Below are 72,089 nucleotides of genomic sequence, written 5' to 3'. Positions count from 1 at the left end.
GGCTAGGATGCTACAGCTTTCCTTCCAAATACCTAGTGATGGGGGGGGGGGGGGATTTTCCTGGCGTCTCTTCCAAAAGCCCGTGATAGAGGTAAAAATCCTAGCACATTTCCGTCCTTGAAAGGGGTATCTCCATAATAGAAAACATGGAACGTGCATAGAGCGTATAAGGCTGCGTTCACATAGAAGTATTCGGTATTCGCTATTCGCTATTCGCTATTCGAGCACCGAATACACCATCACCCGCACCGTCAACTCACCATCCCATGCAGTGAGGATTTCTTCCTCCTACATCCCAGCAAATCTTATTAACAATTTCTAAACTGCATCAGAATGTCAGTCTACATGCTTATTTTTGCTAAAGGGCAAATCCAGACCAAAAATGTCATTATTTCATAAATGAGAGACGGTATACGCTGCAAGAAAATCGAACAAGCTCGATTCCCACTTTGCTATACTTTTCGCAGCTATTCGTACTTTCGAGTACTTTCGAGTATGTGAACCGGTGTGAGGAAATCCTATCGTTCGATTCAAGCTATTCGCGTGCCCTCGAAAAACGAGCCCGAATACCCGAATAGTATACTTCTATGTGAACGCAGCCTTATGTGTGTGTGACCGCCTGGAAGGGGGGGGGGGGGGGGTGAGGAGCGCGGTGCTTCGCCCTTAAAATTTCGAGATTCTCTCCATCTCGCTCCGCATTTAATAATGTTCTAAACTCAGTCAGAGCCATGTTGCAACTCGATCCAGTCTACAGACGCCAAGACGATCCAGGCTGCATCAAGACAACATCAACATGCATGCATGCATGCCCAACCAGTCAGAGGGCCTACGTAAATTAAAACCGGACTCACCTGCCCATTATTTGCTAAAAGAATTAGCTACGCACAATGTATAGGTCTATAACAGCCGATATTATGTCCTCTGTTCACAACGCGAAGTTTTAGCGGTATATTATGTAAGACTATGAAACCAGCATGAGTGCTTTAAGAGTAGATGGGATGATGATACGATTGCTTGACGATTGCACATGTACAGCATGCCATATACGCGAGCTGCATGGTCACACTCATATGCATGTTGTGTGAAATGTTATGCACACGCCTCGACAAAGATCATGACCTCAATACAATGTAGATGTGCCTAGACGAACAGTAGTGGTCGAGAAAGCTGTGTTGAAAGAGAATGGCTGTACTGCACTTGATAGAGTAGCACTGTATTCAAACTCTTTCTTTCCACGCACAAGCTGTTTGAAGTAAATGCAAAAGATGTCAAGAGGATTCGTGTGTAATACGCTGTCTCGCCATTCTGACATCAATGTGAGATTTTGATGCCAACTTATAGAAAGAACCTATCATTATATGAAAATCCAGACTATTCGTGTATAATTATACCTGCACCTGTAGTTAACCGCCTACTGATTCAGGAGAACCATCTTCACCTGCAAGTCCGCAGACACTACACCTTCTCCAGGGGCGGATCCAGGAATTCTGTAAAAGGGGGGGGGGGGGGCGCAACAAATATTTCTGGTACCACTTCCGGGTTTCATTTCATTTTTTTCCTTTTTATTTCTTTTGTTTTTTACGAAGATTAAAGGGGGTTGGGCGCCCGGTGCGCCCCCCCCCCCCCCCCCTCTGGATCCGCCACTGTTCTCGTCGATCAAAATGCCATGGCTCCTTACAAAAGTATGCAGTAGGGACCTACCCTACGACAGCTTGCCTTTCAGAATAACCCTATAATCTCTCGTGTAGGTGAGAGCAATGGAATAATCTTCCTGTTTTACCTCACCAGAAAAAAAAAATCATGAATTATAAGGCTAATGAAAACATCTGAATGAAATGATAACCGTTTAATTACCACTCAGCTTTTGTCACGATGTAAATGATTGCTGTGATTATTTCATTACAAAGTTTGGGTATAATGACCTGACGGAATCATGAAAAGAGATAAAAACTCTGTCGATCAAAGGAACAATGAATTCTGCACACATCTTGATAGTTAACTGCTGACGAACTGGCATTTCATGAAAACATAGATCGTGATAAAACATGCTTTGCTCCAGAGGTAAAAGTGCCTACTTGTGTGTATCTTTACTCCAGCTATTTGCTATATATCTTTATACTATATGTTTATCTTTTCGAATGACATGATATATGAAAATTAGGGAATAATGACTGTTACTATATTGAAGATGTTCAATACTCACACAAAAATCAAGTGGAAGAAAAACTCATATCAATTAGAGCAGCTAAAGGAAATGAAATCTCGCATGTGAACATAAGGTCATTCGCCAGTATTTAGGTGAGATAAGACTGTTTATTTTATACTGAACTCGAAAATCAACATTTTCACTTAAAGCAAAGTACACTGAAAGGGCCTCATTAAAAGTGACAGATTCTGTAAACAGAACTGCAATTCACTGTGTCAATATTTTCATATTTAATTTTTGAACAATCTTCACTCTGTCACGACCCCTTTGAAGAAAATATAAAATAGCTGTGTGGCCTCTTTAAACCGTGGAAAATAAAGGACTAACTGAATGAAATAAAGAAGGTCATGTTCAGCACATCTCTGTGTATCTGTATAACTGAGTAAGGACATTGCTTGACAAGAGTTAAAAATGAAGCAGTGCTCAACATGGAAACGCAACAATCGTATTACAAATTCACCCACTTCCAAACAGTTCAACAAACACTTCGGACTAGGACAATTAGATATGCCCTTTGCCGTGACTGCACTCTATGAAACTGACCCCCGTGTCAACTTGAATCAAGCACAGGCATGTATGTGCGGAGCAAATTAAGTAGATTTTGCACGGTGCCGTAAGGCAAATACGAATTTAGAGATATTCAACCTCACAATGCAATGATCCCTTCCTTTTTTGTTTGATAAGAAGATCGTTCAACACATGAGAAGACGATAATGGTACCTTGTATTTTGCATGATGTTTGTCGTTTACGAAACGAAGTTCAAGTGTATGTGGAACCAGACGTATCCGGCTGGCGTTGGTTGTTAATAACTAAATTTGGAAGTAGGGTATGTTATCATCCATGTTTCACGTGCTTATTCTATTGGATATGACAACGAAAACGTTGGTGCGGTGATGCTTTAAAAATGCTACGTTTGCCATATATTTATGTTCCCGGCAGTCACGGCAGTCCCGTTATAGGCCATCATGATGGACAAAACAGGATGAACGTGAGACAACGTGGGGGGTGTGATGAGCAAACGTGACAGGCCGTGATTGCCGTGTATGCAGTGTCAGATTTTTCAACCGTCGAAAATTTGCCACGGCCGTCACGGTGCTGGAAACCTAGTATAGTCGGCGGTAATAAATCGGGGTAAATGCAACAAAGCGTGACAACACGTAAGAGGCAGTGACAAACCTTGGAAGCGATCCGTAGTGGAACGCGACGAGAAAATTAAAGGAGACCTCCGGATGATTTTCAGACTTTTACATTTGAACAACTATAAAGTAGTCATACTGAGTACAGAGTTTCCGAATGTATAGTGATCGGGATGAGGAGTAAGAATGTTTTCAAAATTTATAACATATTGCAATGAACAAAGATGATGACATGGCAGCCTCACCATAAGAATGCAGGAGTTGGGGCTCGATTTAGCAGAACAGAAGAAAAAAGCATGCATAGATTATACACAGGTGAACTTGTTAAGCAGGCGGTATAGTGGAATTACACTGCTACATTTCTGAAATAAGTGAGGCTCCTATGTCGTCAACACTGTTCAGTGTAATTTGTTTAAGATTTTTAGAGTAATGGTTTCTCTGCTCAAGGACCACAATAAACCCCACAAATTTACAATTCCACATATTTATACATGAAAATCTGGAAAATTCTGGAATGCCCCATTTAATATGCGTAGTCTAACCTATCCAGACGACGTGAGAATGGTGTGTGTGTGTGTGGGGGGGGGGGGGGGGAATATTTCCCCTACATAAGGCGCACGTTTTGGGCAAACGGGACTATCGTGGCCGCCGGGAACATCGTGTATACATGTTATGTAGCACAGATTTTGTACAGCGCCAAGTGTAACTTCGTAAGGCAATGCAAACAGAAAATGAATGTTATGGAGTTGATTCCAGTGATACGGATCGCCTATCAAAAGGCTCTCTGATCATAATTATGTAGGTTTACGAACCAATAGGGGTGGATAATCAACTGGGGAGAGGAGGGGGTTATCTCTGTAGATGATACTTTCGAAGAAGCTGCCGTAAGAACAGTCATAGAGCAAAGTGTTGACATTGGATGTTATTGACAAACCTTCACACACATAGGCAGGCTTAATGTTTTGAGAAATTGATTCAGGAATGTAAGGGATTTTTTGTGTGTGTGTGTGTTTGTGTACAGCACTGACTAACGCTTATACACTGCAAAAAGTCCGGTGTTAAATAGTGAACACCGAGCTGGTGTTAAATTTTCGGTGCTCATTTATGGTGTTAAATTAACACCTCCGGGTGTCATTTCCAAATTTTAAACTGTTTTTTGAAGAGTTTCTTAGTAACTGCATTTCTTGTTGATTTTTAATTTAAACAAGACGATCAAGAATTTTACATTAGAATAACAACAAATATCAAATCAACACCATGTGGTGTCATTTTTCAATTAACACCAGTACAGTGTCAAAATAACACCAGGTACAGTGTCAAATTAACACCACGAAGTGTCAGGTGAACACTTTTCAACACCATCACAGTGCATTTTCAACACCTGTGGGTGTGGTCCTTTATTGAAGTTTGATCGGTGTTAGATTTAACACCCGTGGTGTTAAATCTAACACCGATGTTTTTACAGTGTAATATTCTTTTTATTTTGCGTTGTAGACATTCGAGGGCATCATCGAGAGAATGGCGGCAAAATACGTGAACGAAACTTCGGACGACTTTCTCGGTCGCATGGCAACCACTCTAAACGAAGGCTACAAGGCATTGGCCGTTGCTTTCGGGCTTCAGACGGGGCTCTTCAAGACCATGATTGAACTTTCTCCGACCCCGAAAACATCACAGGAAATAGCAGATGCAGGCAATTTCAAAGAACGGTAGACATTGTCATAAAATTTTTCATTCATTTCATTTCCACAACTTGCACAACTATAGTAAAAACAGAATGAACATACAAAACAACATGACAATCATAATATGCAGTACAGAGGGCTTATGTGGAGTAAGAAGCAAAGGCCATTGACCTGTCAAGACTTCTCCCCAGTAAAAGGTAACAACTGTAATAAAATTAACACAAAGACAAAGAAATACAAAACAGAACAAAACAAAAACTATATACATGTATATATATATATATATATATATATATATATACATATATATATACATATATATATATATATATATATATATATATATATATATGTGTGTGTGTATGTATACTATATAGCATCAATGATATTGCAAGAAGGCTTTAGTGCATATAACTATATGATTTTACAATATATTCTTTATGAAATAAAATGAAATAAACTGAAATGAAATGAAATGAAATCTTGCCCGGCGCCTACATTTCTGCGACATTCTTTGTAGCCACCATATCCATGTTGTCTACGGTGAATAAATATCTATTTAGCATAGCTTCATAAACACATTCTTTATTGTTACAATATATATTCATGAAATGAATTTGAATGAATGTCAACTTTTACTAATTTTGCTTAATTTTTCTCGGTATCTGTGTAGTGTGGTCCAATCAAACTTTTCCATTGGTCTTCTTCTTGTGATCTAAACGGAGTGAAAAAAAGATCAACACCGCCCAAATGCTAGCCCGGGAGCATTACGCATTTGCGCTTGCGATCGACGCATTAACAGAAGGTAGGATTATGCACTCCGTCACATATAGGCGTTTTCACATCAGCCCGATGTTTCGAAATAGCGCGCTATTTTCTGACTTGGGAAATTTTCCCGATAGCGAAATAGCGCGCTATTTGATAATGTGAACACAAATTAACGCGCTAATTGTATCGCTCTGATCGAGAAAATTTCTCGAGTCCAACTCGGGAAATTTCTGAAATAGCGGGATAGTAGCGCGCTATTTGCGCGCTATTTGATAATGTGAAAACGACTCGAGAAATTAGCGTGATGCATCCCATTATGCCTGGCGTGTGTGACCCGATCGATCGAGGCAAACTGCACACAAATCATGAGGAATTTTTGAGAGGGCACACACATTACTTATGCTGTTTGCACATACTCAGCTGTCGAATTAGCTCGAAAAAAATTCGGGCTAAGTCTCTTCGGGCTGATGTGAATAAGAAATGAAATAGCGCGCTAGTTCGCAATCGCGAAAATATTTCCAGCTTGGATTTTTATCGGGCTGATGTGAAAACGCCTTCTGGAGATAAAATTCCAAGAACATGTATCCATCACCATGTCGAAATGTGCGTGCGTTCATCAGTTTTCCCAAATAAAAATCACAATTGCTCTTTTTTTCTCTCTCCAGTGAATGATTAGGCGTTTTCACATCAGCCCGATGTTTCGAAATAGCGCGCCAATTTCTGACTTGGGGAAATAGGAAAATATCTCGAGCTTGGATTTTTATCGGGCTGATGTGAAAACGCCTACTGATTTCCTAGCATCCAGACCAATTCTAAAGGCTGAGAGAGAATTTTTCTTTTCTTTTCTTGCTATAGTTTTTTCTCACAAGTTTGGAGTTACTTGTCTATATTCATAAACCCAAAAGTCCCCGTTTTTGCCTGCCGCGTGCAAGCATTTTTTATTTTGTTTTGTTTTGTTTTTGTTTTGTTTTTACGTCGCTGCAATAGCTATTCCGCATGCCACACGTACCCACACACAGACCCAATAGGCGCGGTCACACTGGTAAACCTTAAATAGATCGCGATCTTAAACTTCTCGATCTTTTGCCAGTCTGACCACGCCTATTGATTTGAGTATAATATATGGACCTACTACACACATGAACATTTATGAACGAATGTCTTTTTTGATCCCATCATCACCATCACCGCCACCTGATTGCATGCATCTTAATGAGTATGTTCAGATATTTGGATATAATGACGATTGTGTAATTGTGCATCGACACTGACAAAAAGAACTGTTTCCCTCTTTGGTCTTATTTGGGTGAGGTGCCTTTTCAGGTGCAACTACCTTTGAATAAACGACAATGACGGGAAGTATCAAACCTTAAACGCGATAAAAATCAATTTGTGTCTCAAAATTGGTAATTACTGAAGTGGACACTTGTGGACACGCATGTAACTTCGCTCAATGGTAAGACATTTATGTCGTCTACCATTACTGTCCATATTTACCGTGAAACAATGTGCGAAAGTGGGAAAAATTGGATTACAAATCACAATCAACCTGCCAAAATAGTTGCTTTCTCGTATAAAGTACGTTTTTTTGCAGGTGAAATAGTTTGAGAGGTACCCCATGGTAATAATATACGCAATATTCTACTTATTATTGATATGGGCAATAACTAAGAGTGTTTTGTTATATACCTTTGATCACATTGATAAAACCTTCTCCAGTTCACGCAATAATCTTGATTTTATTTTTCCCCCGGAGGAGCAGCAATTACGTCATGTCATGGTATTTGAAGAGGAAATCCAGTCCAAACATAAGTTAGTCTGATAAAAAAGAGTAGCATTTTACGAGTTCAGCGGTAGAAATTTGACTAAAATTGGATGATAAATATGGAAGTCATGAAAACTTAAAGTTTTGATAATTTCTCCAGAACAGTTCTTGTATAGTGGGTAGGAATATGCAAATGAGTGAACGAACTACCATATTATCATACCCTCACAATTTTCCATTGATCGTGTTCAAATGAAATGACGAAAATTCAATGTTTTTGTCACTGAAGTCTGAAATACGATGTTACTCCCGGTTGAATAACTTCACAATAGTGATCAATTAGAGGATTTGAGCCTCGGTTATAATTGCCTTTGAATGAAAAACTGGACATTTCAAAATTTTATGTACAAACTATATATGGAAAGTTGTGAGGGAATGACATGCTCACTTTGCCATTTGCATATTCACATTGACTGTTCAAGAACTGTTTCTCGGCAAAATAGCGAAATTTCAAAATGCCATAACTTCCTTATATTTCATCTGATTCCGATCAAATGAAAATTATACCGTTGAACTCGTAATATCTTACTCTTTCTTATCAGACTAACATATATTTGGACTGGATTTCCCCTCTAAGACAGTTCTCCTGAGCCATGTAGGCTCCACCATATTTTTTTTTAAAAATCATTAAGATAATGCAATCAACTGAGATAATCGTATGAATATCGGCATTCATATGACAAAGTACTTCACATACTTGGGTTAGAAGTAAGAAAAAAAGAACTAAACATAATGATTAAACTGCTCAAGCAATAACAATTCCCTGTACCAAGATGGTCGCTAATCCAAAACGTCTACGTGAAGTTGTTCTGAAGGTTCGTTATTCCGAAGGTTCATTAATCCGCTTCTGTCGAGTAGCAAACGAACTGTAACCATCCGAAGAAATTTAAACACATTACTTGCTCATCAAATAATCCTGACAGATTGCAATACAGTATCTTGGCCAACAAGCCATTAATATTACAGTATGCATTCAATTGTTATGAACACCAGGAGAACAACATATTTACTTCGACATCACAAAACTTGTATGCCCTCGTCCTGTATTGAGCAACAACTATAATGAATACAATTTGAATAGGTTTAGGGTTCAACAGCAACAGCGAAATCATTTACTCTCCATATTAAAGAAAGAAATTTATTGTTCTCGGGTCCCGTGAAAGAAGTAGGCCCTATATAATTCAGAACACATTGTGACACTACGTTTTGCTATCTGACTTGCAATGAGTTCAAAATTTACCGTAGATGACATTACAATGTCTAATTTCGTGATGCATGTGATGTTTGAGATTCTGACCCTGAAAAATGACGAAAATCATCTAGGAGAAAAGATTGTTTTATGTTGGAATGACAGATATGTTCGAGAATGGCTGGGAGTAATGGTCTGTGGTGGCATTGTGGACATCGATGGGGAAACGGAGAAGTACCACCTTCCGGCCCACCGCGTGTCCGCCTTCCGCGAGGGCGACATGGAGAGCCTCACTGCTGCTTGGTGCAAGGGCGTGCCGATGATGAGTGAGGCGTACGACGTCATGTTGGAGGCGATCAAGAAGGACGGTCCACGAGGTGAAGTTTCCCTTTTTTTTTAAAGATACCTTCCCTTAAATGAAGAACGAAATAAATGGACAAAATAAATAACAAATACACCTAAGTTTTAGTGGTTCTGTATTTGGTATCCCAATTCGAGAAAGTTTCACAACGGTCCTGAAAATGGCAAGGAGGGTGGGAGAGGGGGCGGCGGTTGTCCACTGTATCAATTGTTAAGCCCATAAAACTTTGCTATCTCTTCGAATCTTCATCTTCGCAGCAAGAAAACTCCCTCCAACTTACGGACGGTGAAGTAGTCCTGTAAATATGTATATCGAACCTGCAGAAGTATAATGATTCTTTTGGTTGCAGTTCGTTGTTTTGTTGTTGCTGGGTTTTTTTTCCGAATGTTCTTTGACCCATGAAGGTTCGTTGATATGAAAATGAAATTATGTTCGTTATATATTCTGAAGGTTCGTGAATCCGAATGAAAATCAAGGTTCGTAAATACCAAGACTGGTAATCCCGAAGGTTTGTTGTTCGGTTTTTGCTCGGACGTTGCCGGGGTAACTTTTACTTGTTGATTTTATATCTCCTGCTGTTTTATTGTCATTTATTATGCGAGGAATTTCGTTTTCCGGACGTTGTCGCAACGTTGCCGCGGTAAAATCTGTTAAAACAGGGCTGTAGGCTTACTCTCCTCTGATGTGTTGTTGCTTTGATAGTGATCAAGCTAATCGAATCCTTACTAGGCCCACTGAGTTTGAAAAAAAAAGGCTAATCCGAGTGCCATTCCTATCAGACACAACGAGATTTTATTTCGTTTCTTTTTCTGTGGCATTTATGCAGGCGTTCCGTACTCGAAATACAAATCTTTCCACGCATTTGAAGCCGACTGCAGCATTCTCTGGTTTTCAAACCACCTGTGCCAATCTTTTATCTCGTCCCATCCGGCTCTCAAACGAGGACTTGGTAAGAAAGTACTATTATTCTTCCTTTACTGTTTATTAAAACTTTTCCCACTTGAATTAAAGGAAGTGGTGTACGCTGTATTAATCAAACATTTGTTTTTACACTGACACATACATGCTAATTCACGTACCATACATGTAGGAAAATTGCATAACAGTCGCCGAGCACGATTATTTCATTTACAGTCCTTCTTAAGAAATAGATTTTTCAAAAGCTGTAGGAGCTGCAATAATGTTAGAAAAAATATGAAAATTAGTATTAATAAAAAAAGACTATCTGCAGGTTAGATCGTCACAACGTAATGAAAGCACAATGAAATGGTCACAATGAAAACCTGAAAACCTCACAAATCACAAAAATACAATTTCATGGCTTATTACAATAGTGAATGGCCGCATCTAGGAATTACTTATTTTCTTATTCGAAGTATTTATGAATATAACACAGTCACTATACCGATACAATATCAGATCATAAGATAACATCAAAAAATCATAACATAAAAAAGCGGTAAAAATTTAAGGCCAGCATAAAAAGTGATGAGTGAGTTTAAGCCTCAGTGCATCAGAGAGTGTAAATTTCCTTTTTAGTTTTTACGCTGAACATAAAAAAAAATGTCAGGAATCTCTGAAGATTAAGAATTTTACTGAAAACTACAAGAACAATTACTAACGTTTCCAAAACTCACTTTAGAAGAGAGAATAAAATGTATGACATGGAATGCTGTGTACACAGATCTATATGTTACCAAATGTTATTAATTAATTCTGTTAATTTGATACATTTGATCAATTCTCCTTGCAATAGTTTAGAGTAACCTCAACGTAAACTCGAAATCTTGAAAGTTTTTTAAAACAAATGATATAAACAAGAAAAAAGAATTATGACGTTGGGATATGCAAAAATTTTGAAAAATCTCTCATTTGCATATTTCATCGGCTAACAAACTGGAGATCACATGTGAGAGACATCTTCATTTGACTACATTTCATAACAGCAGTTCAGGCGTTTACACTTAAAAAAGTATGGAATTACATAAAAATGTAATGTATTTCTTTAGTCACATACCATGAAAACGTATTCGTAAATTACTGTTTGAAAATACTTTATGATTTTGTTTTATCTTTTATTGCCCAAATATAACATTTGAGTTTTCTAGCGTTTATTTGCAGTAGCAAAGCCAAATCATTCGGCAATGAAAAAACAACACACCAAACAAATGACTTCTCTGGAACAAATAGCTTGGGCCTTATGAATATATTTTACAACTTGGTGACCTCCTAAACTGTAGTATGTGATTATTAACTGACAATTTACCATCGATTTCAATACCTAGACACATTATTTGTTGTTGTTAAATAAGTCATATCATATTCTTAATGTACTCAAAAACATTTCTTTCTTTTTATATATGGTGCTCCTTAGCTTATTTCTTTATTAAAACCCTAAATATTAAAGTCCGATGGCAAAAATAAGCCTAAAGATGTTTGTAAGCATGACTGCTAGTTGTTCATATACTACACCTAACTACATCTTCCACATTATATGTTTCATTGTGAGAAGACATTGAGACGTATAATATATCATTCATGAAAAACAAGAACTTATGGCCCTAGACTATTACCCTATAAGATACTCCTAATCTGACATTAAGAAACCTTTATACAAATCAAGATTGAGGTTTTGAATTTTTTTTTTAGGTTTGTCTCCCTCTAACAAATGGAATTTGTATAGACCGCAACTGCTGATCTGTAATTTAATAAACATGTCGGGAAAAAAGGAACGACGGGACTCGAACCTGTCACCTACTGCTTTACGGCGTTCCGGGCAGCGACACTACCACTACCAGGGAGACAAAAGGAAGAGAATCCAAAACTTCAACCTTCATCCATCTATACTTGATATTACAAATCGAGATTATTTTGATCTTATCAAAGATAAGTTGAGACTTATGAAAAAAACATTTATTTTGTATCCAATATATTTTTGTATGTTTTCTTAAAGGCCATGCAAACAGCGACAACTAATCACATCTTTTTATTTTCAGAAAATGGCTTTAGAGTCCTTGATGTAGGTTGCGGTCGAGGCGGTGCCAGTCGTAATATCGCCCTCCATTTCCCCCAAAGCAAGGTGACTGGACTTGACATCAGCGAAGAAGCCCTCAAGTACGCAAAGGAAGCAGCAAGTGCCAAAAATTTAACCAACCTCGATTACGTCTACGGTAACGCCTCCTCAATGCCCGAAGATTGGACTAATACCTTCGACTACGCGTTCATCTACGATGTCGTGCACGACGTTCCGCGGCCCGACCTCATCCTGGCGGAGATTCGACGCGTGCTGAAACCTGGCGCCATGTTCTCCTGCTACGACCCTAACATGCATTCCAAGCACGCGGACAACATCGAAGTGCCGCACGCTGTCACGCTGTACACCGTTAGTCTTTTCCACTGTCTGCCGGTCTCCTACCAGTTCCCTGGAAGCATGGGGCTGGGAACTTGCTTCGGTAGAGAGGAAGCGGTTAAACTATTTGAGAAATGCGGCTTCACTGTCCAAGCGGTGGAAAACCCTGTGCAAAGCGACGATATGCTTCACTATCACTGCACCGCAAATCCCTAGTGTGTCGGTAATTTAGACCTTGGTTAATAACAAAATCATCATTGTTGTTATTGTCGTAAATGAAAACTTCTACTTAATGCGACTCGCAGAATAACTCATGGCAGTACGTAATTTCGTAAAGTAATGATTATTGATTTCCTTGATAATGCGCAGAATTCTCACCGATGCAGTGTAACTTCCGTTTGACGGCATTTATTCAAAACCCTGGTCTCTTTGAGACCTATTTCTCTTCCGAAATCATTTTCAACTTTCTTCCTTGATTCTTTGTAAAAACATATGCATAACAGTATTGGTTTAGCTGTACAAAAGAGGCTGACTTTCGAAATAGAAAAGAAGAAAAATCAGGCAAACAAACAATCAAAATCAAATATGATATTTAGCTACCTTTCATTCTCGAATAAAAATGTCAAAAAATTACTTTTCGAGGGTTTATCTTCTAACGAATTGTTTCATCTCATTGTCTCACTCATGCCATATGTAATTTGTACTATGTGTGTTTAACTGAAGTATGTATGATTTTGTTATTTACAGACCAAAAGGCATCAATAGAGGTCAACATACAATGGATTGCAGGGACCTTTACTTAATCAGTTGATCGAGCTACGCTGAATAGACTTTGAGCTTCAATTCTTGTAGCTTTCTTTTGCTCTTACCATTGTCTCCTTCTTACAGGCGATCTTTGAGCAGCATTTGTCTCTGATTTGATATATTGTTCTCTGTAATAACATGTATCTGATTATCTTTTTATTTGGCTCGACATAAAATGCGATATTCTCTATGCTATTATACGCTGTAGAAGTATCACGGCCATAGCTCTCATAACTTACAAGCAAGTATCGTAATTAAAAAGAACTGGAAGTAATAATCCGATTATTTAGCTTGACGCGTCAAGTTCTAAGTGGGGAAGTGCCACTGTTATTGTTAAACAACAAGTTTATTGAAATACACATCGCATAATCCGCGTGGGGTGCAAAACGTGTCTAATTGATACATAAACCCAAACTTATCCCGAAGGGCTTATTCATGCATGTTTAATTTGTACCAAATTATTACTGTGCTCAATTTAAGAATGAAGAGCATAACAATGACAAAGAACGTAGTATCAAAGCTACTTAAAACAACGATTAATTAACGAGATTCTTCAGAAGGTAAAGGAACTAGTGCACTATTGTGATTTACAATAAAGTGAGCAATCATATTATTTTGTGAGACCAATATGCCATTGCTCATAAATTATACAGATTCATTTTTAGCAACGTAATTTCAGAAATTGTAAATAATGTTCTATGAAACCTCGTACCACTTCACAAAATCCTTACCCCAAAAATAATCATGCTCACTCTATGTTTCTAAAGCCTGTTCAGGTATGTGATACAGTTCTTGAAATCCTTAATAAGAAAAAAGTCCTTGACATTGCAATGTTGATTTCGCGTCTTAAAGATTATAATATCGCAATGTTTTGTTCAATGTTTAACCCATCACTAAAAGATAGTGTGTTTCCGAACTGCAATGACTGAACCTATTCACCAAGGAGGTAGTAATGACACATTAACAAATCACAAAGTCATATCCACCTGTTGTATGTGTAGTTGGTTTTATGCAGGAAGGGATATTCTTCCTACATGGCTATGTTGGAAGTCGGAATATAATAAGAGAGTCTTTTGAAACTAAACAAGTTTCTGATTGGATTGCTTTAAGACATATCTAAAGCATTAATCAGAATTGAACGCAGTATTCTCACAAAGAAGATGAAGATATACAGTGTATGTGTTTCTAGAAGAGACAAGACCCTGAACTAATTGTTTCATAGTTATTTACATAATGGGGTGCGATATGTGTTCATTAATAGCATAATATCATCGTCTTTCTCTCGCTGTGCTGAGGTTAGTACTTCTAGGTGATCAGTAATTAGGGCCTTTGCTATTTCATTAACATATTTGAATGTTTGACTGTTTGCGACTATGAAGTTATTTCGTACCAATGTCTTTGCGGATGATACCACTTGATTCAGGTCATGTAGGTCTAGAAACTGAGTTACAACACAAGTTTTCTTTGTTCAACTTTCAATAATGAACTTTGTGAAGCTAACTGGCTTTCAGCAGCGAAACATATAACTGTGTGTGGATAAGACACGTTGTGTGAGTTATTTGCTTTTAATGCTTGAACGAATTGTCAATGAAGTTGTTACGTGTATAAACAACAATTGTGAAGTCCCTTTTGTTATCAATATCAGTGAACGTTTAGTTGTTGTGTCTGATATAAAAAGATAAACGTTGAAAGAATAGGTACGACAGTACTACAAAATGCCTCAGACGTTTGTAAACAATTTTTCCTAATTTATTCTGCACCCTGTCAAGCCCTACCCCCTTAAAAAAGGGGGAAAAATCCCAGACCATTTTTGTTCACATTCCAGCCGTAACTCATCCTCCTGTAACATTTGAGCTGAACGATATACACAGTCTCGTTCCTTATCATATACATCAACAAATCGTCAGAAGCATTTTCACTAAAAAAAAAAAAAAGAAAATGCAATGCTGTTGTAAGGGCAGGTATAGTAATAGCAATGAACTGTATTACGATAATGATAACATACTGTATGGTATTATATTGTAAAAGATGCCACTTTACACACCTTAGCAATACCTATATATTACCTATTGTTATACATAATTACACATTGTGCATCATGGGGCCTCGTACGTATAACACACGCACAACAATGCATGGTGCTCGGCCGCTTTTTGCTTTTATTGACATTTAAACTTTCAACGACAACCTTCAAAGGGGAAAAAACTCAACCTTGAAAACGGCGAATGATTTAATCCATTTACCATGCTGTCATTCAACATCAAGCATCGAGTATGTGTCGATATCGATGTTCAAAGGGAAATCAAACCTTTCATCACGAGTTCCCTTCGTCGTAAAGTTTTTAGTTTAACATGAATAAGGAGAATGAAAGTCTGGACGAAATCGTTGAAGGAATGAGGAGTTGTGTATTTCTGTTACGAGCGATCACTACAGAGTCGTACACACATCTTGTCTTATATTCAGCACACCAATGTTTAGTCACGTGATTTCATGGTCTATAATTTGTTAAGAACAGCACATTTCTGAACGCTGTAGCTGAACTCCAGACAGGGAGATAACTTCGAATACAAGAGCAGTGAATGAACGAAACAAAACAAATTGATCACAACTGTTCATAAGTTTGACTGCTGCCCTCTTGTGTTGTCAATGTTATTCCAACTGCTGTAACGTATAGTATTGTACTCAAAAATAAAAGGCTGCAACCTCCCTATCTATTGCCTGACCTTTTTTCTTCATTCTTTTTTTTTTTCGTAAGCGAGATGTTCAACTTGGACTGATGACTCGGAGTTTCCGTTAGATTGAAGCGTTGTTGTTGTTGTAACGTTAATCTAAAGAACAGGGCCCCGTCCTATAAAGCCTTCAAATCAATCACAAGTCCCCAAATCAATCGCAACTTGCATTGCAGCTCTCAAAAAACTTGTGATTGATTTCTATCACAAGTCTTTATAAGACAGGCCCCAGATTGCCGTAAAGAACCAATATAGACGAATGCTTGACGTGTATCCCATTGGATTTGTCTTGTGTCACCTAGCTTTTATTTTCTGGTATTTTTCTTTTTTTAACCAAACCACTTTTTGCCCTCTGATCTTTTGCTCTGTCTGTCGTGTCCTAGCTTTTGAGAAATTCTTCACACCCTATTTCGAAAACTCCTTATTAGTTATAAGGTAGAATCAAGCTCATCACAGAGACGGGGTGAAAAGAACAATAAAAGGGTAGAATTTGTTGTTCGGTACTACATATTAGGCAAGTCAAGAATGATTAGATACCAGATATCGGCTGATCGAAGATGGGGTGACGTGAAGAGCCACTTCTGGACATTCTGCTTCTTCGTCACAAGGCTGATCAAGCTGGCTGGCCCCGGGGCTTTGATGGGATAAGATCCCGTTAAAACTCACATGATTTCTTTCTTTTTAAATTTTATTATGTTAGATCCGGTGCTGTGCGGTAGGACGAAACTAGCTGAACACAGTACTGAAGGACAACATCTTGCTGTTAACGCCATGATGGAAACGTCGTGTGCCGATTATTTCACGATGGATTTTAGGTGTCTAGTAGCCCAACGTACATAGGGAAGTACAATATACATTGTACGTTCTTTGAAGTCAAGATGCACCCTTGTGTCAATGAGGGCCCCATTTCATAAGAGATGTAAGGATAGCAACTCTTGCTGGAATGGCAACTTCCAGTAGCAACAGCTAATCAGGAAGCTGGATTCTTGTCGTTACCATGACAACTGCCATTCCAGCAAGAATCATCTTTTTATGAAACGAGGCCCAGAACTGCAGATTGTCGAACAGGGCACCTGGTCTGGTGGTATATGTAAAAACCAGGGCCGGCAGAGCGCTTTCAATAGTGTGGGGGCCCACTTCCGGGTTTCATGAGCTAACAAGCAAAAAAAAAAAAAAAAAATAGAAAAAAAAAGGTCCTCAGCTCATCTCTCCACTTCCATTTCCGGGTTTCTTCAACTGACAAGCAAAAAAAAAAAAAGGGGAAAAAAAAAGGTCGCAGCTCATCTCTCCCCTTCCATTTCCAGGGGTTTTCAGCTGAAAAGGTCTTTAGTGGAAAAACATAACCTTACCGCGCTCACACTTCAAGATCTCTATCTATTTCTATATAGTGCCACTTACGTACTTCTGGGTTTAAAAAAAGTGTGGGACCCAAAGGGATGACAGGCCTGACACCTTATGTATTCCTTTGTATGGTGCACAAAAAGTGTGGGTGTCCGAGCCCCCACGGCCCCTACGGTTCCACCGGCCATGAAAATGCATCATTCTGTAACATCACAGCTGCAGCTATACATTTATGAAAAGGCGTTCGTCTATACAGAGATGCACCCTTATGTCGTAACACAGCACCATCGAGATAGGCACTGCCTGCACATGACTATGACTAGATATAGGACCTACATACGCCTTTTTTCGTGTAGCGCATACTCCGCTGACCGCGCTTGGATATGACAAAAGGTTGTATGAGTATTTCAGAGCATCATCAGGTGTCCTGGCATTCTTTAATTCTAAAAACAAAAATCCCCATGGATTTTTTTCTTATTCTTTGTTTTGAGGGATCCCAACCTGTATATTACTGATTATTACCTATACGAGGTAGTTTTGCGAGGCAATTGCAGTTGTTATTTTGCAGGGTTAAAGGTCAGCAGTTGTTATTTTGCAGGGTCAAAGGTCAGCTGTCAATATTCGTTCGTCTTTTGCCTCTGCCGGTTTTCGCCATTCACTTAACACAGGGAGGTGGAAAGAGAAAGAGTGGTAGGCTCTCTCCCCGCCTCCCTGCTTTAAATGTAAACATTACGATCGACCACGAAAAGAAAACATTCCAGGACGTCGCTGCGTGTCGGTTACACGCACTGCAGAAGAACGCCAATAAATCAACTCCACACAAGGTCGACCACTTCAGCAGCACTACGCGTCAAACAATGACTAGTCCATTTGTGCTCAATAATTGCACACTGACCATCAGTTTTACAACTCTCCAAATTTAAACAGAAGTAAAAATAAAGTGTAAAAGCGTTCAGATGTTTGAAGTTCGCCTGTTGCAAATACATTATGTATCTTTGAAGTTGGAGTTGAATGAAATACTTTGATGAACAATTTTTCAGTTGTTCGACATGTGGATGATCTACAGGTAGTCAAATCTGGCTTGATCTATATCATAGTGTATAGCCGTATTCACATATTTTCCTAATTTACCTCGGGGATAGGTAATAATTATGATATTGACTGGCCTTGAGGGAAATACCAGATAAATATTGCCCGCACTGAAAGAATATTGCCCGAGTCGAAGACGAGGGCAATATTCTTTCAGTTTGGGCAATATTTTCTGGTATCTCCCTCGATGCCAGTCAATATCATATAATTGTTTAATCCTCTGATATTGCGCAGAATTTCACTGACACAATGTAGCCCTTTGACGGCATTTATTCAGAACTATATGGTCGTTTTGATATCAATTTCTTTTGCAAAATCATTTCAACTTTCTTCAATTTATTCTTTCTTAACACCTATGCATTATTGTTTAGCTGTATAGAAGAGGCTGACTTCGGGAAAAAAAATGAAACTTGACAATCGCTCATTCTCAAATCATAACGACAATAATGACTAATCATGTGTTATATCTTTGAACAAATCATTTGATCAAATTGCATCACCGTTTGTAAGATTCATTTTGAATTCAATTGAACTACGTGCCCTTGTTCTTGTAATGTAGAGCTTCAAGCTGTCACCAAAATAGTTGTATAGCTAAGAGATGTTTTCAAACTGCGTGACAAACATCTATTCTAACAATAATTTTGATCCTTAGCAATTGTGTTTTTGATAATTTTCTCTTCTTAGTTACCAGCTGTATTTACATGGTTTTATTTCATTTCATTTCATTCCATTACATTTGTTTCTATCAAACAGGATTATAATCAAAACAGCACGAAAAGCATGTAGTAGACAAATCAGTAAAGTAACTCCCGTCACAACAAAGTCCGCGGGACCGGCAGTTTTCTTTCGTTAGACCATCGAAATTTCGTAATAATCAAACAAATACAGTGTTTAAAGATACAGAGACAATAATTTTAGGTCCTGATTTTTGCTTCGTTGAGACGAAATGTGGTTATAACCGTGTTCGTTTTAACGGGAGTACACGGTAGTACGTATATCGTAAATGCGCTAACTTTTGATGGTCGTCGTTGGTCATGGCGCTTCACACAAAAAAAAAATGAAAAAGGGATGCTCCACGATAATTAAAAAAGTAACATTTATATGTCTGAAGTGAAGCAAAAACAAAAGAATACAAAACAACAACACACAAAAAGAACCGTTGATATCATACTCGCAATAATGATAATAAGGATCTATGACAGGAAGGCAAGATTAACAATGGAATGAATATACCCTAAATTTTAAGTGAGTATTTTTTTCTTGGTTTTTGTACATGTTGTATATAAACAAAGACGCACATTGCTTGATAATAGTTGGGATTCTATTCTACATTTTTTGGTCCAATATATCTATAGTGCATCTTGAAAACGCATATTTAGCTTATAATAATAATTCTCCCCCTGTCTTTTTTTTTTTTTTTTTTTTTGGGGGGGGGGGGGGGGGAGTGTCACAAAACCGAGATCAAGAGAGCATGTTATCATGTTACTTGTAAGATATAATAACAACAAGCAGCTTGAGTTTTTGTTGATGTTATCATACTTTTTTAAACAGAGGGGTTTGATGAGAATGTGCTCTTGACTTTGCAAAGTGTGCATTTATTAATTGCTATACATGTTTAATAATCCGTGCGTATATTTCGTATCATACCTTATGACTGACACTTATTGCAATATAATTAGATGGATGAATAATGTATATTATGTATTATTTTGTGTGTGTGTGTGTGTGTGTGTGTGTGCGTGTGATGGACAGATGGAAAAACAGTATAATCGAATTGAACTGACTTTGTTATAATTCTTATTGCATGCCTATGAAAATCAACTTTCTTCGCACATCACGACGCACACTTCCCCAAAATGATATTGCACTTAGTCTTGTGAAGCAAGATCAGAGTTTTGTGATTTTTTACTTTGATTATTACTATTATATTGTTATGCGCCCCGGCTTCTACGTTCCTCTGGTGCGCCGAAGACGAGAAAGCAAGTTGTGAAATCTCGTCTTCTTAACATTTTGGGTCCGAGAAGGCGAAAAGGCGAGATATAAGATCTTCTCTTCTCATATTTCTCGGGGCAACCCCCTCCCCACCCCCCCCCCCCCCGAAAAAAACAATCAAACAAATAAACAAACGAGAATCTTCACTGTCATGATGGAATTTACCCCTCTGTAGCAGTCGATATGAACATGGTGAAGAGTTGAACTTTCTTGCGCTTTCTAATGCTACCCGCCTCTGAATCGATAAGTGTTTATACACTGGGACAACAAAATTACCTTCGCTGTCAGAGACAGAAGGGCACCATCGATCACGCACTTGGTTGCTAAGTAACGTTTACTGCTTGTAAGTGACAGAAAGTACTGTACACTATAATGTAAAATCGGTCTATAAACGGAGTTGATGATGTCAAATATAAAATGCGAGTCAAAAAATACATTGAAAATTGTCTTGACAAGTGTGATTCATCAGAGATATACGAAATATCGCAATTCACACAGGTCCATCCTACGCAATCGATACGACTTTAGACGTCCAAGCTCACTTTTTTTTTCGTGTCCATCACACGGCATCGTAAGTACGAACACACAACCAAGTGCTTGGCCGTTATCTGCGCATGATTAATAAATATCTAAACTTTCAAGGACAACCACCCGGGCGGGGGGGGGGGGGGGGGGGGAGGGGATCCAAACTTGACATTGAATGATTATTTACCATACATGCCACATGCTTTTCATTCCACAAGCATGTGTCGATATTGATGTCTGAGAGGAAACCAAACCTTTCATCACGAGTTCCTATCATTTTAAAGGTTAAAATGAATCAAGAGAATGGAAGTCTGAGTGAAATCGTATAAGGGATAAGGATTTACGTAATCATGTTGATATAGCTGATATATATATATATGTATATATATATATATATATATATATATATATATACGTATATATATACATATACATATATATACATATATATCTATATATATATGTACATATATATATGTACATATATATATATATATATATATATATATATATATATATATATATATATATGATATACTGCTAAGTCGTGTATATAATGTAACTTATCTTTTATTTAGCACACCGATTTTCTGTAGTCAAGTGGTTCCATGGTCAACTTTATAATTCTTTTGGGAACATACGCTCTAGCTCGACTCCAGAGAAGAAATAATTTCAATAACAAGAGCAGTGAATAAACAATCAAAATAAAATACACGTAAAGAGCACCAGGCCAGTTGAATACAATTTTCATAAATTTGACAAATGCTTTCTATAGTGATGTCAATTTTGTTTTGAATGCTGCAATATGCCAGTTCGGAGTTAGCTCATGGGCACACTGGTACGAAAGACTTTTCTTTTTTCTCAGTCGGTTAGGGACACTTCACTCGTTTTCAGAGCGACATAACACATAAACGTCAAATATCCGCATATACGTCACAATTTATGGGACTTATCATTCCTGTTCAAACAAAGAATGAAATTGTGTAGACCAGATGACCAAAATGATCCGTCAATTAACACTTGGGAAAGCATCCATTTCATGACTTTACACTGAATGTTTAACAATCTCTTTCTACTGATATTTTCAAATACCACTTTTGCTGTCAGGTGGATGTACTAGCAAGCAACATTTACAAGGATTACATGAAAAGTCATTACATCACAGATGCTTATATCCCAGTGAATTTAAAAACTAACATGCCTGTTGGCACGAATGACCTTTTATCTGCTCACGCGCAAAGTGGAACTCTAAACAGGCTTATTCCATGCCTAACCGTCTTTAAACTTTCTTTGATTTCCCATTATCGAGATGTTGACAGGGAATTCAACTTGGATGAGAATATGGGCCTTTCCTTTGAGCTGACATACGGCTGAAGTATGATTTCATTTGTTTTATCATCGTGACATCATACGTCTCTAAAAGAAAGAATTAAAGTGTATGTGGATCCTGGTGATGTGAAGCAATTTCTGTTTGTTCGGTCACGTGACCTTAAAGACGTTATTTACCATTTGCAGATAAAACCAAACCCCAGCTTTAGTGCTTCAAAATAATTCTAAAATGTGACTTATAGGAATAGAAACAACCAATGTAAAAATTTCGATCAGTACAATTAATGATAAGTGTTGTTAGATATACAAAATGTGAACAATGGCTATGATAAAATTGTTTCTAGACTAAACTGTCTACAGCTATGGTTAACTCAGAAAGATAGAGATGTCTCCTTATATTTTAGGCTCTATGGCAAAACGTTTGTATGGTAGGATGTTTTATGATACACCTAACCTACACATTTGCATTAACTGTGATAACTAAACACATTTAAGAATCACTGTTCCATATGGTAAACAATACCTTAAACCTTCCAAACTTCATCTGGAGTTGAATTTGAGTTGAGTTGAGTTGAGTTGAGTTGAGTTGAGTTGAGTCGAGCTGAGTTGAGTTGAGTTAAGTTGAATTGAGTTGAGTCGAGCTGAGTTGACTTGAGTTGACTTGAGTTGAGTTGAGTTTATGCCACTACCGGTCACTCACTTGCCCTCCTACATTCCCTCCTCCTCTTCTATGTCTGTCCTTCTCTCCGGATACATCTTTCAAGTCTTATCGCAACTACATATTAGTAGAAGGCAGAACTTGCAAGACAATTAATCATAATGGACCAAATAAAGAATTCATACTGTAGTCGTTGTTGCGTAAGCACGTCGAGAGTGATAAGGGACCAGATATCGGCTGATCGGAGATGGGTTTGCGTAAAGAGCCACTTTGGGTGTTTCTTCTTCTGCTTCACAAGGCGTATGAATCTGGCTGGCCTCGAGTCTTTTTTTTTATAGATAAGATCTCGTCAAAACGCACTTCGTTTCTTGCTTTTATCATGTTCCAATGTGCGATATGAAGAAACTCACCCGAGAGAGCGAGTATGGACACCCAGCTGCTAACGCCATAAAGGAATCATCGTAATATGCTAATTATCTCGCGCCTTCCTTATTTGATAAGTCGTGTGGATTTTTTTCCCCAAATTGTGCAGTTTATAAGTTCGATGTCACTAATGTACTGCGACCACTGCACCGAATCATCTGGAGTACAACGGTTGTTAGGTACACTGTATTGCCGAAGATGTAATCCTGCCGGAAACTTACATTCAGTTGGCCAACAAAAGAAACTTTAAACAGAGCATATAAGGCTTTTTGGGAAAAAAATATTCTGCAGCTACTGTTTCATTTTGCCAAGGATTGCATGATGATATTTTCATGCTCCGCATTTCTCTGACATTCATCAGTATTTCATAAAACAAAAAATGCATTGACAGTATGATTGTTTGGGTGGTTTTTTTTTTCAAACTTGAAATCTACCTTGGCTTTCTCTTTTTCTTTCAGACAGGAAAGATGTTTACGCCCTGTGTTGCAGGTTTTGTTCAGTTTCTTACTTGGGTACTTCTTCAATTTTCAGCATTGATCGCGGGTAGACGTATAATTGTCCGCGCGGTGATTGACATTATTCAACTGTCAAGAGCATTAATGCATTGGAGAATAAAGATGTTCTTTGTGTAGATTGCAATCGACTTACAGCAGGTCTCCTACGCATCAATTCAATGACTTACTTTGGTGGTGTTTCCTCGGAAAAGAATAATCCAGCAAATAGCGGCATTGGAGAGACCAGTTTCTACTATATTGCAGAGCAAAACTTCAATAATAAGACATACGTAATAATTCTAATGAAAGCTCCCCTTGAGACACGAAGTGCTGAGGACAAGAATACGACTAGAGAAGGGAACTCACCAATTATTCAGTTTTGCTCATAGAAGGGTGTGCTTGCCGTACAACATGAGGGGTTTGCTGTTGATGACAATTTTGTTATCCATGTGCTTGGTGTATTCGGGAGTGGAAAGTATTGACATACTGGTGGTGGGACTGCTGAGTTCTTTCTACGAGACCCAGTCCAAGCCCGCCGTCGAGCTTGCCTTGCTGAAGATAGAAGAAGATGTCCGAGCGGGTCTACTTGGCAATTTCACCATCATCTTTCAAAAACACGAGTCCTACGCCTGCTGGGGCGAGTACCCGAGAATGAGCTCAGCATGGGCTGCGGAGGCGTACCGCACGAGGAAAGTGGCCGCCTTCTTCGGGCCCTCCTGCTCGGGAGCTATGGAAGCGGTGGCCGAGCTCTGTGCGGCCTGGAACATCCCCGTTCTCAGTGGACATTCTCCAGCCTTTGAACTGGGTGCAAAGTACCGCTTTACAACCCTCACGAGGACCTCGCTCTTGGCTGAGCAGTGCGCCCATGCCGCTAGAGAGATCATGATGTACTTTCAGTGGAAAACCTGCGCCTGGCTTTCTCAGTCTGTGTACGGCTATTATGGCGCCATTACCCAAGGCATCGACGCCTCAGACTACAGCTTTGATCTCTTCCTCACGCCAGATTACGAACGAGTTGAAATGGCTCTGGAGGCTGCTATGGTAGAAGCAAGGAGTAAGTAACACCAATGTAGATCATCATTCTAATGTAATCATGAAGACTCATACTGTTTCGATCTTCATCTATATCACTATCACAATCAATGAGAATAATTCTCTCAATGTCTTAACAACACTTACAGATAGATAACCACTTACCTTGCAAGGGGAAAAAAAAGTTTTTATCATCACATACATCCGTTGATACATCTTGCCAAAGTCAGAATCAATGAGAATAAACGCCATAAATCGTGTCAAAGTGCACAAATAGAAATTATAAAATTGTGGTGTCTATCGCCAAAACCTAGGATGATTCCTTAACAAAAATATGGGTTATAATTTTTTATTCGAGTATCGAACGAGATGGAACCAATCCTTGGTTCCGAGGCAACTCCACCAAGGACCAAGTATAGCCCGCTTCCTCTACTGAATTTTTCGCCCCACAGCTCGAGTCGGTATTGAAGATGATAAGAGGTTATGTATGTTATATAGGTTTTGAGGGTGGATAACAGAGCATCAGGTAGGACTCTCTCAGCCCACATTTTCTTAATTGGCATTTGTACGTATTTCCTTATTAGATTGAGTTAACTGATTTATTTTGAAAAATAATAGCAATTATAACATGTTTCATCATTTTAGTGCGGGTTACAAGGTAATGTATATATGTATATATATATAATTATATATATATCATATGTATACTATTATTATGTCTTCCTTATATTACAAGGAAGACAAAAGCAATGCATCAATTTGAACGTTGTTATCTCTTGGAGTAAAACGTAAATATGTATGTAGGAAATTGAAATCTGTTATCTTTCTTATTAATTTCTTGATTTCCAGCATTTGCAAACATTTGATTTACAGGATTAGCAACTTCAAGCTTGTCAGATCACACCAGAGCCTATTTTGATACTCAAATGAACTTGCCAAGTATTCTTAGGCAATACGTCTTTCATTTCCATGATTTCTTCATATCAGTCCCGCAATTCTGAAGTTTCCGTTGATGATGTTCTTCTTGAGTTTCTTGTTGTTGTTTTTTTTGCCTGATTTCTGAGATTAGCATTTCTCCAAACTTTCATGGAGCTTACCACCACCCGTTTGACCTTTGTCCTTAGATTTTCTGTTCAGATCGTTGGACTTTTTCTTATGGTGATCACGATCTCTGGCAATATCAACCTATTCGCTCGCTATCCAAGGGGAGCTTTTTAGCTTCTCACGTACATGTATATACAGAAATAAAGTGGCCACGTTTAGCAGCAATAATAGATCATGTCTTCGAATTTATCCCGACACCCCCCCCCCCCCCCCCGTCCCACTAGAGGTGGATTGAGCCGGAATGCCGTTGGAATGAAAATTCTTCCTGCATTCCTGCATATTCGAAGTGCATTCTGAAAATTCTGACGACATTCTGAGTGCGTTCCAAACATTCGGGCCCATTCTTGTGGCCAGCCCGAATGTTTTACCCATGCTTAAAACATTCGAGGAGCATTCGAAAGGCGTTTTCACATCAGCCCGATGTTTCGAAATAGCGCGCTATTTTCTGACTTGGGAAATTAACCCAATCACGAAATAGCGCGCTATTTGATAATGTGAACACAATTTAGCGCACTAATTGTATCACTCTGATCGAGAAAATTTCTCGGGTCCAACTCGGCAAATTTCTGAAATAGCGGGATAGTAACGCGCTATTTAGGCGTTTTCACATCAGCCTGATGTTTCGATTAACCCGACCACGAAATAGCGCGCTATTTGATAATGTGAATACAAATTAGCGCTCTAATTGATCGAGAAAATTTCTCGAGTCAAACTCGGGAAATTTCCGAAATAGCAGGATAATCAATGCGAACTAGCGCGCTATTTGATAATGTTCGTGATGATGTGAATAGGAAATGAAATAGGGCGCAAATTTGCGATCGCGAAAAATATCTCGAGCTTCAATTTTTATCGGGCTGATATGAAAACGCCTATAGATAATAGGCGTTTTCACATCAGCCCGATGTTTCGAAATAGCGCGCTATTTTCTGACTTGGGAAATAAAAAAATATCTCGAGCTTGGATTTTTATCGGGCTGATGTGAAAACGCCTAGAGTGAAAACGACTCGAGAAATTAGCGCGATGCATCCCATCATGCCTAGCGTGTGTGACCCGATCGATCGAGGCAAACTGCACACAAATCATGATGAATTTTTGAGAGGGCACACACATTACTGATGCTGTTTGCACATACTCAGCTGTCGAATTAGCTCGAAAAATGAGGGCTAATTGTCTTCGGGCTGATGTGAATAAGAAATGAAATAGCGCTGTAATTCGCTATCGCGAAAAATATCTCGAGCTTGGATTTTAATCGGGCTGATGCGAAAACGCCTGAAGTGGAGAAATATCGATCTCTAATTGCATTCTGAATATATTCCTACGGCATTCTAACAGCGTTTGAAACATTCTGACCTCATTTGAGGGAGAATCGGAGCGGTGTTGCACCTCAAATTATGCCAAAATATCTCAAATGCTCAAATGCTCATACAATTATTTCCAGTAAAATACTGGTTGGTGGAAAGGTTAGGGTTAGGCTTGGAGTTAGAGTTTGGGTTAGGGTTAGGATTAGGTTCAGGATTAGGATTAGGAGTAGGGTTAGGGTCATGGGAAGGGTCTGGGGTAATTGCCCAGGGAGTAATTGGCCTAGACACTCTCTTTCAAGGAGGTCTTGGTGGAGCACAGCAATCTGTAGCAAAGCAACATGGTCCAAGGATGATCGGGTTGAGACTGGTGAAAATCACCATTTTATACGCTATAGGAGACCATTCCGTCGGCATTCTTGACACACACGGGACATTCGTGTTGCATTCTAAGTACATTCTAAGTGTTTTCTAATTTTTCGGGCTGCATTCTGTTTGAATTCGTGAACATTCAAAGTATATTTGGTAGCCATTCCGGGAATGTTCTGACCGCATTCGAAATGAGTTTGTACTGCATTCGAGGCGCTTTCCGACCGTCATACTTCGGGCAGCAATCGAACCAGGCTCGTGCGGCATTCGAAGTGCTTTCTAAAAATTCTGGCCGCATTCTAACAGCATTCTGAATATTCCTACAGCGTTCCAAGTACATTCGAGCAGCATTCGAGAGCTAATTCATTTGGAATGTGCAAGAATGATTCGAGAAGGGTTCGAAGTGCATTCCAAGTATTCGAACAGCATTCCCTACCAAGCTGTTAGAATTTGAATTTTTCTCCCGAATCTGGCCCGAATTTTGAAAATCCTTAATTCCTACTGGTACTGCTTTATTCGTGCTGATTCCGAATTTGTGTAACGTGGGTATAAAAAAAGCACTAGCTCATTGGATATTTTGATAGATCTTTCACATGCTCTTCTTAACCTGGTAACACTACCAAAAATAATGTCTGTACGATCTATAAGAAAAAAAGGTTGTAAATTTTGGGCTAGCTCCCAATGCCCGTCCAAATGCCAATTAGGATTGGGTAGACTAGTGAATAGTCGCGGAAGACTATCGAGCGTGTCGTAGATTTCTTTGTGTTCAAAGAAGGTGGACCTGGTGCACAGATGATATCTCTTCAGGTGGTGAAATAAGGGGTTGTTCTTGTTGTAACCTGATTTACGTTGGCGAAGTCGAAAATGGAACACAATGCATTCACGTAGTCGACAAAGGGTGTGTTTTCTTTTTATTTTAACATGGTTCACTTCAAGTCTCCCAGATAAATAACAGTGTGAAAGAATACATCTAATCTAGACCTGCTTCTATATAGGGTCTCTTTCAATTAGTCCCTCTTCTTGAGGGGGTCGGTCTATTTCTCTATCTTAGCCGATGAGTATTATTCAACAATATCTAACATTAACTGAGCCAATTGGATTTCGTAATTTATTTCATTTCATGGACGAAAACCCAGTTCTGCACTTACAAATCGTACGAGGGAGGGGAGGGGTGGGTTTGCCGTCGATATCTCATGACTCTATAAAGGAATGTATAGTTTGGAATTCTTTGTGACTTCATTATCAGTGATATTTATTTTGCTTACTTTTTCTCTCTTTTTTATTTTTGCGTTCATGTCTGAATTTCTGATTCTCGCGTGTATTGGACACCCCAAGTGTTGTTACGGAAAGCCATATGTTTGCAATTCTTAGTTGAACGCACCATAGTATAATTCTTGTCATAATTACTATATAAGCCTATGTATCTCTACTCACATAATAATCTACCTACGGAAATTATGCCATGCGTTATCCCATACCGAGCTTCGCATTCCATTCGTATTTGCAGTACCCAACTTGTGAAATCCGTGCATTGGTGCTAAAGTATTTTCCCTCGATTTTGCAGAAACATGGTATTCCAACATCGGCAACAACAACTGCTCAGGTGCATATGTGTCTCAAAAACAAACATTTTATTTACGTGTCTCCTACCATTTTGTATCCGGTCAATTTGTCTTTAAAAGAGGATGATCTGCTCCGACTTTCATCATAACGAATCGTTGTAGATGACAAACCTTCTAAAGGTGATAGTTCTGTAATCATCCTAAATAAGGAGATTGGTGACAATTCTGGTTTAATATTTTTTTTCAACCCCAGAACCTCATGAATTTAAACTTTATTTCAATCAAAATGATACGGCTTAGAAATGGATCTCATTTTACTATCCCATTCTGACCCAAATAGTTTTTTCTCATTTTTAAATAAATGAAGTTTATACCAAATTATTTTTTCATCTTCTTTATTCATTGATGAATTACGATTCACACATAGTGTCATCGGCTTCAGTGAAACATGGCTACAGGAGATGTCACCTTCATTTTTATTTCATATCGATCGAATTAAATTGATTACAAAATAGATTGACAAATAAGAGAATCTATTAAATCGCGTTCCAGGTCTTGTCTGTCGAGATACGTGTATTATTTCTGTTATGTTACATTCAACGTCCCCACGATGATTATCTCTATCTTTCTGTGTGAATACATAACCCGTGATATCAAAATAATCTAAAATTGATAGATTTATCGATCCATGTTTTTGTGAGAGTGTAAACAAATAAACGGATTTTCTCTAATATACAGTGCACTCTCATCATAACGAACAAGGATATCAAGAGATTCTCATTAGAACGAAGCATTGAAGTTTTGCTAATTTCTGCAAACGGTTCTAGTGCAGTGAATATGAATATGCAAATGAGTGACCTAACAATGTCATAACGTCACAATTTTCCATTGATAATGTACAAAAAAAAAACCGACGACAATTTAATGTTTCTGTCATTGAAGTCTGAAACATGATGTTATTCCTGGTTGAATAACTTCAGAATAGTGATCAATTAGAAATACAAGGATTTTGAGCCTCGCGCATAATTGCATTTGAATGAAAAAACTGGAAATTTCAAAGTTTTATGTACAAACTATATGGTAAGATGTGAGTGGATGACATGCTCACTTTGCCATTTGCATATTCATATTGACCGTTCAAGAACTGTTTCCCCCAAAAATAGCGAAACTTCAAAATGTCATAACTTCCTTATTTTTCATCCAATTTCGATCAAAATTATACTGTTAAACTCGTAATATTTTACTCTTTCTTATCAGACTAACTTACATTTGGACTAAATTTCCCATTTAAGGTTCCATAGAATTCATCTGTGTATCTCTATTCACTATGCTGTTCGATTATAACGAAATGTCTTTATAACAAAAGCAAACTGCCGGTCGTTATAACGAGAGTACACTGTATACAATTTTCAACATCTTTTCCTTTATTTATTATACCAATTCCTGACATTGCGATGCGCAGTGAACAATCGGCTACCGCACTAATTCGAGTCGTAACTGTCGCTCATTATTTTTTTTTTGTATTATTGACTATACAATAGAGTCACTGCCTACAGTTGTACATATTGAGAATCGTTCGCATGGAATTAAAACCTACTTATATATCTCCCCAAAATATCGTTAACTACCGTGTGATAATGCATCACACGCTATATATGTATCCACACTGTCTGTGCACGAACAGGCTTTGTTGCTATTTTTCTTGTACTAATTTGTTACATAATGCTCAAAAATTTACTGACATTGAAATTATCTGCAATAAGGATGAACACAAAATAAAGATGCAAGAAATGATACGAAACAACATGACCCAATTGGGATTTTGAGATGTGATAATCTTATCGCCATGAAAATAAAGTGGACAGTTTGTAAACAGTAAAGAATTAGCTTGGGTTTTTAGATTCAATATCCCAAAGCCTTTTTCCTTGTCAACTGTCACGTCACTTTTTCGTTGTTTGTTTGTTTGTTTATTTGTTTGTTTTGACAATGATCTTTCCGTCCTGTGTCCAAACTCTGAATCTTTGCTTCTTATACGTCTATATCCAGTGGCGTTTAGAGCGGTGTTTTATCAAGCTTTCACTAGGTTTTGTGAAGACTACCTTGGAGTTGCTGAAACGTCCACACTGTCTGTGCATGAACAGGCTTTGTTGCTATTTTTCTTTTACTAATTTGTTGCATAATGCTCAAAAATTTACTAACATTAAATTTATCCGCATTAAAGGTGAGCACAAAATAAAGATGCAAGAAATGATACGAATCAACATGACCCAATGGGATTTTGAGATGTGATGATCTTATCGCCATGAAAATAAAGTGCATAGTTTGTAAACAGTAAAGAATTAGCTTGGGTTTTTAGATTCAATCTCCCAAAGCCTTTTTCCTTGTCAACTGTCACGTCACTTTTTTGTTGTTTGTTTGTTTGTTTATTTGTTTGTTTTGACAATGATCTTTCCGTCCTGTGTCCAAACTCTGAATATTTGCTTCTTATACGTCTATATATACTATGCAGTGGCGTTTAGAGCGGTGTTTTATCAAGCTTTCACTACGTTTTGTGAAGACTACCTTGGAGTTGCTGAAACGTAACCGATGGCAAATATGCCTTTCATTCCACACTTTGTGAACAACAGCTTTTAATGCCTTCCCTCCTTCTATATAAACTTATGTTTTATTCATTCATAAACACACGCACGTACACACACTCCAATGTAGTATTCATATGTATAATGTATCTATATATGTATATATAACATGTATCTGTATACATCAATGTATGTAAGTATGTATGTATGTATGTATAATATATGTATCTGTATAATTATTACATAATACAAGACATACATTTTTGTCTATGTAAACAATATCTCCTCCTCTTTTCCCCTGTAGAGCATCAAATCTGTTCCTGCTTGCTTTCTGTATAGCCTATCTGAAGGGCGCACTAACTGTGATAAAAAGGAGTGCAAGTGGATACGTGCTGCGAGGATTTTTGTAAAAAGAGCGCGAGCGCGGCGCGACGGCTGTATACTAGTACTTAGTACGCTCAGCTACACTTGCCGAGTTTCAGCCAATCATAGTTTCCTGCTATTCGCAGCGTTCAAGGGATGGGTAGCTTGCTACGGCTCTCGCCGATTAATACATTTTTTACTCAATAAATCTCTTGCAGTTGTATGTTTCGACACAACTATCGATATGCCTTCTCATTCTAAGTTGACGATGTTTAAACTTCTGTAGGTATTTAATAAAACAAAACATACCTAAAAGTTACAATACAAAATGAATCCTCGTCAGATGCTCAAGTTTGCACAGCTTCTTTTCGTTTCGTACACGTTAAGCGTAGAACTTGATATCCATGTTATTTACGGCGCCATACCTCAAATGAGTCAAGCCAACATCGGGCCGGTGATCGATCTCGCCGTGCGGAGAGTGCATCAGCTCGTGGAGGAGAAGCACTACAATAATTTTTCACTTAAAATCCACAACCACGTGAAAAGTTGCTACTACGGGCTCCGCGAAGCTGGCTTCCTTGCAGCGGAGCTCTACTACACCGAACCCGACGGCCGGGTGGCCGCCTTCGTGGGCCCGCCGTGCAGCGGACTCATGAGCAGCGTGGCAGAGCTCAGCGCTAACTGGGGTGTCCCCGTTCTCACCGGCCTAACCAACTCTATCGAGGCATCCCAAAAGACGTACTACACGACTTTTACACGCACCGCCACGCTTCTGTCTGTAGGCTTCGGTTTGGCGGCGGAGACACTAACCCGCTTGTTCGATTGGAAACTGAGTGCTTGGATTTGGAGAGCAAGGAGTTACCAGTCAGTTCATGCAACTGCAGGGATGAAGAGTTTTGCAGAAGCGGGAATATCATATCGAGAGGTTATCCTGGAGAATTTTCAGTCTACTGAGGAAGCTGTATTAGACGCCATTGTCCAAGCTCGAGGTATTTAAAGTATATACATTTATAGCTGTAAGCGGTCGTTTGGCCGCGTTGACTGTGATTTATGTTGGATTTTTTTTCCTGCATGCGTTAATGATGTTCGAAGCTTAAATAGGCGAAGAGAGAATGATTATTGTTAACACATTGCCATCTTTCGAACACGTAAGCGCGTTACGTTGAATACATACAGTTCTTCTTTTGTATATAGTCACTCCCAGATGCTTTGCGAAATGAAAGGAGAAAATGATCTCCGGTCCTATGGACATGCATTCATAGATATGGCCAGTCATCAATGTCCATTATTGTCAAAGACCAAAGGGATGTTTACTTCCATTACAGTCAAAGTGATTTTAGCACCCATGTCTTGTGTAGGTCAATATAAACGTATACTGCCTTGTAGGAAGCGAGGGAATTATATCCAGTGCTAATGCTAGAGGAATTTTCTGATCTTCAGAAAGTTCAAAACATTTTCCAAACTTCATTATCCAAACTTCAAATGAAAAATCATTTTCATCCATATACTCATCCAAGAGCTATGATTGGGCAGATCAATTAATACATCCATTACGATTTTGACTACTGCTCGGCACAGTTCAAGAGCAACTTCATGGATAAAGCCGATAAAATATATTCCGCATTTAGTTTTGTTCTCCCTAACACTTTGGACTGATGTATACATTATCTACATTTACGAAGCCTTAATGTGCTACTGTGAGTTTTGTCTGTTACCACCCATAATTGCATGAAAAGTAACATTTTCACATCTACCTACGATAAAAACGACATCCACGACAAATACAAACTGGCAATTGCTCTTTCATTCTTCTCATTTTTCCAATTCATAAGCTGACTTATACTTAGATTGTTTATCACTTCATTTTCATTGTGATGTGAGGCTATCTAGAGAAAGTTACCTGAGGTGCATTAATAGATTAAGAAGAGTGTTCTCGCGTAACAACGCTTAAAACGTGTTATTGCATCTCTCCCTATTAGAACCTATCAACTGTCAACAAATACGGCCAATTGAGTTCACCTTATATGCCGGTGTTCCTGCATTCGTAATGTCTGCAAATAGGCCTATTGCTTATCTTGAATTGAATCTGATGTAAAGATATGCTAAAATGTGAAGCTTCTTACGAATGATTGCAAAGTTCATTACATTGTGTAAAGGAAAGACCGCACAGAGGGACGTCAATGGGGGGGGGGGAGGGGAAGGGGGAGGGGGAGGGGGAGGGGATGGTGCAGGATTTTTCGTGGAGGTCTTGGCGGTTTGAAATGGACCGTGTTCAAAACGCCGTTCAACGTGTAAAGAACGGCATCCTCCGTCTTTGCACCGCAAGATCCGTGACAATACCTTTTTAACACCGCCATAACTTTGCATGCAATAGCAAATGTTGAACTTAAAAGAAAATAATGCCTCCGACGACACTTCGTGGCGGAGCAATAAAAAAATGGAAAAAAAAACAACATGAACCAATAATACAAGATTGGGTAAATATATTGAATGCTAAAGTTTCATTCGACCTTTTTTTATTTTTACATACAGAGTAACAAAGAATTAATGTTAGAAAAGTTGATAGGTATGTTGAATAGTACAGTTAAATCAAAAGGTATGTTCATGATTTTGTTAAAGCTTAACAGCTTAAATGATGTCTAGCTACGTGAACCTGTAGAGTTATACACAGAATGTTGGGTTCTGTTTTCATATATGCCTTTTTGTAAAACTGCATGTTGATGCAGAAATGTAAAAGTTAAGAGAGGAAAAAAGGAGATGTTGAACCTTGAAAAAAAAACCACCATTATAATTATGTTATGTGAACCTGTAAATACACAGAAAACTATGTAGATATATTGGATTCTTCTTTGATATGCAGGTCTTTTTATTGACGGTGGTTAGAGATATACATGTGAAAACTTCAATCAAGAAAGAGAAAAAAGAGATGATGAAACAAGCAAGTACTTGTACATCACTTAATATATGAACCTGCAAATGAACAGGAAACTTTGTAAACTATGTTTTATTCTGCTTTGACATGTGTCTTTTTAATGACTGTTAATACAGATATTTTAAAAGTTAAAAGAGAGAGAGAAAAGCATGTGGAAAGTTGAAGACAATTGCTTATTGCATCATTTATGTCAATCTGTAAATACACAGGGGGTTACAACGTTTCGCAATTTCTTTTAAATTGTGTTTGTCTAACAAAGCAATACGCTCTTGTTGTAACCCACTGAAGACGAGTGAAAGGGCTCTGATTGCATCCAACTACAGGGGCTTGGTATGGACTCCAGTCCTCCACCTTTCGGGGAGATCCGTGTTACTACCGCGTCAATCCGCGACAGCGCCGTGTTCAAAACGTGTTGAGAACGTAGACACATCGTGTTGAAGTGCTTTCCGCCATCGTTGGGACACGGTTCATGGCGGTTTGAGAACCGCCATGAACCGCCATCAGCTCTCTAAAAAAATCGAGTGAAAATATTCATTCTTAAAAGAGTGAATACAAAAAAGAGTGAATTTAGAGTGAAATTGGAGTGAATTTTGAGTAAATATGTTCATTTTCACTCATTTTGGAGTGACCTCAGGGATCACTCGAAGATTTTGGAGTGATCTCTGAGGTCACTCTAAAACGAGTGAAAATGAACATTTTCACTCAAAATTCACTCCAATTTCACTCTAAATTCACTCTTTTTTGTATTCACTTTTTTAGGAGTGAATATTTTCGCTCGATTTTTTTTTAAGAGAGTACACCGGCGATGTGTGTTATACTCAGCCCTAACTCTTCCCTGATTCAGTTCCTTTTTAGATTTGATACACTTTAAAGAGATGGTACAGTATTGGTGGAGATGAAAATTTGGCTTTAACTTTTTTGCGAGATACCAAGAAAACACTTAGGAAATAGTACAGAGCATACCATTTTAAGAGGAATTCAAAGTTTATGAATTCAAAGTTTATCATTTATAAAAATCGTTTTTGGAATAGCTGAACCATCCAAAAACAAATTGAAACGATCGTTATAAAATGTGTGTCCCACACTTTATTAGGATTGCTCTGTTTTGGATATCTCGGCCATTTCAAAACCAATTTTCATCAAATAAACATCAAATCCCTCTTGGAATTACATGCTTCCATACATAAGAGGTTTCTCACTATCTCACCCAAAAAGTGATAAAATCCTGAAGTTAAGTCTCAACCAAAACTATACGATCCCTTTAATGATTGACAATTTTAATTTTTATTTGTCAATTTAAGGCCTGAAAATGCAAAATCTGGAGGGGATATCCCTTCCCACACCCTCTGCCCGCTCGGTCGCTGAGCTCCCTATTCGTTTAAATTTCCTCTCACATTATTTTGCCCACCAAGTTTTGCCCACCGCCCCCCTCCCCGCCCCGATCATGAAAACATATTTGAGCATCTATATTCAGCGCGTCTCTTTGATGTGGACAGGACGGGGTCATATAAATGAAAAAACAAACCCCCCCCCCCCCAAAAAAAACAGACAGACAGACAACTGAATTAAAAAAGCACCATCAGTTTATTTTGTAATCCATTTCTCTAAAGCCAACAGGCATAGTTGCGCTGTGCTGAGCTTTTTATCATCTGTAGGGGTAATCACCATGAATTATATCACCATGAACATTGATTCTATCTTCAGTTCTTCTAACACCGTTGCTATAATGATTGAATAGTGAGTATAGTGTTATCGCCCACCCAATTTATTAATCAGAGCAATCTATGTCCCTTTTGTTTTATCTATGTATTGTTTTCTTCATTCATTCATTGTTATACCGGCATTCAAATATGGAATTCATTATTAGGCCGAAGCTCTACCATCAGTCCTTTGCCTTCCGTTCACCAATCGTAAAACTTGACTTACAGCAACTGCGAACTTGGCACCGATTATTCTTGAACTTTCGTCTCGTTAAGCAAACTTTCAGATGAACCAAATGCCGTCCACAACTTTTTTTATTTTATAAAAAAGACAGACACGACAGAGTCATCTTTGTGATGAACGTGCATCACAAATGTACGCGCAGAAATCTAATCAACAAGAGGAACAGAAGTCACCTGTTTCCTATGTAGGCCTAGATGCCAGGAAATTGAAGTTTTGTGCTAGCTCCAAAAGAAACACAAGATATGACGCGTGATAGCATGGCGCAATCTGGTCTCCCAGTGATTGACTCTCGGTTGTGAATGGAAATTGACATTGGCCATTTTTTTTTTAATTTGAAGTCTTCTTCTGTCTTCATCTTTTCAATTAATCATCTGTGTTCCCGTCACCAGAAAACCTATTCTCTGTTTCTCCGTGATACACCTCGGTGTATCACTTCTTGGAAATGTCATTTAGTATATCAGAACGAGTCAGGAAAATAAAATAGTTATGTTTCAACCTCTCCTGCTTTTTGGATCTTTTATGAAATAGATACCGTGTTACCTGGCACAGTGTTTACTTCATTGCAATGTATTTTTGTGTGTGTCTGCGCAACTTAATGCTGTCGTAGCTCATCGACGTTAATACATGCATAAGTTACCGCTCTTTCAGGTTTATTACATCATTTATTGTCGCATTGCCGCGAGGGCACTCCTCGTCGATGGCATTTTCCACATTTCTTCTTTGCTGCTGTCTTAATTTGCAGCGTTTATAAACGTTTGTCTACTATATTCGGTTAAACTCTGAACTTTGATTTCGTTGTGATTGTGTATTCATGTCGAGGGTGAATTGTGCCCAATGGATTTTGTTGGAAATGATTGTATTTGTTTTGTACCTCAAGTTTTTTGTTTGTTTTGTTGTTGTTGTTGTCGTTTTTAGAAATGACTCCCATCCATACCGATATACCTACCTGATATAGGGCCAGATAGGCTGAAAATGATGCCATCTACAACATGCCGATCAAGAGCCTATTACATCAAAATATTTACATAACAAATTGTAATTTCAAATGCCGTGGAGACTTCTCACTTCTCACACATAGTTAAAAGTTCCCACGTAGCTGTAAGAACATGTGGTCACTTAATTACCTTTTTGCTTTATTTGTTTGATATCAAATGCGGCAGTATTGCAAATATTGTTAGGACGAGAACAACCCAATCACCTGGCGGTACTCTGGCCACTCCTTCGAAGCCATGTATCAGTTCGCACGATGTTCTGTGAAAACGATCTTGAAGACATTTGGAGATTTTGCTCCAGTTGGAAGTTGAAGGGCCTGCTAAATAAGAAATACAAATACAAATTTGACATGAAGGTTGGGATTGCCAAACTTAGGGATTGGTATTTTCGGTAACGGCCCTTGGTGCAGTATACACACGTTTAGAATTATACGGGTTTTATTTTTCAACTGAAATATGTTTAAACATTATATTTTTTTTTTCAGAACGTTTTACGGTTTGATCTAGCACATACAGAGAATAACACCTATTCTGTGACCTTTTTTAAGACGTTTCATTCTACTTCTACTTCTATCTTTTTCTTTGCAGTTATTTTCATGGCAGTTGACGGGGACACTCTGCGAGATATAATGTTGCACGCATTCGATCTGGGTCTCTTGAACGGAGACTACGCTTTCATCAACATCATCCCATTCAGAGACAAGCAGGTCTTCGGCGATGACTCTTGGGAAAGGGTTAGTGGCAGAAAGCTCTTTCACTACCGCTGCTGCGTACATTAAAAAGCACCTTTGTTTTGCACAAAGCAGCTCCAACTTGCGTGCGTGCAGATGGACGTAAGTTTCTTTAGAGACAACGCCCTTCCTCGCATTCTCAAATTTCCTCCTTCCCCAGCGTATGGTGGGAAAAGGTGATTTGATGGAGAACAGTATTTTCAGTGCACAATATTGTTTTTGCACATAATTTTCCGGCAATGAGTGACCAAAGACTTATTGAGATGAACAGCAAAAATAAAATTGTGTATCGGGATTTTTTTTTTGACAGTGTTACAGTATTAGTTGAATAATATTCATCTAATCACACCTCTTATTACAAAATCATCCCTATGATATCTGAAATGGAAGTGAGAGTGCTTCTTTCACTTATCTGTGTGTGTGTGTGTGTGTGTGTGTGTGTGTGTGTGTGTGTATTGGCACAAGCAGTCGATACAACTTGGCACATTAACAGTGGCGGATCCAGAGGGGGTCGCACCGGGCGCGCGCCCCCTCTTTATTTTCTGTTAAAACAAAAGAAATAAAATGAAAACAAATGAGGGGGGGGGCGTGTGCGCCCCCTTTAATTTTGTAAAGGCGTATTAACGTATTAACTGCGGATTCGTACACTTTTTTTCTGTTTGTGAGAGCTGATATATTGACCCTTAAGAACCAGCACAAACATGAAATTTTAGCTGTGCACATATCAGTACTGAGTGATGCAAGGGGTTCTGTATAAACTAGCAATTCTTTTGACAAGATTCTAAAAAGAGAGAATATAGTTGCTCGAATAGCGTTTGTGATGGGCTCGAGAGCGTCGATTATTCTTTTGTAGCCTTCATTATGTTATTTTGGTGGTAAAGCTGTTTTTGAGCCCACTCGAGCTTTACAAAAGAAAAGTATTTCGAAGATGACATTAGTGACCAAGTTCAACCAAACTTGAACGGACATAGGGTATTCTATGGCTTTGGCGATCTATAGGCGTAATAACACCTTTATCAAGTAACTACACTTACGAGATGTGTGTTACGCAACGTTGTCTTTATTATTTCTCGTTATATCACACAGACATCAGATGATATCCTTATATGTGCATATTTATGTAAGTGTGCATGTCCTTCGCTCGCCTTCGCGTATGTTGGCATAATGTAATATTTTTGTGTATGTTTGTACAAGTGAACGAGTAGCTAATGATCTACTCATTATACTTTTTGTCCTTACCTTCCCGTAGGGAGATGAACGGGACGCAGATGCTAAATTAGCGTACGAAGCCTTAATGACGATACGGGTTTTCGAGCCAACTTCGGAGGAGTATCGTCAGTTTGAGCGCGAGGTCGCGGCGATACAAAGGCGGGACTTCAACATATCAGGCCAAGATATGGGCTCGGTAAGGACACATCGCAACTTACGACATTCTGGTCGCAGATGTTGTTTACATGATCATACACATGTTTTTACGTTATTATGGCTGCGTTTATCTAACTTCAGAGAGAGAATCACGTTTCAAAACGCGTTTGGAACGGTGTTTGCAAACGTGGTTTGAAACGCGATTCTCGGGGAGCCGCGTTTATTACCTCCGCCAAGGGGGGAGGTTATGTTTTCGTTACCGTTGTTTTGTTTGTTAGTTGGTTCGTTTGTCCGTGTGCAAAATAACTCAAAAAGTAGTGAACGGATTGTAATGAAACTTGCAGGAAAGGTTGAGAATGACACAAGTACCAAACGATTAACTTTTGGTAGTGATCCGAGAATTTTTGGGGAATTTATGAAGGATTTTTGATATTCTGGCAGGTAGGGTCAATGAACTAGGGAGTTCAGGCTGCGCGTATTTGAGGTTTGCATGCGCGCACAAAAGCGCGTGCTCTAGTTTCTTCTAGGGCGAGGCGCGCTGTGCAGCTGAGGGTTTATGACGTAACAAAGGCTTCTATATTGGGAAATCAGGCGGCTTTCTGTACTTGGGTGGAAATCACTGATCTCAAACAAGATCAGTGCGGGTGGAAATGGGCTGCATGCTTGGCGGAGGTCTGCCCTCTCAGAGTGCTTTTCTAGTCTAACCATCATACAATCGCGATCCGAGTGGTGTCAGTGCGCAGCTGCTTTGCGCAGTTTGACCCGGGAAGTAAAGGTCAACTGTATACCACCAAACATGCCTCCTCAGTCACACACCAAATAATGGGTAGAGAGCACAACCGGAAACAGCTGGGATTTGACTTTTAGATATAAACGCGTTTCAAAACGGCATTGCGTTTATCTACTCACAGAACGGTGATCGTGGTCTCAAACGTGTTTCAAAACGCCCTTTGAAAGGCGTTTCAAAACGACGTTTCTAAACGCGTTATTATGCAAGAAACAATAAGGTCTTGACCAGTGGTTACAGACGAGAAGGAGATAAAGAAACTAAAAGACAGTGGGCGAGTTAATCAGAAATTGGGATGAATCATAGAAAATGGAGTTTTTTAGAAACAAATGGGAGGAGCAACTTTGGTTTCCACCAATCTGGAGTGTAACGAACTCCAAATAGTCAACTGGTGTCATTGGAGATGTCGAAGCGCCCTGTCAGACTAATACGTAGTGGACAGTGATGGTGATGACATGCCTAACGAGGCAGTGTATGCAGACCGTTCAACAGACGCTCTAGCCTCGCAGACAAGATCAACATGCAGACGAGGTCCTCACCCGTCGACCATGCAGACGTCGAAATAAGTGGCCACACCCATTAACGTCATTTCTCCCTACTAATAAAACCTCTCCCCTTCCCCTAGAAGTGTAGATGTACTACGGTCTCCTGTATATTACGAAGTTATATGATGAGTGAGATGTTCAGTTGTGTTCAGAAGAAAGAAACTTGTGTGTGATCTAGTCTCTGTTTCAGACCTACGGGAAGGCAGGTCGTTGAATAAAGAATGCTGTTAGCAGCATTGGTGATATCCATGACAAGCGTATATATAGCACCAGTCATTGACTTCGTCTCACGGACTGTTCTGCTGCGATGATTAGAATATGTCCCGTCGTGAATTCGCACGATATTGGTTGAGCATGTGTTTTGAGTGAGATTTGGCACTGAAAATACATGAAAACAATTCTAGAAATGTCAGCCAGTCAACGTCGGGATAACAGAAAATCCGGATAATCGAAGTCCTACTGAAAGTGGATTCGTTAAATGCTAAAACATGAGAAAAGCACATCTGTGAAGTTTGAGGAAAATCAGACAATCTTTTCAAAAATTATTAATTCTAAAATTATATTGATTAAATCCATGCATCGCCATCGGATGGGGGTGATCTAAGGCTACTGACTACAGTTAAAAATGTCACTTAAAAAAGGGGGGGGGTGATACGGAGAAAGAGCAAACAGAATTCCACAAAATCTCAACCTGTTTGCTAACATAAGGCCTACACGTTAAGGATAATGTTTTCTCCTATGTCAATTTTGAAGACGATGAATCACAAGTTTTTTTTTTATCATACTTCATAAACAGATGAAAATATTAGTGGAATTCTCTCTCATTCGTTATATTGCTCCTCTACTGTATAGCATATTTTGTATACCTACAAGTACGTACTGGCAAGTACTAGTATCTGTGTACTTTCGAATGGATATTACTGTCATAACTATTACAGGTATAGCCTGTGTTCCCCAAACTCTTCTTTAAAGACGACTCACCCCCTTTGTTTAAAGGGATGGTATTGTATTGGTTGAGGTGAAGATTCAGCTTTTGACTTTTTGCGAGATACTTATAGAAAACACTGTATGAAATACTAAAGAGCATACATGCTAGGAGAAATTCAAAATCTATTAGATAAAAACTGGTTTTGAAATGGCTGAGTTATCCAAAAACAAAGTAAAACAAAGCAATCCTAATAAAAAGTGGGCCCCATGTTTTATTAAAGGGGATGACTAGTAACCGATCAGTGGGAATCAGTGATCGCTTTGTTTTCGATATCTCAGCCATTTCAAAACTAATTTTCATCAAAATAATAAACTTTGAATTCTTCTTAGAATTAAATGCCCTTTCATATTTCATGAATTTTTTCATTATGTCAAAATGTAATGATAACAATTAAAAAAAGTGAGGCGTGTCATCTGCAAATAACTTGCCTTTATTGGATGAGAAACCTACCTGGCGGCTATTTCACATCACAGTTCATCATACGTACATTGACCATCATTCACTATAAATGAACCAAGCAATAAGCCACGGCCTCTAGGGGTCGCACGCGACATCTTGGTGCGCATCAGTTGAGAAAAGAAATGTAATGATTATAGAGAGGAATATGGAAACAGTGACGAGGGCGGTAAGAGCGAGTCTTGAGAATACACCTGAGGGCTTAATCATATCAAGATTCAAGCGGTGAGCATTAGAATATCAGATGAAAATTACATCTCTGACCTTGTCGAAGCAGACGAAATGTTCCATTCTGTCTTTTTTTTAAACGTTTGTCATCACTTTGTTTCATCGTTTTGAATTTTTGCAACATGTCGACTTGTGCTATTTCCAGAGGATCCAGCAGAGCAACAGTTTGTGATTCTTAATGGTGATATTGAATCTGTCGAAATGCATTCCTAATAGTTCCTTGATTTCTCGCAAAGTCTCACCAATGTGGTTAGTTATTCGATTTCATTTTATTTAACTTTTTTTACACATTATCTTTACCGGTAAGTTCCTTTTTTTTAACCTTCTTTCGTTTTTGTTTTGTTTTGTTTTTTGTTTTTGTTTTTTAACCAAACAGAATATATTCTTGGCATCGGCCTTCTACGATGTCATGATCCTGTACTCTCTGGCAGTCAATGAAACCCTAGCCGACGGTGGCGACGTCTACGATGGCCATTCACTGACGAGAAGAATGTGGAACAGAACTTTCGACGGTAAAGCTTTACTTTGTCCCGTAACCATGGTAACGTACCGCAGTTGGCGCAGTACCGTAGTACAGCTTTAGACCTGCGACGCCAACGCTACGACGCGCCTCCTTCTGCGTTGGAAAACGTAAGCTGTACACTATCATACAAATATTCAATGTTTATGAGTGCGATGGTTGCGAATATTGCATGAGCGTGCACCGAATGAAATATTCGAACCGTCGAACGAATGATAAAAGATTGAATATTTGTTTTATACAACGCACGATAAGACCTGAGCCCTGTTTTAGGAAGAGTTAAAATTGATTATATAGTTGATTTCTATGGTAAGTCTATGGCAGCCTGGCGTGTTCTGTATGCAGACCTCTCTTCCTTCTTCTCTCTTCCTTCTTTATCTCGTATGCTATATGAATCTTTTGCAAATATTTCAACAATATCATTTCATGAATTGTATACTTTGTACTATGTTTTGGTTTTCGTTGATTGGAAATGAACAATCATGATTGAATTGAAAATTGAATTGTGTGGTAAGGAAATTTAAAATTGATTATATCTTTTGATAAAACGGGGCCCTGGTCAAGACCAAAATAGATCTAACGTTAACCTATCTAGGAGGAGGACTAACAATTTAGGCCTATAGGCCTATAGATCTGGCTCGTGCGCGTATATGCATCAATGCTTATAAACATACACAAGTTCAGTGTGTCCTAAGATCTATTGCACGGCTGGCTCGCTTGATTTACCGTTCAGTAATTGTCTATAGCACTGCTATTATTTTAAAGAGTGAGCGCGGGATAGCTCATTCTTCTGATTGTCATCCAATCAGATGGCAAGGATCCATACATGTGTTGTAGGTGTTCATGATGCAGCTGTCTCGCACACGCGCAGAACAACACTTTTTTCATCTTCTTTTTTGCCAATTGATAGGCGCGTCTTAGCATGCACAAACACAGTCATACGCATAACATGTATTCATCTTCTACCCATTGACATTGGAGTACTGGGTAAAGAGCAAAGAGCTGGCTGGCATTTTTTTTCTAGCCTCTAGCTCATCAAGTCTTTTTATCTATTTTCTCTTTCTACTTTTCCAAGCCGGCAAGCTTTTTATTTCTACTGCATTTTCTCAGTGTGTCTTATTCAGTCGTCCGTGTACAGACGGAAATGCGATAAAACTCATCTGTGGGGCTATACAAACTTCTTCTCGCTTTCTATACATACATGAGTGTGGTGCCAGTTTCTTGTCATTGGCGATGTCTTTAGAAATATTCATTAATGCACACATCGATAGTACTCGTCTTCGTTCTTATCTTCTCGACAAGCAGTAACCTTCGGTAAAGAAGTATACATTGTGAAGTTTTCCTCCTGCCCTAACGGTCATCGAAGCGTGCGTATTTGTGAAATGAAATTAAATGCAGGTTATACTGGTTTCTTCTTTTTTTTTTTGTAATCATCTTTGCTCATCCTGACTACCTGTACGGCAGCTATAACAGTGATGGCTGTATGTGTAAAGTAGTCTCACTGCAGCATGCTGTGATGCTTCGAGCGCTTTAAAAAAGCGCACTGTGGGTGTATAGTAATTAAAGCTAAATTGAGGAATTTATAATAGACACATTAAGACAATGAAAAAAAAACACTAACAGACAGAGAAAAAAACCCACTAAGACACACATTGTCTCACAATGAGCTGTTCTCGCTCTCAAGCGTAAGCTTATTTATAGGATACAGCCCTTTTCTGAAACTGCTCTGCTTAGATTGTACCTTTAAATTATTTTTCTTTATCATTAATGTACCGTGTAATTTGTTTTAGATAATTACCAATATTTTGTATTCATCAAGTTTATTAATTCTTCTTTAAAAATCCTATGATTTGTACAAAAGAAAAATGTATCTTTTATATTACGTTTGTCATGAAATTGCAGAAATAAATATATATCAAACCAAATACACGAGATAACTTCGCCTTTCGGTGTGTGTGTGTTCGTATTTGTGTGTGTGTGTGTGTCTCTCTCTCTATGTGTGTGTGTGTCTATCTATTGTACCCTCCGACCACACAGGATTGTACGGGAAGGTGACGATCAACGAGAACGGAGACCGCGACTCAGAGTTCTCTCTGTGGGATATGACTGATACGGAGAATGGTACTTTTGAGGTAGGCATCGCCTCTTTCATGCGATAATCAGCTTACGTTACACCAAGGAGCTTCACACACCCACGCACAGGCACACAAACACCCATTTATTGCGAAGAATGTATATATGTATATATGTCTGTATATGATATTTATTAACTACGTGAGCCATATAGGACGCATCCCTTCCTTCTAATACTTCGGTGGACTGGGCTGTAGTCACCTCCCTCATACAAACACACTAACATTAACACTAACTCTTATAGAATAATGGCAAAAATGACAACAATAGCAATATAACTCTACGATGGATCCGCCCGGAGATAACAAGATGAGTAATTTTCTTAAAAGATTAACGGTTGCATTGTATGAAAATTTTTAGATGTCGATTTTAATGAATATTGTAAGTTCAGTCTGTATACCAAGTTAATAACCTGTCGGCACAATCATCTTCCTACACGCATAATAAAGACACGCAGACATACGCACGTAATGTCTTTGTGTATGTGTGTGTTTTTAATGCATTCAACATATCCACTCTATCAAGAGCGTTGCTGCTTATACTATTCTTTACAGTGAGATTTATACCTTCCTCTCTCTCAAAATAAAAAAATGCAAATCCGCTTGAATAAGACAAAACCATGTAAGAAACATTTTCCCTATTTGTTTAAATAACATTCTGTTGAATTAAACATTAAATGCAGCTATCACTTATTATTGCCAGATTCTCCTTATTAGTGTACATAGAAATATGTTTCACAAATATAATTTTGTCTGTGTGTTCGTGTGTGTGTGTTTAAATCACCGAGGTTGTTGGCAACTTCTACCTGACATCAGGGGGGCTGCGCTACACCCCTGTGCCAGGGAAGGCGATCAAGTGGCCAGCCGGAGCCACGGGACCACCCCCTGATAGACCGTTTTGTGGATTTTTCAACGAAAATCGTGCATGTCACCCCAGTGGTAAGATTTGCATCATTTTCTTTCATTCTGTTCTTTTCACTCCATCTAAAAATCTGATAATACGATGGTGTTGGTGAAATAGCGCTAGGGCCTACGATCAATGAAAATCGAGGTAGACGTGGCTTTTTATTTAGACAATCAATTGCAATATATTCTAACACTGAAAAACGGTGTGTTTTATTCTCCCCACATCGTGATTATCTGTTTTAACGGATTTTTTTTTCGCATTTTCAAAATAGAGAGAGAGAGAGAGAGAGAGAGAGAGAGAGAGGGCGGAGAATTTCAGTGGCATTTCGAGTTTACACCTGGGTGCCTGCACCGCGTACGACACATCCTCGTTCAGAATTAATAATTGCAAAGGCCACGATGTACGATGTACGATTTTGTTTTATTTGAGATTGTGACATAACAAATACGCTCTCGAATTGAATCAATTTTTAGTGATGAAAAAGAGACCCGCCATTAACAGGTTTGTCCACGTCACTATATCTGAAACTGAAAACAACGGAAGGGCAAACATTGGCCGATTCCTAAGAAGGCCATATAGATTTTTATCTATGATATAACCGTCCTCCAGGCTCATCGAGTGGTTCTAGGAGTAGGCCTAGCTCCTTTCCCACCGACCTTCATCCGCTTTGGTTTTTTGAAAGCTACCGATACAATCTCAGGCTACGTCACGCAATTATGTAGAATTATGTAAAATCGATTATATAAATCATGTTTATTCAGATGTGTTTGTAGGTGCAACTGTACATAATTGTATTTAGACACTTCTGTAATACTATTGTTTGTATTCGTATGTGCTTTAGACATTTTAACTTCTTGTACAAACCGTTATGCTATTTTACAATAATTTTGTATTATTGGGATATGGAAAGAAATAAATATAAGGAAATGAAATCATAGCTGCCTTTTTTTTTTGTGTACACGTGCTATATATATATATATATATATATATATATATATATATATATACAATTTCATTTCCGACGAAAGCATACGATATGACATTTGCATATACACAAAGTAAAGTACAATGTGACTTTTGCATATTCAAATGAGATTTTAATGCATATATCTCTATATCTTACAGTTATAAAATAAGCTCAAGATTAATTTGACAGAAAAATCTCACTAAGGATTGAATTAAAATCTTTGTATTTTCTGTTCTTTCTGAATATCCAGGTAAACTCTCTCCGCTTGCCGTAGCAGGAATCACCTGTGCGCTTATTGTTATGTTCGGTACGGTGATCGCTTTTCTTGTGTACAGGTAAGGTTTACGAAACTCATCGTAATATTGAAATTTTATCTATCAAACACTGAAGGGACACACCATTCGCCTTCGATCCTCCATCATACTCGCGTGCGTGCGCGCACACACACACACACTAATATATATGTGATAAAAACCTAAAATGGCATAAAAACGCTTCATCCCGGTGGGGAAGCAGATGTTTTAGAAACATATACATTGTATGTATATATATATATATATATATATATATATATATATATATATATTTATATATATTAATTATATATATATATATATATATATATATATTTATATATATTAATTATATATATATATATAATATGTATATAATGTATATATATTCTTGTACAAACACACAATCATGTTATTTTTCAATATTGTATATAGAATTGTGTATTTTGCATAAGAAAATATGAAATACTATGTTCCCTTTTCCATTCCGTGTATGTGTGTATATTATATATATATATATACGCCTATATTCAATTCATTCATTCATTCATTTATGATTTGCTCCTTGCAATAAGGAAAATGCGACTTGACTCAGAGTTGATGCGAATGTCGTGGAAAATATCGTGGGAGGAGTTGCTGTTTCCCGAAGAAACTAAATCAGGGCACTCCAAATTCTCCGGGTCATTTGTGAGTATATACGCCATTTTTTCCTTTTCTTTTAAAATCAACCTCTGTTTGCTCAGAAAATGGTGAAATTCATTTTATAGGTTCGTGCTAAAGCAAGTCCTGGAAATTGTTGACACCAATTACAATGTCTTGCCATATACGATTTTGCCAAAAAAAAGGAAAAGAAAAGAAAAACTAAACCTGATGTAGAGATATAGTGACTCATTTTTTTTTTTCATTCTTGCCGCATCTTATCATGGTCATGTTCTCGCAATCAATATCGGCGTTCGCCCCTTCTGAAAGGAAAAGGGAGTTATGAAGTCCTACTTTTTATCAGAGGACCCTGATATTGAAATTGGATTGAGAGAAAGCATTTTGCTCTTGAATGTCTGTACGGCGTTGTAAAGCAGCAATTGATTAGCTTCGCGCGCTTTACTGCCGGCGCTGCTGTTGCTTTGACCAATGTCGCCATTCTGATAATGATCAGTCCGTTGCAAAATTCTTTACGTTTGTTTTTTTCTCCAATGTTTCCTTCTATTTCGACTCTATTCACTTCCTTCCTCTCCCTCTCTCTCTCTCTCTCTCTCTCTCTCTCTCTCTTTCCTCCCCTCTCTTTTTCTTACATTTGTATAACAGAGATTAACCGATTTTTTTTTTTTGTACTTTGCGTTTCCATTGGAAACAATTCTTAGCTTCCGCTTTATTAGAAAAAAAGTAGATCACGTGGATTATGGTCAAGTGTGGTTGCTGGAAATAATGGTGAAAGTAAGTGTATACACTTTTGTGCAGTATATCCCTGTGGCAGCTTTACCCCGCCCTCCGTATCCTGACACCAATCTTTCTGCTTTAGTTTTCTTTACACACAGTGGGACATAGGACGAATATTTGAAATGTGCTCTTGAACTTTAGGATCGAAGCACACTTTTTTTCCTGCTTACTGGTAAAATGCCTTGCCTGATCAATATGACACAGAGTGTTGGGATATGCATATAAAGTCGATTTGGAATATAAGTATAAACATACTACTTGTGTATGTATGAACATGATGAAATAAAGATATAAATGGATATTTAACGCTGATTTTGTTAATGTTATTGTGTTTTCTAATCTATTTGTATGAGTAGCAAAGTGCGCTTAGAAACGTCAGTATGAAGCGCCATATAAATGCAATTATTATTATTATTATTATTATTATATTTAATTGCAATGGTAACTTAAAAACTTCTTCTCCCCAACGCAGATTTCATCGATTGCAAATGGATCAACTAACCATCACCAAGTATTTGCAACAGTGGCAAATTTTAAGGTATATGCCAAACAATGCTTAATTACTGCTATTATGTCACTTTGAATTCTTTACATCATTCGTTCCTTTTGGCCCTTTCTTAACAATGTCTGTAATTCAGCCTCCGGGCTGCGGTAGATATTGATGAATAAAACACCTTTTCAATTCAATTCAATTCTTTTTTGTTTCTTAGTGTGTTGTGTGTATTCGAGTCGTCTCTCCTCGTGCATTATATATATATATATATATATATGTATATTCATTCATTCATTTTGTTTATAACTGAAATTTGTAGCAGGGCATTTAAAAAACACAAACAAGCAAGGAGGACCATATTTGTGCTCAACAAGCACTACGGACAAGCTAAATAAGCCTTTATACACACACACACACACACACACACACACACACATTCAAAGTGCACGATAAGAGGGAGAAAGACGACATGAATGAGATATACACATTGATAAGTCGTCCCTTCATGGATTGAACTTGCTCTTCTCGAATGTCTTTGTTATTTCGACTGTATTCTATTTCTTCATTGGTTTGATTGATTGGTTATATGTTTGTTTGTTTGTTTGTTTATTTTGGAGGTTTTGTTCTTTCTGGAATCATCGCTTTATATGGTGTCAATTTTTTTATAGGGAAGGTTGGTTGTTGTGAGAAAATTCGAGACGTCACGGGTGGAGCTTACGCGTCAATTGCTTAAAGAACTAAACACGGTAAGTATGCAATCGGCAATAATTATTCCTTTACCTTTTTACCATGCACCACCTATTTTGAAATTGAGTAACTCGTGGTGAACCAGAAACTGAGCTGCTATCACATGTTAACCCCCGCCCCGGAGAAAAAGAAGAGATTACAAGAGTACAGTTACACGTAGCTTGACATTTTCCTCCTTTCATCACTCGTCACACACAGACAGATTTTTTTTTTTAATACAATCGATTTCTTCCCGTAAAAATTAGAGCGATGTATTTTTTTTCGACATATTCTGGAGAGCAGTCTGTCACGTCATAAAGTACATTCATGCAAATAGGAAAAAAGACCCGCACATACATGCACGTGAAATGTTTTACACCTTGCAACAGAAATCGCACTAGAGTAGCATATTCGAATACATGAACAGAATATATGCTCACCCTGAATAGACAACAAATAGGCATGACGTTGGCTAGGTATTTTTTGTTGATGTAATTGTTGTTGTTTTCTATGCCTTATGTCTATCTCTCTTCCAGCTATTTTCATCCTGGCCTCATGTGCAAAAGTTTGCAATTAGAGAAAAACAACTCTTATTCAGTTAGCAACAACAACGAAAGCTACAAGGTAATCGGTGGAATGTGTATGTCGTTAGATACATGTTGCTTAATGCCCACGTCCTCTGTACTGATGCTCATTGCTCAGTAACTTGTCAATGCTTATAGGAACTGCAATTATAGTGTGACAATCTTTTTTTCTCTTTTGTCTCCCCCACCCCCAACCCCTCTCTCTATCTCCTACTGTTTTGTTACGACACAGATGCGCCAGGTGGAGCACAGTAACTTGGTGCGCTTTGTTGGCGCGTGCGTCACGCCTCCAAACGTTTGCGTCGTGTCCGAGTATTGTCCAAAAGGAAGTCTTCAGGTACGGCTCATTCTGTTTCCATGGCAACAGATCCTTTTTAACGAATCATCTCTAGCTTCAATTCCCCCACAAAACAGAAGGAAGGGTTATATATTCAACAACGTTTAGACTACAAGTAGAAAAAAAAGGTTTCATCATATTTTCCTCTCTCTCTGTCTCTTTTGCACGGAAGCGGCGTGGGAATTGATGCGTTGAAACATTAAAAAAGGATGACGAACATTTGATAGATCATAATGATACTCATATCCCAAAGTTTAATGTAGAATTGTTTATATATATGTATAAGTGGTTATACATGATATGCAAATGTTGTCCTGCATGATCACTATTGGATGGTATAATGTAATCCCTGTTAAAGGTCCTGTTTAACTTTGGGAGCAGTGATTTAAAAAAAAATCAAGGTATCATTTCTGATGCATATGTGTAGGTCTGTGGTGTCACAAAACATCCTACCATATATATATTTTTTTTTGCAATAAAACGTACAATATAAGATATCAATATTTTTTCAATCAACCATAACTATAGACGCTTTAGTCTGGAAATATTATTTTATTATAACCATTGTTTACATTCTGTGTATTCAACAGTACTTAACATCGATAATACGGATCGAATTTTTACCATGGTTGTTTCTATCCCTAACTCACATTTTAGAACGAACTATTTTAAAGCACTAACCCTGGGTTTTTGTTCCATCTGCAAAGGTAAATTATGCCTTTGACATGATGATATTATGCACTCCAATGGCATGGCATTGGAAAAGAAGAAAATAAATACCTCAAATTGAATTCAAAAATTTGCCAAATTTTCCTCTTATGATGTGTCTCATCAACTTCTTCATTGCACGACAACATGAGATACACTAGTACCTTGTAGAATCTTACATGTCTCTTTATCGAAGTAGTTTACATTACTGATTTTTTAAAAACATCTTGCTATAAACCAACCTGTCAAAGATGTATGGATATCTATGTTCATTCCTTTTGCTATATCTTCTTTAACTACTAGTTTTGTTTCATCATTTTATTACCAACAGGATATTCTCGAAAACGACGCCTTGAAGCTAGACGCAATGTTCAAATATTCGTTAATTACAGATGTTATGCGGGTAAGATTATGCGATTTGTTATTTGTAATACTGTAGCACAAGCACTTTGTATGATAAAATATTACTTGGTAAATACGAATGCCACTCTTTCTGGGCCCAAATACGTACAACATTTGTACCAAATAGGTACAACTTTGTATCATGTATTTTTATGTAAATCAGTAGACAATTGCATCAATTAAATCAACATTCTGCTTCTGGCATTTACCTTAGGTTTTTTGTTTGTTTGGTTTTTTTTTAATACTCATGAATAGGACCCTCACAACTTAAAACAACTCGAACATGTCGGATATCTTGGCTACAATTACGATATGTGTTGCTTTTATTATCCTTATCACAAAGGGCTTACACTTTCTGCACAATTGCGATATCGGAGTTCACGGACGTCTGACGTCATCAAACTGCGTGGTCGACAGCCGCTTCGTCCTGAAGCTCACTGACTTCGGCCTTCGGGAATTCAGGGAACTGGAAAAAAGTGACGGCGACCTCGCCAATTCAAAAAACCTGCAAAGTAAGGACAGCAGCACTCACTCCCATACGTTTTCCCTTCGATCTCACACAAACTTGTCCAGAGCCTGAAATGAGGCTGAACAGAATGAAGAAACAAAAGTCCTCACTTGAAGGGATAGCACGCTATTGGTTGAGATGACAATTGAGCGTTTAACTTTTTTTTTGCGAGATACCACGAAACCGCTTATGATATGCTACAGATTCTAAAAGGAATTTAGAGTTTATTTGATGAATATCGGTTTTGAAATGGCTGAGATATCCAAGAACAAACTATATAAAACAAAGCAAGCCTAATAAAAAGGTGGATCCCACCTTTATCACGATCCCTTTGTTTTGAATATCTCAGCCATTTCAAAGCTAATTTACATCAAATAAACTTTGAATCCCTCTAAGAATTATGCTCTTTCATATTTCATAAGAAGTCTTAGAGTTTAAACTCCCTCCCCTCCTCCTCAATGTATGTGCACACACTCAAGTAGATACCCCACCAATCCGAAAAATATTTTTCCAACTACAAAAATGTCATTATCGCTACCATGTACAGAAATGTTGTGGCGATCTCCGGAACAACTACGTCACCCTGAAATGAAACCGACTCGAGAGGGAGACATTTACAGTGTCGGTATCATCATGCAGGAGATACTGAGCAGAGGGCGCCCTTTCGAAGAAGAAAGAAATAACATGGAATTCGACGGTAGGAATGACATCAGTCATACAATGTTATTATGGTACTGACAAAATTAACGTCAGTTGTTCCTGTTTGAAAAGTAAAAACAATAAGAAAGTGAAAAAATATCTTCCACAAAGTTTGGAAACAGCTTTGAAACTTACTACAGTGTAAGTGGGTGAGATCAGGGAGGTGAGACAATGGTAATAGTGCATATTGGGTACGGCTACAATGATGCTAAAATATTGGAAACGGTTGCAATTTGCTGTCATGAGAAACAATGCACTAATTGATATTTTGACTAGTAGCTGCTGGTCTTCACTCAAGATCTACACTGCTTCTGCTCTAAATCTAAACTACTTATTGAAGAACTCTTACACAGCACGGATCAAATGTCGATAACTCACAATGGTTTATGCATTAATTTCACACACACCACGTTTTCCCATCTGCTTTTTCAGGAATTAGCCTCCTTATTGAGTACTGTACTCGCTAAAGAGAGGCAACAAGAATACTGGGATTTTAACAGTTGGCTTACTGCGTACAAAATGTGACATGCAATGTTGACCATGTGAGAGCTGCTCATGATTCATTTCAAAGCCACTAAAATGCTCTAATCTCCCTCCGCAGAGATTTTGAAGAAACTTCGTGAGACGTGCAATCCCCCGTTCAGACCTACGGTGCCCGAGGAACTGTGCCGCCCGGAGATCGCCGCCATCATGCAATTGTGCTGGAAGGAGCTACCTGACGATAGGCCCTCTACGTCCACTCTCCTCGCAACTATGAAGAAGATCAACAAGTATACCATTAGATGGCATGATTGCGTTTGATTTGTGAATTTTGTTATTTTCGGTTCAGTCTGTAATTCCGTATTAAAATATAAAACAAAAAGGAAGGAATTGATTCAACTGTAAATTTGGCGTAAGTGAAGAATTATGTATGGTACGTGTTCAAAGGGCAAAACCGGACAGACAGCCCTACCTTGCGGTGAAATACTCTTAATTTCGGAATTAGCACAGATCATCCCCGTTTTAGGGCGTGGCAAAGGATGACTGAAGAATAAGATCCGTTTCTCGAAAAATGAATATACCTATTAGGTGTTACCAACTGTATGTTTTAAACGCGTTTGTTTTTCGTTGTATTGTTGCATTTGTAGTGTTCTTCTTCGTATTTCGGTTTACTTCATGTACTTGTCTTGTATTCTGCGTGTTTGTGCTGTTAGTCTCGTCTCTGCTGGATTTTTGCATTTCATTTATTGTATCAGCCTATGAATAAATACAGACTTAGGTATGTATTCATGTTTAATCGGGTCAATTGTTCAAGCAATATGAATTGGGTTTGGTGAACACGAGTATCTTCCTTATTTCGTAAGTACATTGTATATTGCAATTAGGTTGGGGGGGGGGGGCACAATCTACAAGCTTCGCTTTTTAGTGGGTCCCCCATCTCCATCCTGTGATTAATTGCTCACTGTAATGCTTATTTGTATGATCCCCTTCTAAAGTATAACTTACCTCCCTTTTTATTGATTACTTATGTTGAAATTCTTTACTTTCACGTACACTGTAGATATATGTTATTGATTACGTTGCGATAGACAACAAAAACAAAATCCAGAAACATGAACTGAACTGAACTGAACAAAACAGTTTACATGGTCATTGTAACGCCAACTTTTTGAGAGCAGTTTGATTAAAAAAGACATGGTATCCATGCAATGTTTCTTGCGATGTGCATCCCTGGCAGGAATCTTGCTGGGGGTAACATCCTCGACAACCTGCTGAATCGGATGGAGCAGTATGCCACCAACCTAGAGGTCCTGGTGGAAGAGAGGACAGCGGCCTTCCTAGAGGAGAAGAAGCGCTCGGAAACCCTGCTCTATGAGGTCCTGCCCAGGTAGTTTACTCGTTGCAAGGATACTGTATCTACCTAGGCAGAGGCCATCTTAACCCTTCCTGTGCCGATTAGTCAAATGCGTGCAAATTTCACACACTAACTGATAGGCAGGTACCAGTTTGGCACACGGAGGGTTAATTTGTGCAAAGCATCCCTATATACTCAAACTATCCTTATGAAAGGAGAACAGATTATTACGACATTGTGAAAATTAACCCATGCCATACTGAATTTTGAAATCCCCATAGAGTTAAAACACAGGCCGCCAGGGTCCTGTATGGAACAGGTTAACAAAAGAGGGGGGGGGGGGGGGAGCACAGAACCACATCACAGAATTCTCGCAATATGACAACTTTTAAGATTCATACTTCAGTCATACCAATTTTTTTTCTCTGCACGTGTGGTTGTTTGTTTGTTTGTATGTGTTTTAAGCTGTAATACACGTAATAAATAGGCCTAAAACAGATACATCTATATACGCTTTGAAAACTTGCGTGGTATCCAAAGTGTGACAGATAATTCGAGTGGACACAATGTGTAATAAGATATGACTAGAGCGTCATCACAATTCAGATTTCAAACCTCCAAGATAGGAAGAAAAAAAAATCATTATATTTACTTTATTTTGTATGTACTTATGTTTAGCATGTGATTTGCAATTATTCATATAAAGAAGATAAGTAAAGCTGTCTTTATCACAAAGATTAAACAAACAAGAATGCTGACCAGGTGTTTTGTAAAAGAACCTAATTTCCTGTACACTATGTCCTCGTAAAACTTAATGTTTTCATTACCTTTTGGTGTTTCTTACACGTTATAAACAAGATGGACTGCTTTTAAGCATCTGGAATGAAGTTAATATTTTTCCTCATGTGAATTGTTTTGGACATGGTGAACTCTTTCCACAAAAAAGCAACTTTTTCAATCATTGTAGGCTTTGCAAACTTCGATTTTCATATAGACAAATGAGAGAAAAAAAAGGGCGATTGATCTTTCTGGCGCGTAGAATAAAAATCGTAATATTCCAAGCAGACTCTGTAGAGCTGTTCCATCTACTGACACATTCGTTTAGTCACATTCTAAAGACTGACATGTCTTTTACGTTTAGTCGATGTTGGGAGAGAGAGAGGGAGGGGAGATTGTGACTAATAGAGACATCTGATGCATCTATATACCTTTGAATGTTTCGATGTAGTTTATAAAGCCGGTAGTCACACTTGCCGTGCAAACGTGTAAGCAGACTACGAATCCATGCTTACAATATTAAAGATATCCACGTACTGCACTAACTTCGTAAGAGTGATTGTAATTAGCAGTATTTGCGCATTCTCCAGACCCGTGGCCGAGCAACTGAAGCAGGGAAAACCAGTCAACCCAGAATCGTACGACAACGTCACGATCTACTTCAGCGACATCGTGGGCTTCACCACAATATCAGCAGACAGCAATCCGATGCAGGTATCCACTGCCACTGAGCCACCTTCAAAGTACACTCTCAGCGTTTAAAGCGCAAACCTCTTTAACTCTTTCTGGTCCACAGAGTTCAAATATGCACAAATCTCACACATAAACCTATGGACATGGAATTGATATGGCACACAAATGGCTAAAGCACAAACGTCATCCACGACTGCCCAATTTTTTTTTTTAATGGGATTGGATTCCTTTCTTTTTTAATTTTAAACCAGTATTTTTTTTTTCTTCTTTTTAGTTCACACATACAATCCACTTCACAACACATATCTTATCAACCACGGAGCTAGTTTCATGTTTAGACTAAGTTCAACTAAACTTGCCTTTCCCTCAGAAGCAAAGAATGTAGGAAAGACATCTAAACCTGAGTAAAAGGCAAGTACACAAAGATCAAAGCATATTAAACCGTCATAACGTGGAGGTGCCTATACTATAGGGCAACAACCGATCGGTTAAGTAGCAAGATGGATTAGGTGTTGCAGGCCCCATTGTATTCACAGGACCTTGTAATGATAACAAGTCATCAATGAACAGGTCTCAGTTAATGAGATCTGCTACAAGGTATCGTGAACGCGTAAAATACTTGCTTCGTCTTTGCTGCTGGTTCCCATGACAACTGTCGCTTCATAATTAGGTGTTAAACCCCGGTAGCTGGTATAAAGTTTTGAAAACGGATGCACATTCGTGGAAAGTTGCCAAGATTGACGGCGTCACATGCCTCTCTCGTAATCGTGAAGAAAGCACCTGTTATTTCAACAAGCCTGATTTGGCTTATAGGTATCTTTCCCCTCTCTTAACACAAAAGTAACTTTTTGAAGTGCTTTGTTTTTGGACGAGGGAGTGTATTTATTAAAGAGCCTACGCTATAGTATTTGTTTATTTGTCCGTGCTATTTCCGTGACTCGACGCATACTTGTTTGCCCGGCATTTGGTCTTTGCCATGGCAACTTCGCGTTTTCCTCTTTTTTTTTCTTATTTAAAACAACTGTTCTGTGATTCAACTGAATACCGCCACAATTCGGTGAGCAGTCAATGAAAACGTCTCACGAATGAGGAAAAATGGCGAAAATTTCAAATTGAACTCCACTTCATGCTCAGGATTACACTGACAAATACGTTAGATGCAAACAGCCACATTGAATTGACGACATTTGTTTTTCTTTTAGTCAAAATCGGACAAAGTGAACATACTAGAGAACACAGCGTCGTACCTTTGTACGCCTTATAAAACAGAAACAACGGTCTTAAAAATTAATTTGAAATTACATGAGAGCAAGTATGATGTCACCGCATAAATTCTATCACACTGATTAGAGCGTTAAAAAGGAAAACAAGCGCTGTTAGATTCTTCCGTGGAGAGATATTTCCGTTGATTTTAACCACTGTTGAATCACAATGATATGAAGTCTGAAATGTTTTTTATGCCAAGGATAAGCTTATTAGGAAAACCTATTCGAAGCTGTGAAGAGATGATATTATCTGATCATTAGTTCTTCACAGGTTAGTTTAACCAATATTAGTGTGTCTTGACCATGTTAACAAGATTTAATATTTCAATATTCTGTATTTTATCAGATCTTTGGACCGGGTTTAGTGGTATTCCTCAAGTTCCGTTTGACTTGGTAGATGTCAACCTGACGGGCATTTCATCAAGTGTTTTGTCAGTAATTTTTCACTGGCAAAAATTTGCTTTTAGCCAGTCAGATGCCAGGATTTCAGTAGCTTAAAACAGTTGTCAGTGACTGACAAGTTTCATGAATATGCTGCCCTGAATATCGTGAGAGATGGAATCTCTCTTTAACTTCGTGCGGTTTATTTCACTTGGCAGGTTGTGACTCTCCTCAACGACCTCTATACTTGCTTTGATGGAGTCATCGGCAACTTCGACGTTTACAAGGTAAGCCAGGAACTACACCCGATGAGTCTTAATCCTCTGCCCCATGAAATTGTCACTCAAGAATATGATTAGAGGGTAGATTCGCCCGAGTATACTCTATAGGTCTTGAGTCAAAGATGAGAATTTGTGCTTGCTATCATAATAGTGCTGTGCAAACTTTCCGCACTTACCTGTCAAAGACATCAAAGAGAAAGAAAGTGAATCCCGATGTAATAAAATCGACTTCTCCTCTCGCACCAGGATCGGATGCAGGAAATTCCGTAAAGGGGGGGGGGGGGGGGGGGGTGGCACAAAAATATTTCTGGTGCCACTTCCGGGTTTAATCAGATGACAAGCAAACAAAGGGGGGGGGGGGGGGCTTCTGTGCCGTTTCTCGTGCCACTTCCGGGTTTCATCGGCTGACAACCGAAAATGAAAGGGAGCGCAATTGCCCCCTTTCATTTTCTTTCCTTTTTCTTTTTTATTTTAAGAAATATGAAGGGGGGGGGGGGCACACCCGTCGGTTCTGGGCTATTTTTGCGTCCTCTCAAGTTCACATAAATACAGTCTAATGACTTTTATATCTGTGTGTGTAAAGTATGTGCAAATAGTTTATGACTATTTAAGATGATTCAGTTGGTAGGCCAATGGTATTAGGAAACTTTGTATATATCCATAACTTCGTGTTTAAGTGTTCGCAGGCAATGCTTGTAACGTTTCTGTACATATGTTTGCGTATTTTTTCAAATTTTATATATTGCTTTTGAACTTGCATACCCCAAATGCGGTGATTGAGTCAACAAACTTTCAAATTCTAACTTTCAACCGACGAGAGCTACTTGATTCAATGATAATTATGGGGGCGCCACTTTACTTTGTACAGGCTGCGTCCTCGCGTACTAGTAATCTAAAGTTACTTTGTAACGCGAAGCAGTTAGAGAGGAGAATGGACAACGCAGTCGACGTCTTAAGCGTCCGCGTCGCAAACATAAAGCTCCCTGTTATAACTCAACTGCTGAGCCCTTTAAACAAAACTAATTATGTGTTTGTTTTCCCCCAACAGGTGGAGACAATCGGAGATGCCTATATGGTGGTATCGGGCCTTCCGATCCGGAACGGCCAGGTTCACGCCAAGGAAATCTCCTCCATGGCCCTGGCGCTGGTCGAAAAGGTCGCGAATTTCAAAATCAAGCACAAACCAGACGAACAACTCCTGTTGCGAGTCGGCATCCACTCGGGTTAGTGAGGCTCGTCTCAATATTGGAAAGTGTCATGGTCTCATTATCTATATATTACACATTTTGTACAGTGAATTGCGCATTGCCATTTGAAAGACAGGGAACGCGGAACCGGGAAAGGGTGCTGCAGCCCCTCCCCCCCCCCCCCCCCCCCCCACACACACACACATTTGGATCTTATAAAGAAAAAAAAAACCCGGGGAATTATTTTCAATAATGATAATAATAATCATAATCATAATCATAATCATCATCATCATCATCATCATCATCATCATCAATAATAGTGTATACGCCATTGATCCACTTACTTTCAAAAGCCAGAAATGAACAGAAAGATCCGCAAAGTGGAGAGAAAAGCAGCTACACGGGCAGTTCTGCAGAGAGACGGAGAACATCAGCAGTAATGACACATGGTTATATGGCTGAAGATAGGAGAACTGAAGAAGGAGACAGAAGGACTGATCATCGCTGCCTAAGAGCATGCATTGTCAACGAATACTCTAAAAGCCAAGGTACAAAAGAGAGATGTGGATGCCGTATACCGGATATGCCGAGAAAGAGACGAGACAGTGCAACATATGTGGCTGTAGTAAACTGGCGCAAAAAGAATACAAAAGAAGACATGACAAAATGGCACAAGTCGTTCACTGGGAGCTTTGCAGAAAACATGAAATACCATGTGAGAGCAAATGGTATATGCACAAGCCACAGAAAGTTTCTGAAAATGACCAAGTTAAAATCCTGTGGGATTTCGATGTTCAAACTGACAATGTCATCCAGCATGGGCGTCCGGATATCATCGTCGTAGAAAGGGCTCGACAGATGTGCACGATCGTCGATGTCGCGGTACCGGGAGACAGCAGAGTAGCCGAGGAGAAGGAAAAGATAGAAAAGTACCATGATCTGACCAGATAACTTCGCTGCCTGTGGAATATGAGAACGAAGGTGATCCCTATTGTCGTCGGAGCACTCGGAACAACGCCAAAGCAGCTGCGATGGCACTTGGCCGATGTGGGTGTGGCCGATGTGGGTGTACCCGATCGAGTGCAAACGCTCCAAAAAGCAGCATTGCTGGGGACGGCTCGAATCCTCAGAAAATTACTAGAAGTCTAAGGTTCCAGGATGGAACTTGACGTGATATTTTTTTTATTTTTTATTTCATTCGTGTTCCATATTCCACATTTCATACAAGTTTTATATTCCATATGATTTGAAGCAGAAATGTTTTTCACACAATGGTCAGTTTGAAACAATAATGCACAAATGTATAAGGACATATGATTGACGTGTAATATGAGGAACCCACTAACAAGCAAAGCTTGTAGGATGTGGGCTCCAAAAATATAACATAGGGTTTTAATACAGTATATCAATGTCAGAAGTGACGTAACATGCAAAAATACAAGATATCGAGAATATTACAAAGCCGTCACGGGATGTACAAAGTATAGTATATAATGTTTATGATTAACTTATGGTATAAATGCTAAGAAAAGTAGCAAGTTGATCAAACTAATGAAGTCATCCGAGAGAGGCATCATTTGAGTATGCAAAAGTTTTTCAAGTGATTACGGCAAAATAATTAAACATAGGATTTTAGAAAATTAGCTTTGAGATTTTTCTTAAAGGAGCTTAAAGAACTTGAGTGCAACCGAACCGAATCTAAATCATTCCACAAAGAAGGGCCGGTCGATGTAATTGTCTTAAGGGCTAAAACTGTACGAACAGGGGGAAAATGATAGGATTCACTGTGTCTTGTAGGGTAAGTATGAATATCACTGTTTTTCACAAACATTGAGGAAAATATACTAGGAAGGTCACCAGTATTGATCTCCAAGAGAGTGCGTCTTGTGACAATAGAGACAATAATCATAACAATAATCATAACAATAATAATAACAATAATAATAATGATGATAATAATGATATTAACACTAATGTTAATAGTAATATGTTCCACGGCCTCTAAATGAGACAGTACATGATTCGAGTTCTACCATTCGACTCCTATCCATGAGTTAGGGCAATATTATTCACACCATTTTTCTCTTAAAAAAAACGTATAAAATTGGCAATCCCCAAGAAGCTGAACTTTATCGTTCTTTCATTTATCATGTGTGCAAAAGAATGTGCCAAACGGAATGGCAGTCTAACTTGAACATGCTAAGGAGGAACGAACGAAGAAACGGGCTAAGATCACTGCGGCTACAGGTGTTGTTGAATCTTGATTCTGTAAGACATGTATGGGACAACGTGTATTAACTTCCACAAAATGGATAGAAGTTTCTTCCTTATGTTCTTCATTTTCTTCGCCTTCTTAAAAGTAATAGTAATAATGATAATGATTGCAATAATAGGGGTAATATAAGTTTTAGCCTTTATTGTCCTTATCATCATTATTATTACTTTAATTAATATTGTCATCATCATCATTTAACTTTGTCATAGTAGTAGTATAGTAGTAGTAGTGATGGTGGTAGTAGCAGTAGCAGTAGCAGCAGTAGTAGTAGTTCATGTAGTTGTAGTAGCAGCATTACTGCTATCATCTTGTAATAATTATGCCTATTACAAAATGCACTACACTTATTGCTATACTGTTGAATCTTATTTTCCATGAAAATATACGTTCAGCATTATGATCCAGCCATAGTTTATGATTGAAATCAATGAAGATACACCAACGATGCATGTCTTCATCTTATCGGTTTATTTCGTCAAAGACATATGAAAACAATGGCCACTTTAATGCGGTTTTTTGTGTGTGTTTTTTTTTGTTGTTGTTCTGATGCAACCAATTAGGGTCTGTTGTGGCAGGAGTGGTCGGCCTGAAGATGCCGCGTTATTGTCTCTTTGGTGATACAGTAAACACTGCCTCGAGAATGGAGTCAACTGGCCATGGTAAGTGGGTCACGGTTGCACACCTGCTATCATTTTGTGGCAGGAAGCCAAACCAGTAATCAAATCCCTTAAGTACACCTTTATCATCATGCCCGCTTTTATCATAATCATGGACTTCTTGCCATGCAACACAAACGCTTTATTCCACCAAGGAGGTACTAGCGATTCCACTGAACAGCACTTTAATTGGAACACTTTGTGCTTTTCACATTTGATAGAGTGAAGAAGACACCACACAAAAAAAAAAAATAAATGAGAGATGCTAGTTGAGAGCAATGCTTATTGGTTTTCAGGGCCACGCCTTCATAGTCAGTAAAATTACATATTTTTCATCCATGTACGAAAACTAAATTGAAATCCAATAATGCCAATGTACTACATGTGTAGTTCTTTTGGCATTCTGCCCCATTTACTTTGTTGGATGTGTCATCAGCTGAAGCAAATAAAAACAATAAAAATCTCCGGTTCAAGTTTGTCATGTGATGTTACTTGATCTAACCTGTACAGCCAGCAACTATAATCAATATTGAAGGCAGAGATTCGTCGTTTTAATGTGTTTTGAAATCAATATTTTTTACTTTCCTTTCATAACTGCCAGCAATGAAGATTCATATAAGTCAAGCGACGAAGTCAATTCTTGAGACGTTTGGGAACTTCAACGTGGAACAGCGAGGGGAAGTTGTACTAAAGGTGCGGCAGATTTGAAAGTAATGATAATAAAATGATAACGAGTCTATACAAAGCGATTACAGCCATATTATGTATCATTTAACACAACAATCAATTAACAATCATGTAAAAACGACAGGGATGGTTCGACATACAAACAGATGGTGAGGAAGAACCAAGAACAACTGTTACAGTCAGTCAGTATATTCTCTTCTGTTCTGTTCTAATCTATTCTATTCTAATCACATCTAATGTATAGTTTCATCTCATCTCAGTTCATCTATAATATTCATTCCATTTCCATTCTATCTTATTTGTCTGTTTTCTTCTGTTCTATTCTATTCTGCTCTGTTTTATTTTTGTTATTTTTTCAGTCATGACTTGGTAACTTGCCTACAGTTTTCTATAAACTGAATGATTGATTGTCATGTTTAGCAAATCAGGGTCTGATAAACAGGATACATAACTTGCCGTCATTTTCCCTTCCAATGGGAACTGAGCAATTTTCCCGCAATTCATGGGCGAAGAAGGGAAGTAGAGTACAGTAGCATGATTAGTGCTTGTATCCTGTAAATGTTGTATAACGCGAAATAATGTCAGTAGTAACTCAACTGCGATTCCTATACGGCCATTTTCACCTGATATACAGTCATATTTCTGTCGGTTGGATCCAGAATGTATGAGTCCCAAGTAAAATATACCAGTGCAGTCTCACAGATTAGACCCTTGGCGTCAAATCGTCGTACTTGATTTCAAAAGTTGCATCCTGTGATACTGGAAAAACAAAGCAACATCAACAACGATGAACATGATATAATAATGCTCTTTGAGAAATAATCATTCTCTTTTCAACGAAAGTATTTATTGTCATAACAACCATGATTTTATACTCAGTCACTGGATATTCTTAAGACTAGGGAATGACACATTGTCATGATTGTTCGTCAAGCTCGTGAGAAAACACTGCTGAATAGAACACTCTTCTGTACGAAGATCTACCTCCACAACATCCCGTGGTTCTTTAAATCTTGTGGAAAAGCTAATATCTTCCAGGGTCGAGTTTTTCTAGGAACAACAGCGATTGAAACTCATACAGTTTTTAATCCGCGATCTTTTTGTCTTCTATAAATCGCTTGCTAACGGCACAACATTGTCTCCAAATCTGTCACCAGGGCAAGGGGGCACAGACTACATTTTGGCTGCTCTCCCAGGCTTCTTCGACGACGGTTCCGAGAAATCTGATCACCGTTGACGAAACGCTGTGACGACGGAGCCAAGCTGACCCGCGTCCTCTTGTACCGACGCCGTAATCCTCACGCGTGTAACTTTTGAACTCCCGACACCGTTACCTTGGAAACGCATACAGCAACATAGAATTACATGCCCAAGACACAGACAAATTTTTACTGGTTTTCGTCTACGCTTCCGTGAGGCAAGGCCATAACACTTCTTTCAAGCTCATGAAAATAATTTATACTTTATGCTATACGGCAATGTTTTAGAACTTGATTTTTTTAAACCTTCGCTTGGCAGTGTTATCGATTTAATAGCAATATCAATGACGGCTAATTGTAACGACAGGTCTTTTCATGACTTTAAGACATTTATTTAGAGAAAGAAACCAAACCTGCCTCAACAAGAAACCCATCTGTACTATGTGTCCCACAGCAAGAACAAGAAATAAGAGAATAGTTGTTATCTGTTTAGACACAAATATGAGCGTTTAACTCTCATTATAACTGTCAATTGTCAAAGATGACGTCTCTAATTATGTGCATCTCATTGACAATCGTGGTCATGTAGGTTTAGTGGATATTACGATGATCTCAATTTTGTCAATGAGTATTTTCCCCCTTTGTAAACTTAATAAGGTTTTTTTTCTCTTTTTTTTGCCGTCTTAACTGATGGAAGTGTTATCCTCGTGTCTGTGCTCAAGATAGTTTTCAGAGTCATCATTTTGTTCGTCGTGTCGTGAGAACCGCAAGTTGTCCGCGATATAACACGTTCCAACACAGTACAGTACCGTAAAATAAAATCTGTTTTTAGCTTTTCTTGCACGGCGCTTTATAGATGCAGGCACTATCTCATATCAGATTTATATTAATTGCCCCGATTGCGTGACATGATTATGACATACAATATGGGAGGCAGCATTTCTTTGTGTGTTTCCCCCGTTTGTAATTTTTTCCTATAACTTTTCTTTTCCTGAGACTGTGAAGCAAAGCGATTCATACTGCATCCTTGTGAACCACAGTGACATCACTTTACAGATTGGGAATAAATGCTTTTTGACATTCGCGGCGTAATGTAAAAGCAAATGTGTTTTGGGATTGTTTGGGATAGCAGCATCCGATGTTTAGCTGATCAATTTTTTTTTTCAATCATTTAATCAATACCGTGTAGATGGAAAAGAGATATAGAGCTGATTGGTAAAATACTCAATCTATTTGACGAAGAGAAGAAGAAAGCGAGAGAGAGGGGGAAGCGGGCAGAGAAGATTTCTGCGTAGCGTATGATTGTAGTCGTTTTTGTTCCGCCGTTCTGCCGTTCCATGCGTAATCGGCTTTGCGTCCGTGCAAAGCAGCCATTAGCGCATTTGAGCGTAGCAGTCATGAATTCTATAACGCCCGACGACCGTTCACCATGTGTCATGATTTGTCCCGAGGCGCCGTGTGCGCGAGAGGTGAAAAATGACTTATAAATTACCCATCTACACCTACTTTTTTTATTGAACGCTTAAACGCAATGGTCTTTATTTACGTGGAACATGGAATCGAGGAGTTACTCATATTCCTGAATACAGACATTTTGGAAGATAAATGACGTAGGTGTGAAGACCCTTCAATTTGGCCACAAAATACCGCCACTGCATCTGAACAAAGTGCTTTCCTTTCACAAATCCGATACAGCATAGTAGTTGTGTTTTCCTAAAAACATCCGACATTACATGCAATGAAAAGAATATGATATTGTATGTTTGTGTGTTTAGATAGATAGATAGATAGATAGATAGAAAACAAATACGACGTAGATATATGATATTGTGTTTCACTTCTGACAAGTGTTTTTATCCTTGCCACTCGTATTATTTTGATAATACTGCCAAGGTCTATAATAACATATGTACTTTGATTGCAAAGTGAGTTGAGTGCGATACTATAGTACACTGAAGCGTAGTGAAGGTGAAGAGCCTTCGTCAAGATAGTAAACCATGTGTTGTGTTTATGCTATTTTCCCCTGTCAACAGCCTCTAAATTTGCTATTCATGTAGACGGAAAAGAGCACAAAATAATGATCAATTCGCCTTTGAGGATATTTTGACTTTGCGGTCAGTGAATAATATGCACAAGCACTTTGCCACAAACCACTTCATCATGATTTTAGTATGTATTGTCATTTTCTGGAGCGTCGGGCTATGAGCGATGAGTGTGTATTTTATTTGGCTGCTCCCACAAGGCAAAAATCCCTCCGGATTAGCCATGTAACCGTGACAAACAGGTGGGGAGCAGTGAAGTGGTTACCGAACGTCATAAAGCAGTGCAAAGAAAGAGGCAAGTTGTAACACTGACCAATGAACATGATGAAGTGTGATGATTTGCTCGCACTCATGAGGCACAAACGTAATGCACATGCTCGTCTCATTCCTATTCGTTCACTTCTTCGATTTTCAGTGTTTGCTATAATAAACCATAATTTTGGTGGTGATTGTCTAGTTCTTTCAATTAGGCTGTGTGAATCAAAGAGGTAGGAAAAGTCTGTTTCAGGTCAGCATATAATTATCAAACATACATATTTTTCTAAGTCATTAGGCATATAGGCCTACTGTATGCCGTGGTGACTTGTTTCATATAGATAATAGATTATTATTGTATTCATTATATTGTTATGAAGAGTAACATTGTAAACCTGCTTGCTTGCACAGTGCCTTGAGTACTACGGAATTTGAAGTGAGGACGTGCTAGTTTGTGGACTGACAATCTGTAGATTAATTGAAGTTAGAGTGATCACTTTTATTTAATTCATGGAAACTGTCGGTTGATTATTACTTTTACCAGCAAATGCAACTGTAAGATTATTTTCATTGTTTGTATTGTTAAACTGTTTAATCAAGACGTGGATTTCTGTCGTTATTACAAGTGACAATGCCGTTCCCGCTTATTGCATTCCAGCTAGAAACACAGAGCACAAAACCAGACGCATGACATTTTCCCTCTCGTGTTATTTCTTTCGACAACATGTCCGTAATCAAAGTTACAACTTAATGATGTGATTGCAATACGCATAAATTAATGCCAAGTATTGAACAGTCGAGATAACTCGATGAACAAAAAACAGAAACACGCCCATTATTATTATACACACAATGGCTACACGCATAAACCCATAGTGATTTAAGCCCCGGTCACACAGCACTCCACGTCTAAATCACGTACAAAAAGTTATGAAAATCTGGTGGACGTGGTCGTAAGTAGTAACTTTTTGGTCAATTTTGGTTTGGCCGTGCTTTGTACGGGGTATGGTCGTTGGCGGTTGTTCCACTGCTGAAGCACTGCCTAAGCACGGCTAACCACGTCCAGCTACGTGTATGTACGTGGAGAAATCCATTTGTCAGTGATAAGCCTCTAAACACACGCTATTTCCCGTGATGCCAAAGCGTAACACGCGTCAGATGACCTTGCTCTGCCCGCGACAGACCGCTAAACTTTCGCGTCTTTACCGCGTCTCCCAGGTTTTAATCACTGCCGGAACACGTATTATCACGTGTGTTTCATGTGTGTTGCACGTCTTTACCACGTGTGCCGCCCGTGGTTGTCCGCGGAATAAAATTTTGAGCAGTTCAAAACTTTTTACCGCGTCCGACGCCGTTCCCATTTTTCCCCGCGTCCTGCCACGTCTATAAAATCGACCGTAGCTCGTCTTAAACTCGACATCAACGCGAACAAAATTGTCTGCTTCACGGAAGACCACTTTTTTGAAGTGCTTTGGCCGTGATTAAGCCGTAAAGCGCCGAGTGACCGGGCTTTAAGAAAGCATGCAAAGATGCAACGCACAAAGAAAAGAAAGGAGAATTTATCAGACTCGGAGATTTGTAAAGATGGCACAAGTTTTCTCCTTTTGTCGTCATTCGTGTTATATTCGTGTCATTTGTGTTATGAACAAGACATATAATAAAAATTGTAACTGTCATAACTATAAACGTGTAATACAAGATGATGTCACCTTAGGCGAGGATGGTGGACGGTGATTTTGGACGATGTCGTCCCGGTGACGGCATAGATGGTGGTGATGATGATGATGATGATGATGATGATGATGATGTTGGTGGTGATGATGATGATGATGGTGATGATGATAATGATGTTGATGATGATTATGATGATGATGATGATGATAAAATGATTGTGGCAGAATTCTATCCATTGATGGTGCTGCTGCTGATAATAGTGATGACAGTGACGATGGTTATGATATTCATGATGATGAAATTCATTTTAAGAATCTTAGGAGGATAATCATGATAGTGGTGGCGTCTGGCAAACCATAAAAACCCATATAAAGACGATAGTTATCGGAATTTAAGGATTCCCGAGGTTTTGTCGTTGTTTTCGTTTGTTTGTTTGTTTGTTTTTGAAATCTTATTTTATCTGTTACAGAAAAGATGTATACCGACAAAAGCAAAAAAAAATGCTGAAACGGAATACCTCATCAAGCCGAGGGTGCGCTTTACAGTGAAGCCCCGGGAATGTTTGTTAACGTCAACATAAGGCCCACTATGATGATGATATGGCATGATGGTGGTTGGAGTGATGGTGGTAACGACGCAAATACGGACGTGATGACAAAGTTCTCCCCCTGACGACGAGGCCCATAAACTGATCTCTCACAGAATACATCTATTTAGTCTATGTCCAATGGACCAGCTCTCTATCCGTACCTGGATCAGCATTCGAGGAAAAAAACTTAATGTCACGCCACGCCCGTACCCTTCTTTGTTCGCGACAGGCTTCGTTTGTCTGGACTCGAACTTTGCCATAACCTCGATGGAAGCCGATTGTTTCTTCTACTTCTTTTTTTCATCGACGAGGTCGGTCGAGTCTGCCCCGGTGACATGTGTTTACGCGTGATGTACGTGATCCGACGTGCGGAATTCGATTATATCTTCGTTGGGATTGTCTATCGTAAATCAATCAATGTTTAAACACATGGTAGCGCCACATTCATGCAGGGTTAAATCTTTCCAGAAAGAGGAAGTCCTGGGGTCTCGCACCTGTAGCTACAAACAGAATTCCAATCATCACCCCAAACATGAAAGTGTGCCAAATGTATTGCTTTGAGTGGAAGAAAATGCGTACAAGTATTATGGATGCAAAAATGATAACCACCAATACTGAATGTAGATTCTTCTATGAAATTTGCTTCCCTGGAGAATGGCAATCGCTCCAAAATTGAATAGCCCGTTTTTCACCATTTTCATTTTGTGAGCACATAATGTCCTCATCCTCGACAAAAAAAAAGAAGAAAACAAACAATCAGACAGACAAACAAACCCACACACGTTTTTAGCGGATATCATTTGTGTGTGTGTGTGTGTGTGTGTGTGTGTGGCTGCAAGGGCCACTGAGTGGGGTTACGTCTTTAAAAGATAATGTTGAAGAAAGACCCCCCCCCAAAAAAAATACGTAGGAACCAATTAAGAAACACATTAAAAATTGCGTACACCTTACAGATGTTGCTTTTTAAAAGCGGCTGATAAATATTTGTGAACGAATGTCTGTGTTTGAGAAATACGTTTTATAAACTATGATGTGTTTGGCTAATGGTCACATTGTAATTAAGTGCGTTAGATGATGAAGGCCGCATGAACCGTATGGTTAACAGACGATAACCGTACCAACCCACTGGTCCGATATTAGAAGAGAGAGGAGTTGGTAGGGTTGTACCATGGTTGACTTAACAATGACTGGGTTGGAGGGATAGTGCTGCAGCTCTTGTGTGCAATAAACTCGAAAGGTTATCCACACAAAGAATTTCACGCACAAACACACAGACTGACACACGTGCACACATACAATCTGCAAAACAAACGGTGCAAAATGACTATCAATCTTTAACACTCGTTTATCGTTTATCTAGGTCTTTATCATAGTTTTCATTTTGTGGAAACATCAGTATGCCTGCTGCTGATATATATATATATATATATATATATATATATATATATATATATATATATATATATATATTATGTTATCTGGTGGTGATGACAAATGTAGCAGTAATTTCTATTCATTTAGCACTACTCCAGAACTAGTCTCTGTAACTTTAGATACTCATATTCTCAGAAAACAAGCTGAAATACAGAATTCATGCATGCAAAAATAGTACGCGGAATACAGCTCTATATGATATGGGAGGAAATGAATAATGAAATATTTTCTGCCAAGATTAGGTTACTTCTCTTTCTATCTTAAGGCTTAATACACCTGTTTGTTTTTAAATCTCCGCAAAAAACGCGACCATACCAGTCAATGTCAGAAGCTGGTCCGAGGTCAATGCTGGCTGCCCCTTCTTCAGGCAACATCCCGGCCCATGACTGACCTCTCAGCCGATCACGAGCCTGACGCCTCGGTATGAAGCACGATGCTGTCCAATGGATTTGGCGTGACGTCCGCTTCGATAAAGAACCACCATCGTCAAGTCTTCAGGGAGGGTGCCAGGAATCATGTCTCTCTCAGCTTCACGCAGCCTGCCTCTACCTGCTCCCCCCCCCCCTCCGCCTTTCTGATTAACTTCACTCTCCCTTTCTTTTCTCCTTGGTCTCATTTGATCCTTGCTTGTCTCTTTCTCTCATGTTCCTTCCCTCTCTCCGTCATCTTTTCTTTCCTTCTCTCTCTAAACTCTCTGTCAATTTTGGGCTTTCTTTTATTTTCTCTGTTGCTCTCGTCGCTCTCACCTGCTCCCCATCTCCCTTCCTCCTCTGTCTTCTAAAACGAACTGTCTGATAACTACACTGCTCTAATCTCTGGTTGCGGGCGTGGTCGTCCGGGGTTACTATGTTTCGACTGTGGTTGTCTTTTTCTGCTTCTCCTGTTCCACCTTTACCTTCTTCTTCTTCATCCCTTTCTTCTCGTTCTCCTACTCTCCTTTCCTTCTGCTGCTTCTTTGTTCCTTCTTC

At 38.7% G+C, this 72,089-nt stretch overlaps 2 protein-coding genes across 2 annotated transcripts; both read left to right on the top strand.

The window, feature by feature from the left end:
- The first annotated feature begins 4,841 nt into the window (after positions 1-4,841).
- Positions 4,842-12,736, top strand: LOC139709950 (S-adenosylmethionine-dependent methyltransferase Rv2258c-like). Its single transcript, XM_071621903.1, has 4 exons — positions 4,842-5,052; positions 8,976-9,187; positions 9,998-10,120; positions 12,168-12,736. The coding sequence occupies exons 1-4, from the start codon at positions 4,862-4,864 to the stop codon at positions 12,734-12,736; spliced, it is 1,095 nt and encodes a 364-aa protein (XP_071478004.1). The 5' UTR covers positions 4,842-4,861.
- Positions 12,737-38,675: 25,939 nt separating this feature from the next.
- Positions 38,676-65,446, top strand: LOC139710519 (atrial natriuretic peptide receptor 1-like). The gene is made up of 21 exons (XM_071622454.1): positions 38,676-38,813; positions 40,060-40,215; positions 43,556-43,691; positions 45,737-45,831; positions 46,620-46,770; positions 47,956-48,040; positions 48,574-48,685; positions 49,905-49,970; positions 50,594-50,671; positions 51,468-51,572; positions 52,612-52,683; positions 53,026-53,194; positions 53,738-53,887; positions 54,491-54,659; positions 55,607-55,756; positions 57,091-57,214; positions 59,058-59,126; positions 60,169-60,343; positions 63,146-63,244; positions 63,843-63,934; positions 65,086-65,446. The coding sequence occupies exons 1-21, from the start codon at positions 38,676-38,678 to the stop codon at positions 65,176-65,178; spliced, it is 2,484 nt and encodes an 827-aa protein (XP_071478555.1). The 3' UTR covers positions 65,179-65,446.
- Positions 65,447-72,089: the final 6,643 nt, after the last annotated feature.

This window comes from Diadema antillarum, unplaced genomic scaffold (assembly GCF_040938485.1).
Source record: "Diadema antillarum isolate AM-2024a unplaced genomic scaffold, OU_Dant_1.0 scf00000038, whole genome shotgun sequence".
In the NCBI taxonomy this organism is placed as follows: domain Eukaryota; kingdom Metazoa; phylum Echinodermata; class Echinoidea; order Diadematoida; family Diadematidae; genus Diadema; species Diadema antillarum.
Note: the sequence above shows the minus strand (reverse complement) of the source record. Positions and strands in the feature narration are given on the sequence as shown.

What these genes read in the sequence shown, in the direction of transcription:
- LOC139709950 (XM_071621903.1), top strand. Translation starts at nt 4,862, where the DNA reads ATGGCGGCAAAATACGTGAACGAAACTTCGGACGACTTTCTCGGTCGC. An exon ending in CAAGAAGGACGGTCCACGAG is followed by an intron (nt 9,188 to 9,997) that starts GTGAAGTTTCCC and finishes GCATTTATGCAG; the next exon opens with GCGTTCCGTACTCGAAATAC. An exon ending in GGCTCTCAAACGAGGACTTG is followed by an intron (nt 10,121 to 12,167) that starts GTAAGAAAGTAC and finishes TTTTATTTTCAG; the next exon opens with AAAATGGCTTTAGAGTCCTT.
- LOC139710519 (XM_071622454.1), top strand. Translation starts at nt 38,676, where the DNA reads ATGGCAGTTGACGGGGACACTCTGCGAGATATAATGTTGCACGCATTC. An exon ending in GCGATGACTCTTGGGAAAGG is followed by an intron (nt 38,814 to 40,059) that starts GTTAGTGGCAGA and finishes ACCTTCCCGTAG; the next exon opens with GGAGATGAACGGGACGCAGA. An exon ending in AAATAACATGGAATTCGACG is followed by an intron (nt 53,888 to 54,490) that starts GTAGGAATGACA and finishes CTCCCTCCGCAG; the next exon opens with AGATTTTGAAGAAACTTCGT.